The sequence below is a fragment of the Lathamus discolor genome, chromosome 4 (assembly GCF_037157495.1).
Source record: "Lathamus discolor isolate bLatDis1 chromosome 4, bLatDis1.hap1, whole genome shotgun sequence".
In the NCBI taxonomy this organism is placed as follows: domain Eukaryota; kingdom Metazoa; phylum Chordata; class Aves; order Psittaciformes; family Psittacidae; genus Lathamus; species Lathamus discolor.
The window spans coordinates 94,575,169-94,647,257 of NC_088887.1; the positions used below are offsets into that span (position 1 = coordinate 94,575,169).

Sequence of the window (72,089 nt, forward strand, 5' to 3'; positions counted from 1 at the left end):
TATTGTAAGGCTTCAGTGTTTGCATCCTGTGCTGGTAAAGGATTCTGCTTAAACTCTAGTTACTTGAATGTTATTGAAATGCTGGTTTTAGCCCAGAAACCACCATGGACTCTGGTTTTTAGCTAGATTCTAAATTCCTCTTTCATACAACTCACACCAAGTATAATTTCAGCAGTTGAAGATCCTTAAGCAATTCAGTTTATTTCTGTGCTTTTGATATTATCAAATTTATAGTCAGGTCACTAAGGACTTAAAGAACTACAAGGTCTTCTCCAGGGAAAGTCTGTCAGTAAGAAAGATATTCTTGGAAGAGTTTTAACCTTTCCTAACCACAAAAGCATTGTAAAAGTCTGTCTTAAGGCAGTATGTGACTGACAGTTTTTCCATTTTTTTGCAATAATCTTGCAATCCTGCTTTACTATACATCTTAATCTTCCACTTTCTTCTGCACTATTGGATTGAGATCACCAGCATCAATAAAGAAGCAGGAACAGCATCTACTTATATTTATCAGGAGGAACGAATTTCAGTTGACAGTAGCGAAGAAAGATTAAATTCTTGTTCACTTTCAGCCTACTTCCTGGGGATTTTCTGATGTATTTTAATCTGATGGATTTTCCAGGATCTATAAACAAGCTACACTAAAATTCAAAACAAAACCAAAAAAAAACCTGCTTAATAAGGTTTTTTTTCCTCAACTCACTGTATAAATCTTCCTCATATGCTTTTCCTTACTTTCTCATTCCCAAGTTAGAAATTAGTGCCTACATCCCAGAAACAAATGTTTTTAAACTGTTAAAAAAATTATATATGGAGGTGGCCTAGTCACTTATATGTATGTAGTGATAAGTGACCTAGTCTTTTATTGCTCTTTAGGTTGACAGAGAAAGCTATAATATATCCATGTAAAGGCAACCTTTTCGGTTTTGATTTAGCAGGGAAAGGAAGGAAAGAAGGAGGGAAGGGAGGGAGGGAGGGAGGGAGGGAGGAATTTGCAAACATGCCTATTTGTCTCAAAAGAGTTTAAATCTGTCTTATTCTTGCCATGCAAACAGGTCATAAATCTGAAGGACTAGACAATATTAGCTGCTGGTCTTTATGAACAAGTCATTTATTTGATGCAGCAAGCACAAGTTTAGGCGACAAATATTACAGGTTGGTGTGTCCTGACCCTCTCTTCCTCCTGCCAGCTCCACTGTGACTTTGTAGGGCAGGTCAAAATGTAGGCCAATTTTGATAACACCCAAGTTCAAAAGGTATCAAGAAGAATTCTTATAAGTATTTTGTGTGCTTGGTTTACTTTTCTTCTTCCCTTCTCCATTTGACCACCTTTTCATTTTCTGTGAAAAGTGTCTGCGTTTCCTTTCAAGTTGTTTCTCCTCTTGATGTACTGAGGTTGTCAGGCATCCTGTCAAACTCTGGATGTATTCCCAGGAGGATGCTATTTCCCTAGAACATTCAAACCCAAAAGGATGGACTGGCCTGAAAATTTTATGTGATGTTACAGAGCACATACCACTAAGGTAGAGAGGACAAAGTACAAGGGAAATGTGGTTTTGCTGTTTCAGTTTTGCAGAAGGGAAATTTAAGCTAGTATTAAAGGCCATCTTATAATACCAGACTATGGAAATCACCAGGAGATATGTGCAATACTTGGTTTCACAATCAAGCCCTAAAAGGCAACAATGCTTAGAATCATAGAATGGTTTGGGTTGGAAGGGACCTAAAAGATCACCTAGTTCCGCTTCTGTTGGTTTCACTGGTGCAATGAGCAATAAACCCAACGGAATTCAGGAGTTAACAAAATTACAGAAAACTCAACTTGGAGACTCAGTGAAAAAATGTGAGCTTGGCTCACCGCAACTTGCTACCTCATGTAATCACTTTCATTTCTGCTGGATACTGTGTAAAAATGAACATGCGACAGTGGAATATTCTGATCTGAAAACATTTTGTACCTACATTATATAAATGCCAGACAGAGGAGGTTGTGGTTCCTTCGTGGTCAAAGAGGTCTGGGGCCTGGGGATCTCCCCAAATGTTGTAACGAGCAGTTTGAATCACTAGAAGTGGATCTGTAAGCCTCAGGAGTTGGTGCAAAAGTTGTGTCATCCCAGTAAACAGATTTCTGAGTATTTATCTTTGTGATAGTTCTAGTCTGGTTCTATAGGCTGAATCCCTGTGGCATCTCAAGCACAGTAGGTGATCCCCTCAGCCACTGTTTCCAGTTTAGTTTCAACCCAAAAGGCTCTGGTTCATGAATGCTGAGACTGCTTCATGATGCAAATCAAAGAACAGCAAGTAGAGAAGAGTCTGCTTTTAAGGTTAAGGGAAATAGTTGGAAGTTCATAAGCAGTAGAAACACATCCAGCTTACTAATTCCGATAATGCACTTACAGTAGGCAATGCCTATCACACCAACGACTTCTTCAGTGATATTAATTGCAATTTATTATGTATGCATTCATTAGGCCCTTTCCTCCAGATCTGGCTGCGCTCTGCTTGATTCAGCATCCAAGTAAGGCTCAATTTTCCTTGCCCTTTCTGGTCTCTGTACTTATCATTTCGCTCCTGGCGTAATTAGATTCCTTGTTGGGAATTACAGCTTCAGTCACAGATTGCTCAAAACAGCAATGATACACCAGTGATCTTTCCTCTGGGAAAATTTATTCTAAGGTAAGCTTGGTTCTGCACCAGACAGATACTACTGCCAGCTTGAGTAACCTCATTGCAGCATGAGGAGGGCAGGATCCGTTCCATAGTACATTTCTGGGTTATCATACTAATGTGTCATTTACTGTTGTCCTCATTAATCATTATATATCAGCAGCAGTCATTAGGCTTGTTGTATTCATCATCCCAGATGAAATCTGGCAACATTCAAAGTAATAGCTTTCACTTTTTTCATACAATTTGTTAAATAGCACAACTCTATGTGAAACTCTTCCCTGAAATTTTCTTTTTTTTTTTTTTTTTATTTTAGATATTGCTCTATCTTATGCATACGATGATTTCTACAAGAACATAAAGATCCAGATCTAACAAAAAAAAAATGCTTAGGAAGTTAAGAGCATCTGAAATCAGAAAATGATAAAAGAGACCATTCTACAGATTTAATTAAGGCTTTTGCTAGCAGCAAAAGGATAATGCAACATGACGGTTATTTGAATGATTTTTCCTAAGATAACTATTGCTTTTCATTATTTAATTTGACATTAAGGTTGGTGCTGTGTGTCTGGGCTGCAAAACAAAAATAAAAGTTAATAAAACACATGCTAGAAATAGAATACAAGTTCAGAGGGAATGCTCTGGGGCTAGGCCTTTCTCACGCTTTGGGGAGAAATATACTACCATACCCTTGTCCTAATTTTTTCAGTGTAGTTTAGAAAAGGCCTTATGGCTAATATGTCACATCTAATATAATTTGCTATTTCTGCCTTGCATTTTATTGAACCTTACTTTTTCGTATTATAACTGATCTGATAGAAACTCTAAAGATAGAGTTTTGTCAGCATTTCATTATTAACACTGTTTTTTCAGCATTTTCCAAATCAAACCCTGGCTTTAGACTGTATTTAGACTATATTTTGAATTTAGGTGTGAATCATTTGGAATAATTTTGAAAGAAACAGTCTGGCCCACTTTTTATCTGAAAATCCATCTTTCCTCCTGAATAGGCAAACCTAGCAGGATTTCTACTGAGTGCTGAAGCTTAAACCACAGCCCAAGCAGTTTCTCCTGGTGGTCTAACCACCTTCTTGAAGAATGATTTCTTCTCAGTGCTCAAAAATATGCCCGAAGACTAAGCATGGTAAAGTCTGACCTTTGCAGGTGCTGAGTGCTCCTGCATTACACAGCCTGAGGACCTAGTGGACCATTCAAACACAAGAATGTGCCTTCCTTGAAGAGGAAGTTGGTTTTACAAAATCTATAGATCCACACAGCTGCCAGCACAGCTCAGTTAATTCAGACTTGAAACCAAAGATTGAATGCAATGATATCTTTGCAATAATGTTTTTAAATAAAACTACACTTATTCTTGAAGTCTTGACAAAAAAAAAATAATCAAAAAAGGCAAACTATTACACTTAGGGTAGGTTTTGACTGCATAGGAATACATGAGCAAATCTCCTGGGAGCTTTACTTACAGCAAAAATAAATAAATAAACACAGTAATTCTCCCTTGAATTATTGAACAATTGAATTGGTTAATATCCTCAGTGCCAGCTGCACAAATTAAATAAATAAGGAAGAATGCTTAATGAGAAAAATCTCCTGTCTCAACTTTGTGCCCTTCTCTGGAGCAATGTAGGTGCTGAACTGGAATGTAGATTGACAGGTAATTAGCGAAACACATCAAATTTATCTGATGATTGAAGATCGAAGTATCTCTTTCAAGTGGATTAAAAGAAATTCAAATATAAGTATTTCATTTATGAAGCTGTATTGCTTAAGTAATTCTGTATTAATTGCTTGCAAATGAGATATTTTTGTTTCATATGTCTTAAACCTCCACAAATACCCTTAATGAATTAACTGGTAATGAGTGTCTCTTTAAAGCAGATCAGATACTAATTTGAAGGAGCTTAATAGGTTCTTACTGATGATACCATCATTACCTATTGCAAGCATTAGCAAAATAAAATGTTTTCCTTTTTTTTTTTTTTTTTACTCTCTTCTTTCTACCAAAGCAATAATGTTAATCTTAAGGTAAAGAAAAGGATTTCCTTAGACCATGTCTTCAGTATGAAATTTCACAGGGTAATAGCAGAAGGCCTTTGTGCACTTATTAGTAATGAAAAGAAGTTACGACATTTATTGATGGACATACTAAAGAAAACTAACGTTTCTATGATTGAAGTTTGGAAAAGAGGCACAAAGCGATAGAGCAGCTGAGGTTGGAAGGCACCTCTGGAATCATCTCCTCTGATGCCTTTATAAAAGCAACGTCAGCTTAGCTTGGGTTGCTCAGTGCTTTATCTACCTGAACGCTTTCAAACACAAGAGCCCTCTAGTTTCCATGGAGTGTCACAAGAACATTGTCTTCTCCATCTTTCTCCATGTATTCTCTGTCTTCCTTTAGTGGTTTTCACCAGCCATCCTTCAGCTTCCGAAGCACCCCCAGAGCTCTACTGTTCACTGTCCAGACTCTTCAGATGTTCCTTTCACCAACACTTGCAGTTCACCTTTCTCTCAGCATGGTCCTTGGTATTCCACCTCTAAATTTCACTGTTTGTTTCTTGCTTTCTGTATCACTAATAATTAGATACCAATCACAATTTTCTTAACTAGAAATAATGGGTTTCTGACATTTTTCACACCATTTAAATCAAGGTTGGAATACCTGTACTTTAACTTATACCTTTAACTAATGCCTCATTCAGGTTTCTCATTAGAGTTCTCTACTAGTGTAAAAGTACTACATATTTATATTCATCTTCCTTAATCTCAAAATTATATTCTAATTTGCAGTTAGATCTTGACTTAAAATACCTGCAATGCTTTTAGGAAAAAAAAACCAAAACCAAACAAACCACAAAAAAAAACAAAAAACAAAAAAAAAAAAAAAAAAAAAACACTTCTGGCCTAAAATGTTAAACAAAAAAAGAAATATTATGCTGAAACACAACGATGCTAGCATACAGAAGTTAGAAATCAGATGTCTTATGCTGCAGTTCATGACCATACTCTACTCTCCATTAACTAAATGCCTACTTTAAGACAGTAATTTAGTCAACCTTGATAGTTCGTAGAAAGGTGTAATGGCCACAGAGAGTCAGCCATATTACCATAATACCTGTCTCAAGATAGGGTGAGCTACCTATTTCATATGCTTTTCTTTCCCTGTCTCCATACGTAGGAACCTCATCCTCTTTAAGACCCTACTGTCTACTGTCTACTTTGAGTTTTATGATCATTCACTTCCAAAGAACTTTAGAGGATATTTCTGACAGGAAATATCCTCTATTGTTATCGAGTTTCTGGGACTATGTTGTTGGCTGTTGTTCATAGGCACAGAAAATGCAATCTGCGAAACAGGCTTGGCAGTGCAAATACGTGTGAAGACTGAAAATTTAATATGCACACTCAGTGAAACATAGAGAAGACAGAAGTAAGGCCAAGACAGCAGGACAGGACAGTCTACCGATTAATTTCAGAGTCTCTCTTTGCCCTCCACATTCACCCCAGTGTGATCGATAAGGGCATTTCCCCACTACCACAGGGTTGACACTCTGAATGACTGACTGTATGCTGTGTCCTCATACAACTCACTGAAAGCTGGGCTGTATTGAAGAACAGGGTAGAAGGGAAAAAGAGTATTCGGTTCCCCCCTCATTTAATAAAATTAGTTTGTCACATGTGCTCTCTAAATAACACTCTGTTAAGTGTTTACTATCTATGACCTCCTGGAGAAGATTAATTTTCAGAAAACTGTCAAGCTAAGAATGTGATACTTTTAAAGGGGAGATTTTAACTGCATTTCTGATAAGAACCCCTTTAAGATTCACCTTCCTATGATTTCAATGATGCCTTGAATGTTTTATTTGAAATGTTAGCCATTCCTTAGACAGAACTATGAGGTTTGGCTTTTAGTAAGACAATCAAGGTTTTATGCTTTTAATCACCATCTGTTGTTCAATAGATGTTGATTTTTTCCTAATGTTATCTTTTAGCATACATGGTTTTAATTTGATTTTGTATTCTGTGTTCATTACCAGCAATTGAGGGCTTGTCAAGTAAGATTTTAATTTCTTATACTGTCTTGATTCCAGTCAGAAATAAATATACACATGCATTCATACACAGACACACACATAGAATATGTGTACGCTTTTCAAAGCTGTAGAGAAATACAGAAATCATAAGAAATTGTTCTTGCAGTGGTCATAGTGATTGTAGTCCCCTCAAAGATTATAAAAAGAACAAGGTAACAGACCTCAGGAAAACTACTGAAAAAACCCAGGGCTGTCAGACCGCATTTTTCAATCACAATGATCAAAAGACATTTTAACTGAAAATACGCTGTATGTTAGTGAGGTTCATGATTTAAGCAGGAGGACTCTGTCTGAGCCACTAAAAGAAAATAAATCAACTATTGACTCAGAAGGTGTTTTGGATGTCAAAGTGAAGAGTCAATACACCTTGAAACACCATGTGAATCCAGACTGGTTGGACTAAGAGATTAGATATGAGAAGGTTTTCTTCTGATCACAGCAGAGAAAGCAGATGTGAAAATGAGCTACTTTTGATGAGCTTCTGCAAATGTCAGCAGAGGAAGCAGAAATATTATCCTGCTCTCTGATCAGGGGTACCAGGTCACCTGCCATTGATTGGTTAAATAGCAAGAACACACTGGTTTCCTAAAGAGTTTTACAAATACTTCAGGACTACTTTTCTGAAGAATTTTCAATGCAGTCATCAAGGAGAGATGAAATACCTTTCAACTGTCAATGCACTCTTAACAGTCTGAGCTCTACAGGGCATCTGATTGCTTGTGTCAATTCTGAAATATTCTCCAAAACCTTGGGAAACCACATGTAAATCTAATTGGGACAGATTCAAGGTTAGAAATACAGAAAACCAAGGTAGGCCGCTGTAGAAAGTATCCTAACTAGCCAAGCTGCTACTGTTTATGTCCTCAAGAGGTATGAACTGATGAACAAACAAAGCAAGATGCCTCATGAACATAGGCAACAAGACCATAAGAAGCCACAAGCGAAATTCAGGAGTGAAGCTGGAGATCAGTATCAAATCTATTTCCGGAATTTAAAGTCATGGCTCTAAGTCATAAATAGGGAAAAATAATTGCTGAGGTACCAGACAGCAGATGTACTTACAAAAAAGACCTGAACAGGAGGCCTGGCATCACAATAGGCTGTTCAGACTAGCCCCAGTATCACACCATGAACAACCAAGTTTGTGTTACTCTTCATAGATATTTGTCTAGCCTTAAAAACCTTCAAGACACTTTAACATCCCCGGTCAGTCTCTTCCATGCCTGACTGTCCTTCCAGCTAGAAAACCTTTTCAAATCTTGATCATACTGTTAGCTTGCTGTAACTTGTCACTCCTTGCCCTATGTCCTGCAGACATGTAAAAGAGTTCATTCCTTTCCCAGCTGACACAGTGCTTTACCTATTTATTTGTCCCCTCAGTGCTTTCTTCTCAGCAGCATCTGTCACCAGAAAGGAGAAAACACTGATAGAACTGGAGTTTCACAGTTAAGACATGCTGAAGTCAGCCAGGTGGGCCATGGTAAGTAACATTTGTGCACGGTGAAGTGGAAAGAAGCACTAAGCATACAGCTAAAAAAATAACTGCAGTTTCTCAAAGATAGCCAAACAGCCCAGTTATTTGTTCCCTGCCAAACATACAACAGGTCATCAGATTTAAAGAAGAGACAGGTGATATGCCACAAAATATAGCCAGGTGGCAATCACCTATCACATGTGCACGTCAATAGCATCAATAAGGTGACAAGTGTATTGTACACACAGAGTACTGTAGAATCAAATAGCACTGCCCAGTAAGACTTCATTCTTTTCCCTGCCATTTTAGCTAAGCCACAGCCACAAACCAGAGCAGTCTCCATTTGTGTGACAAGTGACTGCCCCAAGGACCTTGTTATTGTATTCAGGATGTAGGAATAGCCATGTGTCTGAGCAGCCACAGGCTGTTGGTTGTTCCAGTTAAGGTCAGTTGGTGGCAGAAGCCAAATCCTACAACGTTCCAGTAATGCTGCTATTTGACCTGTACAGCTGCAGACTGGAATCATGGCTCAGGCTTTGCTGAAAATTTGGCCCAAAGCTTGACCTCAGCACTGAGTTTACACTAAGTGTTCAGATCTCTTCCTGAGGTGGCTAAATGCAGTGATAGTTTGTGAAATGAGTGGTGGTAAAGGCCTAATAGTTTGTGAAATGACTGGTGATAAAGGCCTAAATGAGAAATAACCTGGGGGGGGGGGCGGAGGGGGTGAGGTGGGGGAAGGAGTGAGAGGAAGGCGGAACGAGAGGAGGACTACTGTTATTGAGATTGTACAGGAAGAAACAGAAAGATTTCAAAATAATGGGTATATTGGAATTCAGAGGAAGGATTCAGGTAAGAAAAAAAAAGTTATACAATGCCTGGTGGCAGAGGAAAGGAAGAGGGCTTCAGGAGTTGTACTAAGAAAGAGCTTCATTTTGTTTGCATTAAGCTCATGCTGATGGTTTCAAAAGCATGGTTGCTTCTAAAATAGTAAAATTATGCATTATGAACACATTATCTCATGCATTTAGACCTCTTTTTCTGCTGACAAATAACTCACAAACCAATCCTGATTTCTGCAAATGTATCCACTTGAAGCTCAAAAATCGGTCTAAAATCAGATCTTTACAGCAGAGAGGAACACCTCAGCCAGTTCAACTACATTAGTAGGTCAGATAGATCTTCCATTAGACAGCTTTTCTCTCTCACACACGTATAAACATACAAGTCAGTGCATACTACCCAGTGTCTATATTATGGCAGCCTCCTGAACGTTTCTCAGCTTACAAGAGCAATTGCCATGGAAATGTTGTGACAATCCCCTTGAGGCAAATGAGTGGTCTACACAACAGCATTTCTGAGCTCAAGAGGTCCCTTTTCAAGGCTATATTGAATTGAGTAAGTCACACCATTGCTGAGGCAGTCTCAAGACTGGCAGTACAAAACTATACAGTGATTTGCCAGCCTTAATCGCTTTTCAGCTCTATGCAGCAGCCCTCTGGAAGTCCTGAGACATGCTTTTCCAACACTTGCGCAGTATAACTGAAGCATCCATTGTTAAGGAGCTGTTTTCAATTTTTCTTAACAGTCCCTTTTGTAGCAGGGTCAGCTCTTTAAGGAGGGCTAACACTCCTTCGGTGTCAAAAGGACCCTGGTTTGCAAGAAAAAGATCCTACAAATAAAAAGAATTAAATAGATTATTTAAATAAAGTAATATTGTATTATCACAGCTCAGCTTACTTCTGTCCTCATTCTTCAGCACAGCAAACTTCCTCTCACATTTCATATAGCTTTCATGTATAAGCCTTTTAGGGGTTTAGGATTCACTTTATCCTTTCAATTCTTCACCTCTTAACATCTTTTCTCTTCCCAGGGTTTCTCTCTCTTCTTTCATTTGTGTGATACACAGATACTAAAACTTAGTGCATATCATATACCATCATCCTCCCACTGCACTAGATCTGATATAACCTACCCAAGTGCAGAATATTATCCTATATGGATGCATTTAATATAGGAGAGGCTTGAGCTTTCAGTTATTGCTTCTAACACTCTAGTAGATCAAAGTTCAGGAGCATTTGAACTGAGAAAGAGGACCTTGCTGATTATATAGGCTCAGCCTCAAGCTCCAAGTTCATGTTCACTTACTCTCCTATGCACTTCCCAGAATGGAGTATAGTCTGCGTCTGGGGTCTGGTTCAATGCCATCTTTCTCTGCAAGTGGATTATCTTCTAATTAGAAGTGTGAGAATGAGAATCTGAGAATTTAGGATATTTGCTCAGGGACAGAAATGACGTAGCATAAGTAGGAACATGACAAGGACTTAGGTTCACGGTATGTATTAATGCTGAGTTTGGGTGAACATGCCCATAGGAATGATGCACATTTGATGCACTTTCATTCTGCTCCTGCATGTTTGTTGATGTGACCAGCAGTGCACAGCATTATGGTGACAATGCTGATGTGGAGATAACCATTCCTCTAAGAGCCAAGCTAAAAAAGATTCATTTTGCATAAGCTAACAAACGATCATTTCCACAGTCACAGCCTCCATGTACATGGAGGTCTTCATATTCAAAATGCACTGCTCATCCCTGTTAGGAAATTATATATACTGTCCGCATTTTAAAGACAGGAATAAGAATGAAAGCAAATGTGAATAACCTGATGACAAGGAATTGGTTTCCATAACTCACTCTCAGGACCTGCCTCCTGCGTTGTCACCACACCAGTCTTTCCTCACCAAGTGGCAATGACTTGCAAAATCACAGCCCAAGCAAGAGCTGCCTCCCCTTCCCACTCAGCAGATCTATCCTAACCCCTCAAGTGTCCACAAAGCCTGTACTTAACTCCTTGAAGCAGGAAGATCTGATGCAGTCAGGATAAGATCCATAGTCCACATGCCCTTCACCCACGCTCATAGAGGTGGCCTCAGCTCAGCACATCTACCCTGTGCTTAGCCAGCAGCAAACTCCAGACATACCCTGCTGTTCCCAGCTGTCATATACCTTGCCCCACTGTGGCAAGCTCATAAGGAAAGCATGGGTCCATGTTAAAGCCATAAGCCTGCTGACCTGTCCCTTCTCAGAGAAATGTGTAGCTACGCTTTATGATAATGAGCAACATGCATGAAGAGGACAATGGAAACCAGTTTGGACTTCTGTGACCAAGCTTGGGCCAGCATTTTTCTGGTGCTTCAAATTGCCTTTCCTGCCCAAATCTAATACTGTTTTTCTTGGGAGACTCATTGCTAATATTAGAATCTACACTGCCAAATAAATGTACACATCTCATTGATTACTAGAATGACTGAGATGAAATTGCTTCCTTACTTCTTTCTGTCATGTTTCTTAGCTCTGCACATGCAATTTTCCACTCTATTGTACTTGCTCTGAACTGTGCTTTAAAGAGCTTTTCCATTTACTGAAATACTAAACAGTCACAACAATTTTTTTGCACTTCTATTGTGCCTGCCTCCCCTCGGAGAATATCAACACAAATTACAAACACCACTGATTTTAGCCTCCATTCATTCCAGCAATATAATCTCCAGCCTACAGATGAGGAAACTGAAGCATGACTTGTCCGAAGTCATATAGGAAACTCACTCCAGAAATTAGTGGTGTCTTAAGGATGCTGGAGGCCATGCGTGCTGTGAACATGCGCAGCAGACACTCTCTGTACATGCAGTGAGACCAGCTCCCTGAGCAGGAGGTGTGGATTCCCTGCATCTGAGTCTCCAGATTTGCAGAGCTGCTGCCCAGAAAGTCTGACCTATTTGGCTGAAGGGCTGCTTTTGAAGGAAAAGCCCAGAACCTGAGCCTTATGTTGTCATAATTTAAGACAGCACTGCCAAAAATAAGAATCTAATTCCTGTACAGGTCATCTCCTGCCGAAGTTTTAAGCCACAGCTAAAAATCAGTGTGCACATCAACAGAAATGTTTTAGTTTCTTTTCCTCCTTTGGGTGTCTATAGTCTTTCTTCCCTTATCTCTCACAAGCTGGCTGGAAACAACATTTTTAGGCTATTAAGATATAATCCAGTTTGCTGACCTTAGCCGCTAATTTAAGCTTTAAATATTAGGCTTAGGATAAGGCAGTCCTAAATTGTATCGGTCCCTACACAGCAAATATGGAAGAGTGAAGGCTTCAGCAGGGAGATTATATGTCTGACTCAAGTGATGACCAAATATAGATGAACTACGCAACCTTTTAAAGTATTTTTGGAAACACTTGTCATTCCCAAATTTCATATAAAATCGTCTGTAATTTATATAGAAGAATCATTTAACAAGCAGCTTAAAATTTAAGCTGAAGTTAAATACATAAAGTAGAAGGATTAGACCTTATCTTTATTTTGTATGCCAAATTCAGTTTCTTCTTGTTTTCAATTCAAGCAAAAACACACAGTACAAAATTATTTCTTTAGAAGTCAAAATTAGCTTCCATTCATAGTCTATTCAGTAGAAATCATTATATAGCCAACTATTTCAACACAAACATTGTGGGAGCTGAATTTTCATTCTTTTACAATGTTGAGTCACAGAGAATGAACTGTCATCTTCTTCTTATAGCTGAATTCATGCTGTGCTAGTTTTATAAGCTGTCCCCCCCCACATATCAGACATAAAGCTATCCTGAAAACATAGGTGAATAATAGATTTGATAAAATATGTTGTTTTCAAATGATAGAAACTTTGTAAATTTGATTTGCATTTATTTGACATTTCATTTGAAAAAAACAGGACTGAAACTTTCAAAATGGCACAACATTTCATTTCAACATTTTCAAAAGGAATCTTTTATATTTTTTATTTTGAAATGGCTTTTTCAAATCAGATTGACCTCATTTAGACACAAGGGGATTCAACTGCATCTGGAGCATGTGTTTTTTGTTGACTATGCGTTTTATTTATTCCAGTATGGAGCAAACTATAGTATTTTTGGGTCATGCATCTCCTCCAAAAAAAATTGGTAGATGCTCCAGTTTGATGTGGGTTGAGATAGCATTTTTTCTCACTCTTTTTTGCCCCAGTCCTCAAATTGTAAACTCTATTACTTGCTATTTTCCCACTGGAAACTTGGGCCACGTTCATCTCATAGAATCATAGAACCATAGAATCATAGAGTCATAGATTGGTTAGGGTTGGAAAGGATCTTAAGACCATCGAGTTCCAATACCCCTGCCATGAGCAGGGACACCAACACCTCACCCAACTTTATCCTCCTCCCCCTCAAATGCAACAGTGTAATTCAAATATTTACATGTAGATGTCCAGGACACAGGTCTCTACATGTGAGGTAGGTTTCCTCCAGAAGGCAAAGTGAATACAGCCAACAGAGTGTAGAAAAGTACTGAGCACAACCTAGAGCAAACACATACATCTGATCAGATAAAGAACTCTGATTTCATTGGCCATGACAACTGAGGGACACACATTAAAGGATTCACTTGCAACACACTGTAAGCACCTAGGGCCATGTGAGATCCCTTAAAAGAGGTACCTGTAACACAAGGTCTACAGGAAATTTGTCTCACTAGACCAGATAGAGACCAGGCAGTATACCTTTAAGGCACTTTAAATGTCCCTAAAATACCAGGGTGGGCCACAGAATTAAACCCCATATGTTAATATAATGCATTTAACATGCAACAACACTCCAGAGTGTTATCTAGCCTACCTATTTTTATTATTTCATGTTTTTCCTTAATGAGCAGGTGAATCATAATTTGACAGTGCCTAACTCTATGGATTGTGCTTATACAACTAGTTTGGAGAAAAAACATCTTGTAGATTGATAAAGATTCATAAAATAAATTCCATTCAATCTGATTCATGTGGTTTGCAGTATAATAGCAAGTGCGACCTTTGAATATTCACAGCAAACTCATCACACTGAGAGGACCATGAATGAAACACAGCCAGTCATAAGTACTTCATGAGCTATTTGTTAACATCTTGCAGGAAGGAAAAGTGGGTTCAGTTCTATAATTAAAGCATCTATGTCAAATTATTTGCTCTGTTAAAATAAAACTACTCACTATAGTGTCATAGACAACACTCATCTTCACTTGTGGAAACCCAGGCAGTTTTAACTGAAGGATTCATATTACCAGCTTTAGGTATCCCAATGAAGCTCCTAAATAAGGAGGCCAGTTTCCCCGGGTTCCCTACATAACCCACAGAGAAGATACAAAAGGAAATAATCTTCTTAAAACCTATCTAAATCTCAAACAGTAATCCATTCTTCAGATTTTAGAGCCCTCCCAGCCCTACAGTTGCTTAAAATCATTAATAAATTAGGTTTTAGTTGCTCTCATGTGGGTATTTAGGACCATGTGGGAAACACTGGGGTATCACATAGGAAGCATAAACCCTTCTGCAATAGCTGTGCAGTCCAGGCACAGCACCTCAGACAGCTCTAGACCTAAACTACATTAAGGTTGAAGTGACTTCCTACTTCACTTTAAAATTCCCAGAAGTTTATCTTTAATTACCATGCACACTGAAAAGGACCTCTGTTTTGAGGCTAACCATTTATAGACTGCCTAAAAGCTCTATTGCAGTCCAGGATTAGGCAGACAGGTGACATTCAGGAGACTAAGTGTCTTGGAAAAGCTCAGTTTATTCTGGTCTGGCAGAAATTCCATGGGAAGCCAAACATCCCTCTTGCTGAAAAGGCTTCTTGGTGGCAGCCAAAACAAGTAATGTCACAAATTAACGGTAATATTTGAAATTCACTTCACTATGTTTGGACTTGTTCCCCCCACAATTGCCTCCCCCTTGTCTGGACTGAACAATCCCCCTGATGTGACTATGGAGGTCCTTGAGATGTGCACCATATTTAGGACAAAATAACGCTATTATCATACAAATCATGCTGAAGAGCTGCCTCTGTTGTGCAGGCTACACTAAAAAATGAATGAAAAAAAAAGATTAGATTCTGTGAGATCCTTCCTTGCAGGAACAATGTATTGTAAAGCAGATTTGCTTAATTTCCTTCAAAATCCCTCAGATAATGCAGGACAACGCTTTTCAATGGTTCCCACTATAAGCACTGCGTGTCTAAGTAAATGGGAACATGGTACACTTCAGAAATCATTGTAAAGAATTACTGTTTATCTGGATAAGGAAGAGTAGTCTTGAGACCTGATTATGCCTACTGATCCAAATGCATTGAAAACTGTTCTCATTTTCACATTCCTCAAGTAGCAAAACTTGACATCTGTGCAAAAACTGTCCCGCTGAACAAAAAATATGGCTGCTAGTGCAACTGAAAGGGCCAGAGTTTATTGCAAATGGAACTTCCACCACATTTTATCTCTCCTTCAGAGGAGCTTGCGGTTATTGTTTTTTTAAAGTTCCCACAGGAAATCTCAGTGGTTTTATCTGCACTGTGAGGGTCATGTAAAAGGTTGGGGCGTGTTTGAATGCTGAAGAAATAATTCAGAATGCAGATTTGTAAAGGAGAGTGATTATTTACTCAGAACAATTGAGCCCGGGCAGAAAAAAAGCCAGGAAACACACATACAGTGAGGGCTGGAAGCCAGCTCTATGTGATCGCTGCCTATCTGAGGTTCTGAGCAGCCGTATCTCTCAGCCTGTTACACTAATGAGGGATGAGGGTTTCCAGCATCTCACAGGCTCTGACTGCTGCAGGGCTGTTTGCATGGACCATACTGGGGTTTGTACGCTTGCCAAAGTTCATGGTAATACGGCAGTGGGGATATATCACCTTGCACTTGGACCTCTGTTCTAGCCTTAAATGCATAGCACTGGTTCTGAGTGCTGTTATTTGTTCATCTCTTTGACACTAGAACTGCCACAGTCGCAGTTATCCTGTATAACCTCACAGTATCCTGGCAACAATATTCTTTAAAGGACAACACCACTGAATTTTCCTAAACAAGCCTTTCTACCCTATAAAACCTCAATACATGTACACAACACAGCTGATATGTCCCTGAAAGATTTGTATCTGTTTCATGCAGAGAAATGCTGAAGTTAATCATTTGGTCATTTGTATAATGAAATCACCTGCCAACCATCGTATGGAGCAGGCTGCAAACAGTGCTGATTTCATTATGCACAAAGAGCAGGTATTGAAATGATGGAGCATTCAGCTCTGCTTCCTAAAGATTCCTCACCACACAAAGCAGAGTAATATAATTGTTAAGAATGGAGGGGTACATTTTCAGAGTGCTTTGCTCAGCAGTTTATTCTCCTGACTCTGATTAAAGTTAATGGGAGTCACGCAGCCGAAACCCCATGGATTGCATATGGTTTGATGACATAATACAGCTGCAAATGAAGGCAGGATTGTGAACAGTCAGGTACAAAATGGCAATTTTTGCTCCATTTAACCATCATCTCTTTTCCAGCTCTCAGCACATTAACCACTTTTCTGCTGATCATGTCTGCAATATCTAAAACTAAGTGGTGCTCTTTGGAACATCCGATTTCAGCAGTAAAACTGAGACCTTGTCAATCCATTCACTAGTATCTATCTTGTGTTTTGTTCCTAGTTGGAGGGTTTCTTACCATGTGGGATAATGAAGGATGGTTTTCACCCTGTTACAGACTACTAGCAATTCATGTATTCCAAGGTACATGAGGGATTAACTCCTGGGAATGTTCCACAGGTGCTACTTCTAAACCCTGTTCAGTGCATTGTTCAGTTTACAGCATTTTTCATCATGTCATTTATGGATACAAAAGAATTCTTAACCAAGAGTACATTGTAAACATATTTTAAAAGCTGTAAACACACACTAGTTAATTAAAACGAAAATGTTCTAAAAGCTTACTTAACAAGGTACTTAAGTGCCTGGAAATTTTGGTCAAGTATTATTTCTCTTGAAGACTATAAATACATAAACCCTGTGGTCTGTCCTGGTCATTTGTTCACCTCCAAATCCTTTCAAGGCCAAGCTGTTCAAACCCCTTCTTTCTGTTTCGGTAACATCCCTGCATTTATACCTTTCACTTTTATCCCATTAATATAATCTTCAAACTACCTTGGATACACCACATGGGCTGTCAGCAGAAAAACTTCCAGCTGATGCTTTCAAGATACATTTCATATGGAACTCAATTTCCCAAGCTGAAAAAAAAAGTATATCTGTGACCTGCCTGTGAGTCACAGAAATCCCCATGCTGGAAGTTGGGCTATGCACTAAGAGAAGACCTGTACTACTAAATAACAGAGGATGTGGAGCCATGCCGGACTGACGATCAACCACATGCTGTTACCTCACTCCCTGGCTCTGCTCTGAACCTTTCTAACTAGATTTCTTGAAGACTTAGCTATGAAAGAGCTGGGAGCACTCACCAGCATGGACTAGTGTCCATCTGTGCCACTTGGACTCAGCCCTATTTCTCTTGTAATATAGGCAGGGCCAGTTATTTTTCTGAGGGTTGCAAAAATGGATTTTTGTGATCTGCTTATGAATCCACAATTCCACCCCAGGAGGTGAATATGTGCACTTAAAAAGCCATTGATTTATGAATCTAACTACATTAAAAGGCTTTTGGGAAGCTGCTTTGCCACAGAATTATGTTCCTTGCTCATATTTCTCTGTATGGAAAAATGAAGACTTAACACCAGATAAAACTGAAAATCAACAGTATTTTCAGCTTGAGGTTCTTACGCTGTGACCATAACCCCAGATTGGTTACTGGGGCTGCTGGGACTGGGCTTCTTCTCTTACTGCCAAGACAAAGGGAAAAGCAGAAATTAACCTTGAGCTAAGGAAATGGGAAAATACTTCCCATCTCCCACAAAGAAGACACACAGTTAAAACCCCCAGGGCCTCTATGAGGAGACATCGAAGAATCACTTCCAAAACATAATCGAATTCCCAAAGATTTGCGCTAAGAAATCCCTGCAGGAAATTGTGATGCCAGGAGCAATACTGATCCCTATCTCAATACATGGCAAGACATAGTGTGAAGCTGCACAGACTGCATCCCAAAGTTTTAAAGGGTTGCTCAAAAGGTAAAGACTCCAGTAGTCAGCACAGAGACTTCATTTGATTTACAGAAACCTTTCCATTCCCCATTCTGCAAAGCTGCAAACTTCTTAGGGAAGGGAAGCGTTAAAGAAATTCTTTGCAGATAAAGAGAACTTCACAACTTCCAGCAGACTTTTTCTCCTTCTCCGTTTACAGGGACATAGAATTTAGGAGTATCATTATATCTCCCACTTCTTCACATAGAGGTTTCAATGCTAAATTACTGTTAGTGAAAGACTATGGCCCACAGATAAAAGGCACTATGCAAAGAGCTAACCATTATTATTCCCATTTAAAAAGCCAAACGAATCTCTTCCTCCTTTAAAACACACCAAAAAGGGAGATGCAGAAAATGTTAAATCAAGGTGCATTTGATCACTCAAAACTTTCCTGAGTTCCAAAGACCCAGCTTCTCCAGCATCCCTGTTTCTTGGGGGTATTTTTCATCACAATAAAACGATTCAACAGAGGATGTTTCCATTCAAAATGCTTTAAATTGCTTTCCTGTCAAATGTATAATATGTCCTGCATTATGCATAAGAAGGAATTGTACCTCAGCTTTGCTAACATAAACAGTATTTCCAGAGTAGGCAACTAATAGAACAGATTAATGCTCTGGGGTCTGTTCATAACACAGATGGTAATGATTTGTGCAGCTTATGTGCTTCCCACATCAACACCAAGAACCTGAGTTCTTTTATGTCAATCTTTCAGACACTGATCTTCCATCACACAGGCAACGGCAGTGATCACCCATCACCTCAGTCTTTTCAGAGTCTTCCTTGGCCACCCTAATTATAGCTCAGAGCTAATTAATTGAGTCACACAGATGCATGTAAAATCACCCTAGAATCCAGTAGGTTAATAAAGCCATGGCTCACTAGGTAAAGGCACAGAAGGCATTCTCACGTTCAGTTGCAGAGTGCACTGAGGAAATTGCCTATCACTGTACCCACACCACACTTGCACAGAGGGTTTTGTCAGGTATTTCTAAACCTGGGTTATTTCTGCGGCACAGTGCTTGCTCTCTAGAAGCAAGTCAGTCACATCAGCGTAGCCTGTTAGCCAAGTGCTCAAGTTAGCATTGTTCTAAAGCAACTATCCTGTTCTACAGCTTAAAGAAACTGTCTATATCAGCAAATGAAAGACATTTCTGTCCTTGGTCCAAGAGGCATTGGCAGGTTTACATCATCTCGGCTTAGTGACTCAAGTGTCACTGTAAGGAGCTGCACCACAGAGCACAGACATATCCTTGGTTCCCCTTGCAATATGGTGAGAGACCTGAGCTTATAAAAGGAGGATACAGAACAACCGACACAGTGAGCCAGACAGAAGGAAATGCCAAAGACTGAAATCTCCTAGTTAGTTGCCATTGCAACACTAGAAGTCAGAGCCAAACCCTGTACAAATGCATATATCCCTAATCTCTCATTACAGCACCATCAGGGAATAACGCAGGCACTGGGGTGAAGGGTTTGGGTGCAAATTTTCCATTCCTCCTCTGAAAACTGTATTACCAAGCCAGCAGGGATGCAATATCGTTGAAACCTGAGGGATAACTACAGCGCAGTGCCTCTCTGATTGAGAAGTCCCAGGGCTGGCTCCTATACATTAAACAGCTTTTGTACATCTCATGCACATCATTCATGAACATTAGATGCAGAAGGCCTGCTATGGAACTCTCCATATCCAGGAAATTTACTTGGGTTTCTTCTTGTCTCTTCTTTTTCTGGCTCTTTAGAGCTTTTCTTTCAAGCCACATGAGATCCTAACTCATCAGCAATAGAAAAGATGGTGCCAGTTCAAACTATTATATATCGATTTATATCTAACCAGTCCATTCTCCTCAGTGATGAGTTGTAGGTCATCCGAAAGGAGAGATAAACACAAATTTTATAATGTTTAGAAAACATTTTCTTTATCTAAAGAAAAGACATCATAGATATTTGAAAAGTATTTTCCACTATGTAAATGGTTCTTATACAGATGAGAGTTAACTGTGCTTTGAACCTGTTGTGGACAAACCAAGAAAACATTCCCAAACTTCAGGCTAAAGAAGTCTAGTGGCAGGATTATCACTGCATCCTTGTCCTGCACCTACACACTTCTCTGAAGCCTCTGCCATTGGCCACTCTTATGTAGAGGATGCTGGGACAGCTGAGACTTTGGTCTCAGCAGCTTAGTCATAATTATCGTCTTGATTATCTGCTTAATTTGCAGCAGAGAAGGCTTATGAAAAACTTCCTAGTTGTGAGGATAGTCAAGTGCCCAACAAGGCCACCTAGGGAGACTATGAAATATCCATCATCAAAGGTTTCAGAGAACAGATTACACAAACAGCTGTCAAGGGCAGCTCAGACATATGTGACCTTGCCTTCAAGGAGAAGGATGGACAAGGAGACCTCCTAGGATCTCTGTCTAGGATTCTGACCCTGTTTTCACAGCTTCAGCCGAAAGCAGTGCACTCAGATGCCTTCTTCCAGTAACACCTTCTGCTATCAGTGGATCCAGCTGTACAGCTGTACGTATTGTCCATCTCTTTCCTTCTCCAGTATAATACATTTAGCAAAGACAGAGAGATGCATGAGGGGTATGGCTGTGTCCCATTACACCCTAGGAACCACACAAAACAGACAGAGGATAAAGAAGTTTGGGAGCTGTTCAACTCAAGACTGGGCCACCACTTTCCAGCCTCATTGCAGAGGAAGAGCAATGGTTTAAATCCAGATTTGCCCTCACCCATGGCACAAGGCCAAGTACAGCCCAACTGGACTGGAGAATGTAGGCCAGTGGCAGAAGCCATTCTCTCAAGACTTGAAAGAACAGTTGCCCTTGCAATTCCCTTCACTTCATTTTCTTCCCTGTACATGGCTAACAGCTTGCAAACTGGCAGAAACCCAGCAAGCAGAGGGGAAGACAGGATTCCTGCTAGACAGACACATTCACCCTCACACATCCTCACTTTTACAAACCATAATGTTGTGATGCCTTAATTCTCATCTCTCCAAACCTAGCTAAGCTACAAAGCAAGCATTTTGTCCTATTAGAAGAACTCCTAGTCCTTCAAAATCACAGGTTGTTTTGCAGTATGAAAAAGATATGGCTGCAGGCTCTGTGCATGATGCATACCTATGTCATTGGTCTCTAGCTTTCAGGGAGCAATTGTGCAGTGACAAAAACGCAAAGAAAGAAAGGAAAAAAAATCAAATATTTACAGGAGGAAAAGTGATCCTACCCCACATGGTACAAATTTAGGGATGCATTGTAGCCACATTATGTGCACATAGCTACTGAAACAGTTTCCAACAAAATGTTTACACAGTTGTCTGGAAGCATATTGTTTGCCTACTTTTCAAAGCCAATTTATATGCAGCACACATATCAGCATGCATGAAAATTCAGACAAAAACACAGATGCATGCAACAATCCCTGGCCAGCTCTTGTTGGTCTTTATTGTTTGTTGCTCACAAGTACCTAGGAGAGAGGACAAAGGTAGCAGTCTGTTGTGCTAGGTGCTGTACTATCCCAAACTAGAAGACAGGTATTTCCCTTGAGGAGCATACAATCTCAATTTAAGACAAGATATAACAAGTGAATGTAACAGAAAGTGAGGGAGTGACATATGGGAATGAATAATAAGAGAGTTTATATGTGCCAGCTTTATACTCTCATGTGCCAGCTAATTGAATACATGATGCAAACGAATACTAGTCTCCTACTGAAGGCAACAAGTTAGCTGTAGTCAGCTGGCAATTTATCAGGAGCTTCACAAAGAAATTAGTGAGAAATTTGGAGGAGCCCAAGGGAAATGATAGGTATGTTTGGAGAGGGCATCCCAGGGAAAATTGTCAGCGTGGGATAATGGGAAGGGCGTGTGATACAGCAACAGGAGGATGAAGGAGGTTAGCATCATTTAGGCTGCAAAACAGGGAAGGTTAGGTAACATAGCTGCTGAGAAGGAAAGATGTCAAAGTCCTGGACCAAAAAATAAAGAGCTTGTTTCTAAGTTGTTAAAGAGATTGTGGGACCAGGAAGGACTGCAAAAGGCAAAAGGGATGAATTTGTCACTGCACTTTGAATAGATCCAGGGGAACAAGTTCAGTGGGTATCAGGACTATGTCTGGGTGAAAAGGGTCAGAGTGAAACTTATGTCACTAGAGGAGAAAGCCACATCAAGAAGTGGTGTGGAGCCACTAAACCAGCCATAGCCTGTGTTGGAAAGCATGTGGGTGAGGTCTTCTCCATGTCCAAGGAGGAAGGTGAGAGGAAACACCCCCTAAACAAAGCAGAGGTAGGATAGGGGACAACAGGATAGGGGACAACAGGAACAGCAAGTGAGGCCTGCCCGAGGTTATGTGCTGTGGACAGCTCAAGAGCACACCTTAATTTTAACAGCCAGCTCTACTGAACCACTTTCATCCAAGGCCCGAAAGGACAAGTCTAAGGAAAGAAGTGGAAAGATGTATTACTCCCTCTTCTTGAAGTGCCCCTTTGCAGAAGACCCCTCTCTCCCTGCATGCAGTCATTGCATGGATCAGAGCTGAGTTTCCTGACTTAGGTGCCTTGAGTTAGGCAGTGTGAAAACCACTCATCAACGAAATTGCATCCAAGTCCCTCTACTGCAGTTCCCTGTGTCACGGCTCAGACAGATGTCCTGTCTTCTGGGGTCTGTGGCAGGTACTATTTATGTTCAATATTGTTTATATACCCCAACACCTCCACGGGGAGATGCCAAATCAATAAGCCAAGAGCTGAAGTGTAGTCATTTTGTGCCTTTATTTTTCTGTTTTTAAAAGGCCAATGGTCTTTCTACAACTCTACAAAGTCTCTTATAAAGTTAACAGAAGCACTGCCAGCACTTACATGCCTCACTGCACACCATGCCCCCCACCCTAGGATTCCCCCCTACCCTACCCAGGACCCCACATTAGCCCCCCAGGGCCATTAGCCCCTGCCCCAGTGATGCTGCAGCAGGGCTAGTCTCCAGCTCCCCATATCCCTGCCCTGCCCGGTCACGGGTGCTGCCAAGCCAGGCCTATCTGTGAGCCCAGCCTCATCCCCATGGAGTTGCACCCAGCTCTGGTGTCCCCAGCTTGCCCACTCCTGGAAGGCACAGTGGGACAGGCCCTAGCTGCCAGGACCTGCTATGATATACCAGGGGACCCCCTGCACTCTGGCACCAGTTGCCTGAGAAATACTAGCACAGGACAAGAATCAGAGGACAAGCTCAGCCTTGCCACGACCAAAACATTCTGATCCAGCCCCTCCACACAAGATGTTTTAAGGTTTTATAAGGGATGTTTCTGCTTTCCTTCTGGTACTGAGCTACCAAGGTCTAACCTGATCGTGTTTTGTCTTCTCTACAGTGACATTGTCTGGTACCTTGAGAGGGCTGCTGCCACTATCTTCCACCTCTGGGCCACCTCAGCGAGGACCAGCTGGAGCCTGGTACTAGGTGCCCACACAGGGTCTGGGCTGCACTGTAACTGAGCATAGTGGGTAACCATGCCATCCCCACCTCCATCACCACTGTGGAAACCTCCAGTCCATGCCAACTGCTGTTTACAAAGGGGAGAAAATAGACCCCAGGGACCTGTCCCCAGTGTCCTGGGTTCAGCTGTAGCAGTTGTTTGTCTTTCTAGCAGCTTGTGCAGGGCAGTGTTTTGGTTTTAGTCTGAGAACAATACTGATAAAACACCAATTTTTTAGTTGTTGCTAAGTAGCACTTACCCTGATCAAGGACTTTTCAGTCTCTCATGCTCTGCCAGTGAAGAGGGGCACAAGAAGCTGGGAGGGAGCAGAGACAGAACACCTGACCCAAACTAGCCAAAAGGGTATACCATACCACAGTACGTCATGCCCAGTATATAAACTGAGGGGACTTAGCCAGGAGCCATTGATCACTGCTTAGAGAGGGGCTGAGTATCAGTCGGCAGGTGGTGAGCAACTGTAATTGTGCATCACTTGTGTTTTCTGAGCTTTCATTTCTTTTTCTCTTGTTTTTTATTATCATTATGGTTGATATTCTTTCTATTCTCACTACTTTTTATTTTGTTTTAGTTACTAAACTGTTCTTACTTCTACCCATGGGTTTTATGTTCTTTTTTCTCCTTCCCATCCTGCGCCAGGAAGGACTGGAGAATCACAGCAAATTCACCAGAATAAGCCACTTAGATGCTAACATCAGCTCACTCCCTGAACAATGGTGAGCTGAGGAGCCTCAAGGCCCATGCTGATGGCATTTCTTGATAATAAGTGGATAAGTGGAGAGCTGCTCACCTTCTGTGACACACATAGATGTAGAGGGGAAAAAAGTATTTTCTTCTTCTTTTCTCAGCCAAATCCTTTCTTGAGCTGTTATGGATTATTCACACAGCAGCCGTGCCTGTGCTGGCTGATCAGATTACTGCACCAATGGCTCCATGGCTTTCAAATTCATTTCACAGATTCCCAAGAAACAGATGCTGGTACACGATAAGTGGCAGCACCTGGCTTCAAAACATGTCATCAGTTCATCAGCCTTCAATATCTTGAGTAATATCTCAGCTCAGTGGAAAAATGTTACCCTAACCAGTGAACAAATTTCTGTGTGGGGAAGTAAAGCTCCTTTTATGTACTTTACATAAGTACATCAGTTGACATCAGTTGACGTCAACAGTTGACATACTGATTCACACCTTTGCGTTGTTCCCAGAGCTACTTAAGCACACAGAGCCCAAGTCAGTGCAGTGATTCTTTTTTAAACATTTGGTGCTCTGACTTCCCATTGCATCCCAGAAGTTACCTACTCATCACAAGCAGCTTTACATGGCTCTATAACACAGCTGAGATTCTTTGAATACTTTTTATTATTAAAACAAAACCAATCATTTGCACAGGCATTGATTTTGATTATCGGAGGACACAGATATGATTGCATAAGTAACAGAAGGAAATGAACCATGTGAACTGCTTGCTTTGTTGTTATGGAGTTCTGAATTCCAGGCTGCTTTCTGACATGATGAAGGTAAGGTATTATTACAGTGCACACACTCAGAAACTATTAGACAATACTCATTAAAAAAACCCTACATACATCATATATTCAACTAATTTGACCAGACTTCTGTTTTCCACAAGACCTCTTACCTTGCTGTAAGACAGAATTACCCAGGGTACAAACTGGACCTTCCACTAACAAGACTCTCAGGAATCTAATTACAGAATGGCAAAAATGTTGAATAGAGGCACATTGAATAACACGGCTGTCATTTTATGGCAATGCATGACATACAACTAAAAGCCACTTGTATCCACTAAAGTCAATGGGAAGATTTGCGTCGGTGTACAAGAGCAGAAAGGAAAGGGAAAGGGAAAGGGAAAGGGAAGGAAAGGAAAGGAAAGGAAAGGAAAGGAAAGGAAAGGAAAGGAAAGGAAAGGAAAGGAAAGGAAAGGAAAGGAAAGGAAAGGAAAGGAAAGGAAAGGAAAGGAAAGGAAAGGAAAGGAAAGGAAAGGAAAGGAAAGGAAAGGAAAGGAAAGGAAAGGAAAGGAAAGGAAAGGAAAGGAAAGGAAAGGAAAGGAAAGTGTTTCTTACACTATACTGCCAGGAAAATGAACATGTCTAGGTTGCAGTAAGACCATTTGTAAGGTGAAGTTTAGACACGCAGAATTGCTAAGAGCAGGAGAGTGAGACAGAGGGAATGTTGGTGAATGCCCGGTTGCCAGTTTTGTCCGCACAGTCACTCCAAGAAGCTGTTGCGAGTCATTTACAAGTGGGGCCCCAGGGGCTGCTGTCCCACTGCATCAGTGATGCTAAGGGCAGTGAGCTCTGTCCCTGGCCCAGTGCCTTCACTTCCCTCCCTGTGGTAAGAATTAAAACAGCACAGTATATTTCTACCTTCTCTCCTAAAGTCTTGAGGCAGATACTACTGCTCCCACCTAACAAATGGGTTGCTGTCTTCTGACCAAGTATATTTCCTACAGTATCATAATCCTTCTATTAATTTCTCTGAAGCCTCAGTTCACTCTGATGAAGAACGGTAGAAAATCATTCTCAGTTTCTGTGTGCCTTGCTTTGTATTACAGTGACAAATGATCATCAGTGGGTAATTAGCTTCTTGGCCAGTAGATAGGCTGGGCCCATCAATTTCTGCGATCTAAATGCACTAAATCTATGCAGTAAATCTACCCGTAGAAGCAGGATGATTGTAAAGCATCAAGCACCCATAAACACCAATCAAAACCTAAAGAACCCAGTACTGCTAAACTGCTGTCAGCAATGCTACTGACTGAAGTGGGCAGTTCTTTTCAGGGTAAGTAGTATACATAATAGCCACAGATACAGCATATCAGATCATACGAATTCTAAACTGGCATTGTCTAAAGTTGTATCGGATCTCTCATTTTGGTTGCTGTTAGTTTTATTGCATGCTTATGTCACTGAGATACTAGGGCTGAAAGGTCACATCATATCTTAGGAGATAACCATCATTGTAAACATACAGTCTCTGATCTGTGGGGTTATAATCAATGCTTTGGATTGTGTCTAATTTTTTATCCATAATGACACTAATACTACCTTCTTGGCCAGTACTTGTGTCATACATGTAGAAGATTTCCTCTTTCCTAGTGTTCACTGGCCTTGTGGCATACAGAATGCCACATAACATGAAAGCATTGGAAACAGATGGTTTGTACTGTCTTGTCTGCCAAGTATTTAGCACATCAAGAGTAGTGTCATTGAGTTTGCTAATCACAATGTTGCCCATGGTATTTTCTGTTGAATATATTACCCACAACCCATTTTCATCCACAGCAAAATCTATGTCTTGCCATGACACACCTGCATAAGAGAAACGGTTACCATAAGCAGCATTCAGAAGCTTCTTCCTTAAAACCACAGTGTTTTTTCTTATATCATGCTTCACGATATCTCTTGAATTATAAGCATGATAGTACAAATAGTTATTATAAAGGGCAGCACCACTTCCTTCCCCGTATGTTATTTTATGTTCATACGTGGGTTTAAACAGCAACAAATTATCAAAGGAACTATAAATTCTATAGTATTCCAAGTATCTCCCATTTGTGTTCAATGGTGCTACCCAATAGACTTCATTCTCTGGGTTAGAGGGAGAGTAGTCTCTACCCCAGGAACCATATTTGTAGGAAAATCCTTTCCAGTTCAGCTTTGCAATATAGGGCTGGCTAACATTCAGCAGTCCACGGTGAATGCAGCTACCTGAAATTAGAAAGAAAAACACAGGATTTCAGAATGTCATCATTAGGAGAGAGGTTTTACAGATTAGCTTCATGGCAAAGGACAGGCATAAATGCATAGCTTCATGACTAGAAGGCTCGTTTTGGGGCCAAGGTCAGCAACTGGATGGCACCGTGTTCCAAGTTGACTCAGAAAGTTAGTAAAAAAATAATAAAAAAGCAGTATACATATTATTACAACTATGTGGGGCAAGCAGGGGTGGAAAAAATATGGGGACATCCATCCTCAGTCAGGATTAATTTTCAGAAAATAAGTAATAAGTGCTCATTGTGCTGCTCCAGACAAGGAACAGATTTTTGTTTCTGCCCATTTGATGCACGCCAGCCAGATGCACCAGGAAATCCCTTGGAAAATAAAATTGATGAAGCATTTTAGGTGATTTTTTACCTCAGTGGAGCTGAGAGCATAAAAGATTGGGAAAAAAAAAAAAGGGGAGCATCTGATTTCTGTGTATTTCAATGTGGAGGGGAAGGAAGGAGCAGCAGTAGCAGTAATTCCAGAATCACATATCAGATTAGCATTTTGCTGTCAGAATCACAGCTTCCCAACAGGGCATCACAGCTGCATGGGCCTTCCACCTCAGGCCCTCAAAGAAATTGGCAGAGAGTAACAATCACAGCTTAGGAAATGTATACAGATTTTACATTGAGTTTTCATGTGAAGCCACTCTGAAGAGAACATAACTTCAAGCTGAACCAGAACAGCTCTGTTTTGCATATATCAACTACAAAGCCATTTCAAGCTCATGGAAAAATTAATCAAAATACAAGAAATACTTTCCTTTTCTCATGGTGAATGGCAGTGATATTCCCATTTCCTGATAAATTCTCAATATTGTAAGGCATTGGAGGAAAAAAATCCCCCACTCACAAATGTCCATGGGCTTGACAAGTCCAAAGCTGCCACTAGCAAAAACCAGAATGTTTTTTTCCAAGTATTAACATTAGCTTTTTGTATTACTGCCACAAAAGTGACCCAGATTTTTCATTGTGAGGATATGTTCGTCTGAGGTAACGGAGACAGAGATGTCAAGTAACTAGCACCATCTTACATGACTAGTGGTAATCTAATACTTCCCAATTCAGTGAGGTGCTCTAGCCACTAGACCCAAGGCTCACATGCCAACTAACGGGTAAACTAATGGCCACAACTGCTTGATGTTCCCTCAGCAAAGGAACTCCGTACACCACCAGCTATGGCACCAATGATGAAAGTCAAACTTATCTCTTGAGACTTTAATATTTCGCATGTGAGAAACATTGCTTACAGCCTATATGAAAAGAGTGACTGTTCATAAGTTCAGTCATATGAAGGGACATCTAGCATATAAATTACCTACGTCTTAACACAAATCAGAAAGAAAAGTAACAAAGAGAGTATTTATCTTTAGCTCTTAAGGGGGAATCCCTTTGAGAGATTTCCCTCAAACTGGCCATCCCCAAGCAAAGCCAGACAATACTTACAGAGCTGAACTGAAAACTCAGGAAAAGCCTAGGAGGCATCTTGTTTTCAAAAGTATCCTAATCTATCCCAAAGATAGAGGGAAATGCGGACACAGACCAATCTGAAATATTCTTCTTGGAAAAAGACAGGGTAACAAGGTCAAAAGTGGACTGCTGCAAAAGTAGAATACTGTTTTTCTGACCTGCTTTTCCCAGGGGGGAAGGTGCTCTGCCTCCAGGTCAAGGAAACCTCTGGTCTGAATATTAGAAAGGTCCAACCAAGAGAGTAACATTTGTGCCAATGCGTAAAGTCCATTTGCACAGTGATGATCTCCATGTCTCTTCTCAAAACCTAGTGTTTTTCTCCTATTACAGAACACCTTCACCACTCACAGTTTTGTGCTGTCTTGCACTAGTGACTTGGGGGACATATGATCCACCTGCAGCCTCCTCTCAACATCTGGGTGGCAACTTTATATTAAATATAAATCACTATGCTTAGCTAAAGCCCTGTGTCCCCAGGCCACATTGTCAACTACTTTGGGTTCAGTAGTGTGCATGGGAGCAGCTCTGCATCGATGACACGAGTTGTGAGCAAACCTGTCCCTCTTCTCAGCCCCTTTTGTGTCCTGGGATTCTTGTGGAATGAGAAATGTAGGATGACCTTGCTTGAACGCTGCTTCCCTCCATACCAACAAGAATCAAATGAGAATCAGCATTCCTGGCTTGAAGCAGATAAGCATTTAAGCATGCACTTAAGTGTTTTACAAAGGTCGAGGCCCTGGAGCAGAAACCTCATTTCCAAATATAGCACACAAGATAGGCACTGCTGTATGGCTAGCCCAGCTGTATCTCTGGAAATGGCATGTAACATGGCTAGTAACATGGCCCCAGCACTTGGCACAGATACCAGTGTTTGGAGGTGCTTGTACCTCAGCTCATGCAAAGGAAGAAAGCTAAGGCAGACAGTGCAAAATGGCTTGCAGTCTGCCAGCTCCATTAATCAATTTGAACTGGTTTTTTCTTATATCTCTATTATATATTGTTACCTCCGGCATGAGAGCTTCTTTCAAGCTGGTGACATATTGAATATCTTACTGTGTTTAAATCACAATAAACTTATTCCAGAATTAAATGGTTATTAAATGCTCTGAAACTCTTGATTTGTTCAGAAAAATATAGCACCAAAGCTTGCAGGTAGTGAAGCACTGCTAAGCTCATCTATATGCGACCTCAAATAATTTTTCATGTCATTAAGCAGAACACAATTCCAGATTTATTTTAATAATTCATACATTGTTTCATAAATAAAAAACAAACGTGTGTTCAGCAGAGAGACCTTTTTTACAAAAGAAATAATAAATTATTATTTCTTCCCTTAAAGAGATCTCTCTGCTGAACACTTGTTTGGTTTTTATTTATGAAACAATGAATTATTAAAATAAAGTTAGAAGCATGTTCAGTTTTAATGACATAAAAAATCGTCTGTGGTTTCTATAGAGTATGTGCTTGATTTTGATTTCCTTGAAAACTCTTCCCAGAATTCTTTTTTTTTTTTTTTAACAAAAAAACTCTGTGGTAGTCAGGGGGTGATCTGTCTTCAGCACAGGTTCAGAAGAATTCATTGTTGTTTATTTAATCTAAACTTGCCTCCCTGTCTGGATCTTGTGGGGAAAAAAAAATGCACAAAGGGAACTAAGTGTCATGTAATTTTGTAAATATTAGAAGGCACTTGAAATAAATCCATATGCATTATTCAAACTTTTAAGTTTTTTAACTCTTTTATCCATTGTTCTGGGTGTCCTGGGTTCAGCAGCAGCAGTCATTTTTCTCCCTCTTAGTAGCTGGTGCAGTGCTGTGTTTTTGACTTTCAGCGTAGAAACAGCGCTGATGACACCGATGTTTTTAGTTGCTGCTCAGTAATGTTTACTCTGACCAAGGACTTTCTGAGCCTCATGCTCTGCCAGGGAGGAGGGGGAGCCGGGAGGAAGCAGAGGCAGGACACCTGACCCAAACTGACCAAAGAAGTGTTCCATACCACAGCACGTCATGCCCACTATATAAACTGGGGGCAGTTAGATCTCTGCTCGGGTCAGGCTGGGTATCAGTCAGCAGGTGGTAAGCAGCTGTATTCTCTTCCCTTGTTATTTTCCTTATCATTATTATTATTGGTGGTAGAAGCAGTGGTTTCTGTTGCACCTTAGTTACTGGACTGTTCTTATCTCGACCCGCGGGAGTTATATTCTTTCAATTCTCCTCCCCATACCTCCGGGAGCTGGGGGGGAGGAAGAAGGGGGAGAGTGAGCGAGCGGCTGCATGATTCTGGGTTACTGGCTGTGCTTAAATCACCACACTGCGCCACTGGTAAATGAAGTCCTGGTATTTTTGCCTGCCTTTATTTGATGCTTATGTAGCAAAAAAGTGAGAGGAGGACTAACACAGGAACAAACACACATAATTCTCCTTACATAAAAAAACAGTATCTCAGCTCAGTTGTTTCCTAATCCTTCTTATTCATCAGAAAAAAGCTGGCATTTACTTATCAGGACTGGAGGGAGCCTGACTTGCTTGGCTAATGGGCTGCAGAATTGAGCATCCCATCAGGTCTTGCTTCACCCACTTCACTTGGAAGCACTCACAAAGCACATCAGCTTCTCACTCTGACAATGAAAGTGCTAAACAAACTCCAGCAGCTTCCTGAAAGCAAGCAGCTTCATCTTATCACAGAAGAGAAGGGACCACAGTTCATTTATGCAGCTGAAGAGCACAAGACAAGGTGGGACCCACCCCCATGAAGACCACAGAGACCAGGAGCAGGCTGGTGCTACACTCTCAGACATGCTCCCAAGCATCATATGCGTACCCTCCTCTCTCATCGGACAAACCACTGCATCCAGATGTGTGAGCTGTTACCAGCCTTACTACTGCTTGAGACATAGGAAACAGCTGGTTTGGCAAAGACTCATGTGGCTCCTACTGTCTCACTGACACAGGAAGACCCATGCAGGCACCTCTGTCTTCACCAGTATCACAGGACACAGACACAGGCTGACAGCTGGTGAGAGAAGACTTATGCTGTCAGCATCTAACAGGGGATGAGGTAGAGGGCTGGAGTCCACCTGAATTACCTTCAGCCAAAAAAATGTTCAGGTGCCTCAGCTAAGCTCCTTCCATTGCCAATGGAGAAATACATGTGTCTCCAGGGGCAGTCCAGACAGTCAACAGTCCTGGAGAGGAGGCACTGGTAAGCTCTTCTCGGGTTCCTTCAGGCATGCCTCTCTCTTTAAGTATGGACATATTTCAAAACAGAACCCAAAACACTCAAAAATCATAGACATGTTGGGTACATAGGAGGTAAAATATAAGGTAAAAGTAAAATCACTATACAACTCCAACAGGACTGCTTGAGTTTCAGCATAAGGTTACACCAGGTTTTCCTCCTGCTGAGACCTATTCACCAGTAACTTGAAATCCTTAATTCCTAAATGTATAAAAGCCGGAGGGGGGAAGGAGAAAACAGGTTTGCTCTTTTTTTTCTTTTCTTTCTTTTTTTTGCCTTTGAGAGTTTCATCTGACTCACTTCTCCCTGCTGCCTCTCTCAGATCATTTCAGTGAGATATGACAAAGAATCTGCTGCAGAGTCCTCAAAGAACCATCCTGGGGTCTTTCCTCTCTATACTTGCCCTGATGAGAGCAGCACAAAAGAAAAACAAATGGATAAATATTTCTTCCCCCTGGAGTGGTGAGAAGAAAGATGCCAGAAACTGCTGCAACAGGAAAGCCAGCGATGATGAGGAGGATAATTAACTATACATTTACTGAGCCCTATCTCAGACACTCAAACCCCCACCTCTCCAGTCAGAGAGTAAGGCAAAGGGACACTAGTGATCTCTTTCTGCTATGTTGTTTAAGAACAGGCCTGCTCACTCTGAGAAATACAGCAGCAAAGGCCTTGAGGGACAGAGTCAGAGGGCTGCACACTACAGCACTGAGAAGCAAGAAGCTTTAGTTAAACTTGCCTTTAGACTCATGGTCTTAGACAGCTTGGGGATTAGCCAAGCTCTCTCTAGTTCATGTTACCTCCCCAAAATATGTAGGAGAGAGGATGAAGGAGAAAAAATAAAACACATCCAGAAAACAGGACAAAGAGTCAGTTTAATACAAACATTATAAATATAATATGAACTAAAAGCAGGGCAAGGCCAAATGGTTTGGCAGGAATTCAAGTCATTCAAGCTTGCAGACAAAATGTATGGAAATTGTGTTCATACACATAAATGAGTGCTAGAGAGCTTTGGAGGCCTAGGTGTGAGCATCCATGCAAAGCCTCCAAAATGGCCATCTAGAAAATGCAGCTCTCTCACTTACTCCATGTCCCCAAGCAATAACATCATACTATGTCTTCTTGTTTTCAGATACAGTTTGCAGGACACATAACTGCTCTATAAAGTTCTTTGCCCAGAGAATGCTTTTTCCCCACCAGGCACATAAAGTCAGGATACACCAGTCTTGTGTGGATTAACAGGGATCTGAGCCTACATAACACCTGAGCTAGTACCTCTCAAGAGGCAAGAAACTTGCCAGCCCAGGGCAATTGCTCTAACAGTCCTTTGTGCTGAGCCCAGCATCCACTCTCACACTAAAGGTGGCCATGACAATATGCCCACATACAACCTCCAACCCCTATGGGATTCCTATTGCTGTGGGCAGAAGATAAACTCACAGACAACACCAGAGGATGCTCCCAGCTGATGTCCGTGGTTGTAATCCTTTGGAAGTCAATGGAGCTATTGTTCATACCACCCGGGGTTTTAGTCTTCTAGGTTATTTTCTGCTGTGTATTTTTCAAATAATGCAGTAACATGCAAAGGTGCCTGAGCACACAGGTCAGGAATATAGTCCCAGATAAACTCTATCCACCTCCCCACCATGGCCTGAGAAAGAATGCTAAATAATCCTAGTACAGCCACAATCCGATGCAGTTACGTTTACCCATCCTGCTCTAGATGTGACTCGCCTACCCTTGCATGAATCTGCACTGTGAAGCCCAGGACTCCCTTTCCCATTCCATGAAAGTCCCTGTGTCTTACAGATGCTCATGCCAACCTCCCAGGTTTAGAAGCATCCTCTTTCTCCACCACTCATGGAAGGACACAGTACTCTTGCTCCAGACTTCACTATTTTCCCACAGAAATAAGGGCTTGCTGTAGGCTTGAAGAGAAAGACATTGTTTCTTTCCACACACTGTCACCCTCAGTAAATCAATGAGATGCTATCCCAAATCCTTTTAAAATACTGGGGTTTGTTGTTTGGTTTTTTTTGGTTTTGTTTTTTTGTTTTTTTTGTTTTTTTTTTTTTTATTGGAACATTTTAAGCCCTTCCATAAGGAGCAGAGGAGCACCTTGAGATTTTGCGAAGCAGGTTTTTGTTTCAGCTTCTTCTCCTGCCTGATGCCCAGACAAGGTGTTATTCATGCATCCTGCAGAGTAGTGCAACAGCTGCCTACATTGCCATGAAACCCTCAGATCGCAGTAGTAAAGGTTGCTGACCCTAAGAGAAGCTTGTGTTTCTCCCTCTCACCTTTCCAACTAGGTGGTAGAACTAGCTGGTCCCTGGGTCATAAGAGGTAAATGCCAGTAGGTGCAAATCTGCACTTCTTGCAAGCACTACTCCTTTTTTTCTATTGGCAACTCTAGCTGATGGCTAACCAGCTTATGTGAAAAGGCAGGATCCTTCCCCTGGGTATTGTACACAACAGAGCACTTTCTCTCTTGCAATACTATTTCAAAAGGAACTCCCTGTGTATACAACACTCATGGGATCAACACAGTTTGATAAATCCTCCTGTCAGCAAGTAGGATGCTTGACCTGGCATACCTACACCAGTGTTTTGTGGTCTGCTCCAGTGTATCACATCTGACTCTGAAAACTTCTCAGACTACAACTCACTCACAATGTGATTTTTCAAACTGAATACCATGTCAAGACAAAAATTATTCCATTTGTAAACTAATGGCCACATGACCTGTGACTGTTGATACTTTAATATGAACTGCACTCTGGAATCACTGATCTTAGCCCCCAACATAACCTTTATTAGTTAAGAAAATTATAAAATCCTAGTTCAGCAGAAAACAGTAAGAAAGCTCCCACTTAATCTGCTGAGACCAGAATTTTTCCCCAAGCCTCTTGACCTTCTGATTTAGAAAAATCTTTTCTAAAGATTGTGAAGCAAAAGTAATCTTCATGCAAAGCTACCTTCTGGAGCTTGAGTATCAGCAGCTTTAGTAATCAACTGTTGCTCAGACATTCCCAAAGCAACATTAGAACAAAATTGCCATGACACAGTCACACTCACAGGAGCGATTAAAAATCAAAGCTGGTCAGAAAAAAACATAGTTTCCCCCAAAACCAAAACAAAACAAAATGTAATTGTTTTGAGAAAGAGAAGAGGGATTAGAGATTTGATTTTCACACTGCAGGTGAGAAGAAGATGACAACTTTTTCCAGTTGAAAATAGGTACTCTGTCTGGAAGAGTTTGTTTCCTGCCTTTATTTTCCTTTTGAACCCATTGATGAAACATTAGGAGCTGTCTGCTCAATTTTTCAAGAGCTAAGTAGTATCATTACAACTGTATTTAATATTAACAAAGGGAAATCTCTGCATTTACTATTCTACCCATGTATGATGTTGTTTCTTATCTGATACACAACAGAAATGCTTACCTGGTGGGAAATAAGGGGGTACTGCAGTTTTGTTTGCTCCCTCTTCACACTCTTTCAGTCGTTTCTGCAGATCCCCAATTTGTCGATGAATTGCAAGGATATTGGTTTTGTCCAGTGATTCTAGTTCATTTACCAGTATAGTCAGATTTGTGATCTAGAGACAGAAAAGCAGAGAATAAATTTAAATTTCTGTTGACTTTATTTTACAGATATTTTCAAGCAGTGTTGACCATAACGCAGAAGATGTTATAGAACAGTTTTTAAGAAATATCCTCAAGAACAGGCTTTATCCTGCTAGCCTGAACTTAATATTTCCAGCAGATGTATGTAACCATGAAGAAATGTTTTGACTCTCAGCTGTATAACATAATGCAAAAATACAGTGTTATTTTTATTGTACGTATAAAAATATCTAGTAAGTCTTAGGAAGTACTACCTATTATATGTAAAATGTACTTATTCCAGCCTAAAAAATGTACTGGAATGCTATTTGCAAAGATAAGTAACATCCTCTATCATCTACTTGATGATCTAAAGGACAATGGACTAAATGATATTTCACTTTCCATCTAAAGTAATTATGCTCTCTAGGTGAGTGATTAACTGCCGTTTTGAAAATGTGATTTATAGTCTGCTGGGAAGGTGATAGTCTTTCCCATTTCTTGATTTCATATTGATTGGGTCACTGCCCTAGTAACCAGAAGCTAATTTTTTAATTATCTATGTTAAAGCACAGAGGCTTTCAAGCATGGGGGTCTGTAAATTAATATTTATTATAATAATATAATCAGCTTGTGTGCTTAACACTATGCGAAACTGTTAACTTCCAGGCGGATGTTTGTTAAAAATAAAGGGATTTCCATTTGCTTTGGGTTTTCTTTGCTTTTTTATGCTCTGTATCAAGGCAAAAGCTGTTAATACATCTAAGGTCAAGCTTTCTTATAATTTATGCCAATGAAATAATGAATGCTGAAATAATGAATAATGCCAGCTGAAATAATTCCACTGGCTGCAGTAGAGACAGGCTACATTTCCTCAACCTAAACATTAAAGAGAGAATAGACTATCTGTGTATTTGAACTCTCTGTAGCTAATTAAGACTTTGGGAGTACCTCCAAATATATTTGCTCAACGATGACATTGCTTCCAACAAGGCTGAATTTCAGCTGGGTGACCAGTCTCTCCAGGTCATTGATTTCTATTTTCAGCAACTGGAAGTCCAGCTCTGTGTAGGATACACTGCTCTTCTCCATATGCTGCACTCTGATGGTTAGGTTAAGGATTTGCTGCTGATACAGTTCAATCTTTTTTGCGTACTCTCTAACCTTGAAAAAGAAAAAAAAAAGGTACATATTCAAGTCCAGGTTAGCAAATAAGACAATCTTGTTTGAAATTGTTATTATATTTCTGAGTACCCCATGCATGACTTCCACATACTTGACATATATATTCTTCACATAAACTACATAAATGAAATTCTCATCACATATATAAAATATGTGAAATTTAATCCTCGTTTATTGTTGGCAATTGCACAAAGTCCCCTCAGGAACGCCTGGGGATAGCTGAAGGTAGTATTTTACTCGGTCTTCCATTTTTTTCAATTCTTTGCCAATATTGCCTCTCTCAGCTAATTTTATCCTCAGTATGCCAAGAACTTATATTGGCAGAAATTTCATTAGGAAATCTGCAGTGTATTATCTCACAAATGCAACCCAAGGAGGCTGAAAAATGCAATAAAGGATTCCCAAGTTTTTCAGCTTCATTTCCTATTAGCTCTGAATCCAAATAGGATTTTACCCTGTGTACATTTGAATTGTGTCAAAAGCTGACAGAACCGATCTGGGGTTTGTCTTTGGACAGGGGGAAAATGTTTAAACACAGCATTAAAAAACAAATCTGGTTTAAATGGAAGTGAAAATATATTGCAGGCTTTAGCTAAAGTAATTTCTGTAACAGCTTTTTAAGCCTTTGAACCATTAAACAGTTGTCCGGATAAATATATTTTCACACATGTATCTGCTGAGGTAAAGATCACAGCACAAGCATTGTGATGCAGAGTGATTAAATTATATGGAATTGGGACATTCCTCAGAAAATGTTAGTTCCTTGAAATTTAACACTTTGGGAAAGACATGTAATATCTTTCCCATATGCTTCATAAATGTTATGTCTCTTTTCCCTTAAATCTGGCACTAAAACAGGCTGCCCAGGGAGGTTGTGGAGTCTTCCTCTCTGGAGACATTCAAAACCCACCTGGACATATTCCCGTGTAACCAGCTCTAGGTGGCCCTGCCTTAGCAGGAGGGTTGGACCTGATGATTTCCAGAAGTCCCTTCCAACCCTAGTGATTCTGTGAATACAATTATGTTCTTGAAAAAGTCAGATGCAGCTGGACCTCACCTTTCACTGATCAGCAAAATCAGTCTGGAGCTGCAAGATACCTCTCCAAAATAAAAAATAAAAAAATCCTGAAAAAAAATCTCCTGAAAATAAACTCCAAAGGTCAATGTTCAAACCATGTCTAGAGTTTGCACAAAAAAAAAGGAAAAACAGAAAAAAATACATGATTACAGCCTGAAAAACATAAAGCGAGCCCTGTGTGAAGTTACGTGTAGCAGAGAGGCATGTGGAAATAACCTTTCTTACAGTAATACTAATAGTAATAATAATAATGGTAACAATAATAATGAAATACAGACCAAATTCACAAAATACTGAAATAAACAGACAACTGGAATTAGTGGTGGCTACCCATTAGTGAGAAACCTGTGAATCTGAAGTTTTCTCCAGGGTTCTGAGAGCCTAGACAAAATGCTGAGGGCTGGAACAAGGCATACATAGTTATTTCAGCCCTGATTGCAAAATGCTGCAGGACACAGACCTGAAGTTCTCTTCCAACATCAGAGGGTTTTCACTCAGTCAATCATCTAGGTCATTTAAAGACATGTCAACACCATCCAGTGGAGTATAGCTGAGAGATATTCAAGTTGAACTTGAATTAGCGCCAGCACTCTGCACTGCTCTGTACAGCCACACCAGCATCGCAATGAACTTCAACTAATAGCTCCTCTGGTGAATTATTGGCCAAATATAATTTTCCCAGCAGTGCTCTAACAGGTTTATACTGCTTTTGCAGACAAATTCAGCACATATGTCAAGCACTGAAATGCCCTATGTGGACATTCTTTCCTGCTCAGATATGGCTTAGGAGTTTCACAAGCTTAGACGTATCAGTTGAAAAAGGAACATGATGTCGTTCTGCTGTTTGACAGATAAATTTAAGCAGTTTATAATCCCTGTTCTTTTATTTCATCTACCTGCTAGGGACTGACTGCTGTCTCTTGACAGGCTGGCACAGAAATTCTGTGCATATCCCATATTTAGAGATACAGACCAATGACTAGTACTGATTGCTGCCACATTTGCCATAAAAGCCTAAAGCAGGGTAAGATGAGTGCATAAGACCTGCATTAGCCCTTTGTAGTAAGAGAGTGGAGCCATGTGAGCCATATGCAGGAAAAAAAATCCTCAGTTTCAGTTTTTCCTTCTTTCTAAGCATTGTCACCCTCATGGAATGAAAAGGGCAGGAAAAATTTGTGATGCTTATTTACTGTGTCGTTTACCTGCAATTGGTATTTATCAAACCACGTTTTGCAGCATGTAGACACTTCTCTAGAATGCACTTGGAGAATACAGAAGGGGAAAAAAAGGTGCAAAATGAAGATGTAAAAGAAAAAGTGGGAAAACTGAGGGACAAAAAGAGAGAAGTGACAAACCCAGCAACTCTCTAAAGTCACTCAGCCCAGGACATTGGCTTCGGGCAGGCCTGACCTCTACAGACCTGTAAGGAGCTAGGTTGGCAGGCAGTCCGCAAGCTGACACTAAGAATAATTCCACTGCAGGTTAACCTGTTTCGAAAACAGCTGTTCCTGGCAGAGGGCAGGCGTGATTTTTTCCTCCGGTTTTTGTTATGTGAGGATGTTGTGGCCGCTATGAGCCAAGTTCTGAAAGGCACTTTCTCTCCTTGGGATCACATACTGATCCAACCCTGCTACAGAGATGTCCTCTCCCTCTTCCTATTGAGAGGAGCAGCCAATTCCTGCTTTGCCTTGAAAGGTTAATTTTCTTCTGTAATCATAATTATGCTGGCAAAGGTTGATGTGACAGAGGAAAAATTAGACTGGTATTTTCAGCTTACAGTTTGTACTCATTTGGCACATGAGAGCATCTCTTTATCTGTGAGCTTCCTTGCCTGCTGATTCTATAAAAGGACCCCCTTGCTTTTGAATTAGCCAACAATCAGGCAAAAGGTTAACGATTCAATCAGGTTGTTTATCTGGGGCTTGTAGCACATGGAAAGCATCCTTAAGAGGGTCCAATCCTGCAGCTGTTACTCAGGAAAAGCTCCTATGAGCTTCAAAGCGTGTTATAGAAGAGCAACTGAAGCACGGAATCTCAGTCAAAAAAAGAAACACTCAGTAGAAATTCTCACCCCTGTGATGAGACTAGGTTACATGTGAGCGCGATTTCCTAGGAGTTTGCTCAGGATCATTTCTTACAATGACCAACAATGAGAGCTTGGCTTTCCTCTGTTTCATTATTTCCTTCTTTCTGTGAGCATTATCATGACTGAAGTAATATATTGAATTGTATTAGCAGGAAAAGTGAAGAATTTTTAAGCATGGAGACGCAAGCATCACAAGATCTCAGATTACTTAAGTTCGGATATCAATAAAGCAAGGTTCAAAAACTTTCTTCTTTCTACAGAAAAACAACATCACAACTGAGAAATCTTACACACATAAAATCACACCAAAATGCAATCTGTTCATTTTCATTTCTGACCCAGTGTCTCTTTGCCAATATCGCACCAAAGTATATGTCACACTTTATCTAACTAGATGCATTGTAACACTGCTTGGTTGATTGGTCTCGACAGGATGAAATTCAGTGAAGCCTGGGTCAGCGAAAGAATTTTTGCTGTCTGCAGCGAGAATTGAAAGGTCAGTGTCTACACTGTGGCACACTGCTGGGCACCTAAGGAGGACAACACACGTACACTAGGCATGACACCACTTGGCAGCCTAGACACTGAAGTCCACAGTGGGGATTTATCTTGCCCTGAATTTAGAAGTGAGTTTCAGGTACAAATCTGGACACCTAATTTTAGGTATCTATATTAACTTGTGTCTTTATATGAGCAAGATGTCTGAACTCAATAGAGACCTGAGGTTGTCCACACAAAGACATCAAGCAGCACTTGATGTGCTCTCTAGATCTGCATGGCACTGGCAGGTAAGTTAACCATCCTAAAGGAAACATGCACCATACTGAGGAAGTACTGGTAAGAGACAGGTTACACAAGGGCACGTACCTGGGAGAGGTAGCACACAAACACCTTGAAGAGCCACACCAACTTTCTGGCTGGGAAGCATGCCCCTGATCCTGTTCCAGTGCAATTAGCTTAAAATGCCAGCACTGACCACAATAGGAACAGTATGGGGACCTGAAACATCAGAGATCTTCACGGATCATTAACTCTGAGCTACACATCCGTTCTACAAGGGATCAGGTACCTCCTGTACTTGGAGGCAGTGGGACTTCTGTCAGTTTGCCCTTCATATCCCTGCTGACAGCTGAACGTGTCTCATTGTTAGCTCCAATTCTTTCAAAACAAATTATTTGAACAGAAAGATCTTACCACAGGATCCTCTGCCTGTTGTTGTGGTTTTTATGCACAACTTCTTATCTGTTCTTGATTATACCAGAGGAGGGTTATGAATATTTATAGTTAGACTTTATAATTTAATGCCATTCCTTTTCTGCTGATTAATTCAAGGACACTTAATTTCTTAAGATGTTTGGTTCCTGAAGGAAACACTTTCTGCTGGACACCTAATCTGAATCCTGAATATTTATCCAGTATCAAAAGTCAAAGACAGATTTCTGTCTTCACAGGCAGCTTCACCCCATGAACTGCAGCATGTATAGGTTTGCCATTGTTCATCAAAACAAATGAATCTGAAGACATGCAAAAAGCAACCAAACAGTGTAAGGTGTGTTTGTCTTCAACAGCAATGCATAATTCAGCAGTCCCACTGCCACAACTTCAGATGCTGACAAGGAAGATATTTGATTTTTTAATACTATTTTTTAATCCATGAGAGCAGAAGAAGTGAAGGGACAAATATTCACCCACTTCTTCACTCCGGTCTGTGGTGACTTTTCTCTTCTTTCTATTCATTTCACTTTCACAAGCTGGCTGGCTTGATACAAATAATAACACATGAAAGAGCAGGAGGCTTGGCTTCCTGCAGCTCTGTGTAGCAATCACAAACCAATAAAACTGAGCCAGAAGAGGAGAAACATAACCATTCTTCCAAAAATACCATATGCCTTTAGCTGTAAAGGCCTCAAAAAGAGACCTAAGGATATTCAAATGTATGACATGCTGCAGTGTCAAAGATTTAAGATTGAATCACCTTTCTCCTTGCTCTCACAGAGCCCTCTTTCCCACTGTTTGAAAGACACATCACAGAAAAGCACTGAGTGCTGTACTTTTCCACAGGCAACCATTTTCCAGCAAAGATACAATTGTTGTATTTATGAGAAAAGAACACCTTACTTGAAAAAGCTCTATCTCAAATTTCTTCGTGAGTGTTGCAGCTATTATCTCCAGTTGCTCAGCCTTCTGCACTGGGAAGGTGGTATCTGGCAGGTACACAGAGCACTGACAAGTTCCCTCGTCATCCACAGAGCCGGACACATTGGCGAAGAGCTGCAATAACAAATCAGCAAGGAAAAAAAGTGTTAGCATTCTTCTCTGGAATCAGCAAATATTGTCTGACAATAACATGAGCTATGGCAATTATAAGATCTACAACTTCATTAATAGAATAATAGAATCATAGAATCGTAGAATAGTTAGGGTTGGAAAGGACCTTAAGACCATCTAGTTCCAACCCCCCTGCCATGGGCAGGGACACCTCACACTAAACCATCTCACCCAAGGCTCTATCCAGCCCGGCCTTGAACACTGCCAGGGATGGTCATTCACAACTTCCTTGGGCAACCAATTCCAGTGCCTCAGCACCCTTACAGGAAAAAACTTCTTTTTATAGACATCTCTCACCTTTTTCTTCTAAGGAGCTCAAAATAGCTAGCAATTTTTATGACTCAGCCTTACAATCTTCCTGAAAATAGTTAAATATTGCTGTAAAGATTGTACCATTGGAAAAACAGAGGCATATAATAGTCCTTACTTTCCCAATCTTGTGGACAATATTCCTAAGATAATGAAATAACTTTTACAGCAGACAGAAAAGCACATAACAGCAGGAAAATAACTTAGTAGGTTAGGGTTTATAGTTACTGTTCTGTTATCTGAATTGATCAGATTATCTAGTCATTTCCATCGACAGAGATGAAAGCAGTGAAACAGAGCCAATAACAGGGAGTTTTGAAGGAAAAAATGCTAAATTTGTAGTTTCTCAGACAGCCCAGAGCGAACAAACATGCACATTTAATTATATACCATAGAAAGGTGATGAATTAAATATGCAGGCTCATCCTAGAGTAGAGATGCTTATTTTGATACAAAACATTGCACGTAATACCCACAAATCACAGCCCTCCCATCCACATTTGTGGGTAGTCTGCAAAGCCATTGCCTGTGCCATTAGCATGAATCGTGACTGTCTGCATGCTCAAAGAATCACCACTGGAGCAATGTGTAATGTGTATGGAAAGGTCAGGACTGGCAATTCATAATCTTGCCATAATTTACAGCCAAAGCACATAATTTCCTATAAACACTGGGCTGAATACTGAGTATGTTTGGAGTTGTTCTTTTTTGTTTGTACACAAAATGTTTCCTGGTTCATAAACCTATCACGAATGTATTAATAAAGATATTTCGTGTTACTTTAAAATATTCTGGCACACACTTCAATGCAGCTGCATATGTTAAAGCTACAGGCTTGCTCCTTAAATACACTTCTTTCTATAATCTCTCCTCCTGCCTTACAGAAATCCCGGTATTATTCATTTGTTTTCTCTTTCCCTCTTAAAAATAAACAAACAAACAACAAAACTATTCACTGAAAGCTGACATTTCAACACTTCTCCCTTTGCTTTTTCACAGTGACTTCAACTAACCACCAAGCCAGTGCAGAGCACGCAGTGATGGCCATCAGCAAAGCTGTCTTGATCTCTGAGCCCAAGAAGAGAACAGCAGCAAGTAGGAATGATCCCAGATCACACTTCCGAAAACCTCTTTACCTCAGCCATAACAAAGAGCCTGCATCTCATTTTGAAAGAAAGTATGAAAATAAGTTTTATCTGTGTTATCCAAGCACCACAGGCCTTAAAATTACACTCATAGACAGACTTCTGAGGACATTTAATGTGAAAGGAAGAAGAGAAATATCTCATGGTATTGCAGAATGTCCCAGCACGTAACTTCCATTGATTTCCCTGTCAGGTAGGTTACCAAAGCACTTCTGAAAATCCCACTGGGAACCTACTGCAAACTATTTATAAGTTTCCAAGTACTTTTGAAGATACGGCTAGCAATACCTAAATAACTATGAAAAATAGGTTCATAAGTCACTTAGATGCTTCTATACCTCTGAGTCCTCTCTGTAAGGCCATGACTGGGATGACAAGTTGTTCAGCAATAGTAGAAGAAACAGAGGGGGTGTGGGATGACAAAAGAAGAAATAAATGTGGCTTAGTGAGAATATGTGACTGTAAGACTGTTGTGCACTGGCATGCTAATTTTCATGAGGAAGGTACTGTATTCTATCCCCTCTCTGAATAGCACAAGTATAGCATAAACTCTGCTATAAAGTCTTGACTATATATAGCCATCAGTTCATCTAGAGGTACCATGCTTATTTCATGTGCTAAACAAACCATTCACAAATGTGTTCAGATGACCTCCAAAAAAACCTCCAATTTGTGCATTTAAACACCCTATGAAAAGTAATCATTATATTTTAACATCTGTGTTAGGAGAGAATCCTGAGTTGAAGGAAGAGCTTCACTGAAGGAAGTGCAGCTTATGTCTAAGCCAAGAGACAGTTTCCCCAAAGGAGCAGACAGCCTGGGCTGATGGAACTGTTTCCATTCTTCCATTGACATTACAAACATTGGGATCATGATGTCGATGAAACCAAGAAGCATTATTTAGTTAAAAGCCCCTTGGGTCAGTAAATGCTTCTATCAAAATATAATACCAGTCAAATGACAACCATATATCAAGAAAGTCTTCCCTGATCCTGTAAAAAATTCCACAAGGAGGCTGTTACTTTTGATCGAGTTGCATGTTTTTTAAAGTTTAATAATTTATATTGGATGCTTAAAAAAGAGCAAACTGTCCTAGCCTACAGCAAGGACTTAACTGCAACATTTCACTCTGTAAAATTAAGCTGCTACATATGCATATTTGAAGCTATGAGAGATGTTCCTTTCCCACATCCCTTCAATTTAAGAAAAGTAGTAGGAGCCAACAGTTACTCTATTTTCTGAAAACCAGAAAATTTAATCAGCTGCCTAAATGTGGACATAGGGTTTCTTCCTCACAACAGCCAGGCCATTTCAGTGCTCAATTTCCAGCTACACTGTAGCCCAGTGGCATTCACAGCTCTGGATCAGCTACTTGCTCATCCTAAAACATCCTAAGGAATCACATAGCAGGGACCAGAGGCCATCCCAGCTGACCTAAGATGTGGATGAGTTTTGTGTCCTGTTACTGAGAGTTGGAGAGAGGCTCCTGACTCCATTTAACTGTCTACATCCTTTACAGGAGCTGGAAAAGGTCCCTCCACATACCCCAGGCATCACATTGGGTTACCCTGGACAACAAAGACCAAAGATCAAGCTGTCTACCAGCTCCAAACTGATGTGGAGCTGTGCTTTGGACAAACTCTGTTCTTGGTACTAGCTTGCAAGACCATGCAGAACAAGTGTGTCACTTTGAATCAGCTCCAAAGCAAACATGTTATTAAGCAGCCACTGACAGAGAGAGAGACAGGGAAACCAAACCCTGAAATCCACAGACCATGGATTTGAGCACTGTACTAGAAGGCATAGAAATCAGATACGAGTCCCTCTATCAACCAATAGTTGCATAAGTTTTGATCTAAGTAGAACAGGGAGAATCAAGACTTTCTCACCCTCAGCAACCACAAGCGGGCACTTCTCAAAAGGCATTTTCACGGCCCTGTTCTGGTTTACATCGGAAGGCAGAGTTGAAAAGAAGTCTCCCTCTTCCTCCACGGAAGCTGTAACCACCAAACTGTTTGATACATTGCCATCAAACCCCCACTGCCCTAGTTGTTTCCTACCCGGGGTCCAGTTCAATAGTCACAAGGACGGTGCTGGAGCATTGGATGTGACTTAAGGCATTGAATGACATGGCAGCAGCACTAAGGATTTGGGGAATTCACTACTGCCTAAAATCCCAGATAAACAACACCTAAAGACTTTTCCTGGGCAGCCTAACTGACATGCCTTGTATCAGGGTTAAATCTCTGAGTGACTGTGTATCATTCAAACAATGGGAAACAAGTTCCTAATTTTGCTCTTTTTTGGACTTTATTGAAGAGCAGTAATGGTTATACCTTTGGGGGAGTCTGCAGGTTGCCGGTCACCTTTCTAGGTTGAGTCACATATGGGAGAGTTGTATTGGGATGAGGGCTCTGAAAAACAAAGGAAAGCCGTTTCCAGAGTTAATGCCTGCAGATAGCACAGTCCCTTCCCCACTAGCTAGCTGCCTCGCTGCAGCTCCAGACCAGTTTGATTTTACTATGGGAGCAATCCCCAGCAACTGTAAAATTGATTGACTTTTCTAATCTGCTGCTGAGGGGACTAAAGTTTTCCTGGGCATGATGTCACTTCAAAGACATCTCTTCTTGAAGAAAGGCTTGGTGTGACCAACGAAAGGCAGGGGATGCTCAGCCTGCCTGGGAGGTGTGAGCTGGGGCTCTGGCAGGCAGCCCTAGCAGATTACATGTCAGTCTGAAATGACAGGACAGTGCTTTCCTGCACTAAATTTGGAGAGTACTGTCTTCCCAACAAGGATGTCTGCTCCTCACTGCCCAGCTCATGCTCCAGCTTCTCAGCACAGCACTTGTTGCTGCTTTCACACCAAGATGTCAGGCTGCAAGCTGTGATGGCTGGGGCATGTGTTCCACTCTGCTGCTAGCACCATGGAGGGGAGAGCATCCCACCACAGAGTAGGTAGCCACCACACTGCTAAGGATACAGCTAGGTCCACCTTGGGAGCCTTTTATGGAGTAAGACCATAGACATGCCCTTTAACTCTCATCTGTATTTGGCACCTGTCTTCCTGCCACACCAAGGAGAGCAGCTGTCACTCTGGCACTGCTCTGTGTGTCCCTAAAGGTCTGCTGCATCCCCACACAGTGTGCAGAGCACGGTGCATTACCAGGGATGCAGCACACTGCCACCCACAGCAGGGTCTCACCAAAATCTGTGGCAAACTGGGAACTGCAGCAAGACACTCTTGATGTCAAATGGTGTGACAGATGGAACATCAAATGGGCTTCCCCTGCAACAAGGCACGCACCCCTGTGCCTTTCTGCATCTCCCAAATCTCAGCCAGAGCCCCATTCCTGAGTTAGGGAATGCTGAGGAAATACAAATGGCCGGCAAAAGGCAGGTCTATTAAAGGGCACGTTGTAAACAGGCTTTTGTGGGACAGCTTGTCAAATAAATCCATTTGAAGAAGGATTTGTGTGCTCATATGATTACACTGAACATGGTGGGGGAGAGGGGGACATTACTAGGGCAGAGAGCATCACAAATTGTGTAAGTTACACAAACTGGGGGCTACTTTAAAGCAAAGCAACCTGAGGAGAAACATCTCCCATACCAAGCTTATCAATACATATTATCACCTCCGTCTTGACTTTTGCAGCTTTCTGGGTTTTGAGCAGATATTAAAGCACCTTCCCAGGAGGTGCTGACTTCACTGCCTGCATCCACAGTGCTCCCAGACTTCAAACAATGCAACTAGTGGCATGCCAGATTTTTCTGGTTGGTGACTAAACCACAAAACCAGAAAGAGTCATTGGGAGCCAAAATGGGTTTTGTTTGTTTGGGGTTTTTTCCCAGATTTTATTTAACGAATACCAAAAGGCAGTCACTTTGGGTCAAACAAAACCAAAATGGTTTGTTTCATTTGGAGGAGTTTTTAAGCTATTTGTGAAATTTTTCTTCTGATAATTTAAGCTCAGTTTTAAATTGGAAAAAAAAGAAAAAAAAAAAAGATGCCGTGCAAAATCAAAGGAAATCTTCCACCAGTGTATTTTAATTTTTAATTCTCTAATTTTTTTTCTATTTTTGCTTTTCTCCCTTCCTCCCTGGATTTATTGTTTGGTGGCTGTTTGAGATTTTTTTTCTCTGACAGCTGTCTTTGATTTGTATATCTCTCTTGCCCAACCAGATAGAGTTTTATGGAGAAGATGGAGAGCACCCCACAAAAAACACCCAGCATGATTTTCATGTGCCTGGTCATTAAGTATGAGAGCAATCATGCAACTGAAAAAGCCCCTACCTCCCAACTCCTTCCACATCAAAGATGTGGATCCTTTCCTGCTATAAGCCCTTGCTAATTAATTAAAAGCTACACAGAGCATTTAAAATCCACTCAGAGCCTCACTGGGAGTTGCACTCATCTGACCAAAGGCAGAATTTGACTCTGATTTTAAACCTGTGCCTCACTTTTACATTTATTACCCAGTCCCTATACATTAGTTGGAAGGAGGATGGAGGAATACTTCAAACTTTCTCCATGCAGAGATCTCAGCATTTGCCCAACAATAACCTTGAAGAATAAAGAATTTTCAGCAATCTAAATTACATGAGAAGAAAAGAAGACGCCAAAGCTCAGGTTATGAAACCCTCATCTTACCCCTTCTGTTGCTGCCTTTGTTACAGCCAGAGTGATCATGCTTTGCATGAGGAGCGGCACAGCCACCTGTGTGTGCTTCATCTTCTCGCCCAGCAGATGTGACAGCGCAGGGACAATGGAGGTCTTTTATAGCACAGCCTGGGGATTTCCCCAACTAAACCTTAAGGAACTAACTTGCATATTTTTTTAAGTTTTTGGATAAGTGATGCCATGATGTTGTATAATAACAGGTGCCAAATTGCTAATGTGCAATGAAAATTTGAGTTGCCATCACAAATTTACTACATCCAGTTTCCTAACTGGAAAGCTTTCCCATATGGTGCAGTATCTAATCTTAATCTTGATTAAGCAGAACACAGGGTGCTTATTTGCTAGGACAGGTAGATAGAAACTTCCTCTTACTGTAACTCAATCACAAAAATTCTTATAGATCCTCCTAAGTTGTGCAGACAATACAGGTCTGTGTGGTATTTATTACCTATAAGGACAGAGAAAAGCAGGTCTGGTTAGACTGTTCACACACCAGAATCATCAGCCCCTTTCCAAACAGGCAAACAGACCTTTGACAATAATGCAGAGGGGTCTTTAGAGCTTTTCAGTTCCTTCAGTTCTCACACAGCACAGGTGGGACACAAACAGACTATCTCTGCCCATTTTCTTTTCTGAAAAGGCTTATGCTTTGTACATTAACATTATGTACCCATTAATGCTTACTCGTGCTTTAACACCATGTACCCATCAGTGCTTACCCACTTGGTCTCTTTCCATAGAGCTGCATGACACCTGACCACAATGATTCACTGTCCTGCCTCTAGAGCACTGATGTAGAAAGATTAAAAAAGGCTGCAGGCAATGCTTAGTGTGGCTCCACACTCCCCAGATCTACCACACTACTGTACAACAGGCACTGCATGCAGATCCCAAGGCACCTAGCCCACCATGGGAACCCCCCTCTTCCAACAAGCTACCACTTTGGTGGAGCCAGCTGCAAGCCTCTACCTGGTGCAAGAGAAATCAAGATTCCTCTCCAGAGTTCTATGGATCACTGGAAAATGAGCTTCCTGTTTGGGAGGAAGGTTCCAGTTGGGACTAAGAGGATGGTCATATCTGTGCACTTGTAAAAGAAGTCAACAAGTCTGTAGACTAAAGCTTGTCCCTTCCTGTGCCTGTATTGTCCATGCAGTGTTTATTCTTTCCTTCTTAACTTTGTCAGACTCAGTTCTTCTGCTGGGTCAGTTGTGTGTAAGTGGAGAAAGTGGTTAGGAAACCCTTATTCCCTTCCAGTGTTGGAGGGCAGAAGTAATGGCAGGAGCAGTGGTATTTCCAAGCAGCAGCACTGCCACAGATGAAACCCACCTCCCAGATGAGGAACTCAGAAGACTTTTTTGTGCTACCATAGCACTGTCAGCTACAGGTGGCAAATTGGAAAATTGAAGCTCAGGGCAGATCCATACTGGAAAACTCTTCAGAGCAGTCAAGTCCATTGGGGTAACATTTTTTTACCACATCTTCTCATAAGTATAACCCTCCTGACAGACTCACAAGGCTGGCAGCAGCTATCTTTTTTGAGAAGTAGCTCATTTTGTAGGGAATGTATATAATATGTTCTTGCAAAAACACTTTTTCACAGCAGAAGCTGCGTCTTTGCTGGAGGTTTTCATAGCTGATAATTCAATGTAAGATAGACAAGACCTGGAAGGCATGTGAAATGTCTATGCAAGGAAAACCAGAACTTTGGTGGTAAAGCAAGAAAATGAATCTATGCCTCTTCCTCCCAGGTTACAGTGGTCTGATTTCTTGGGGTAAATCTCAGTACTATCAAAGGAATACAAAGACTGAAGCTGTAATCACAGTGTCTTTGTAAGGGCTCAAGCCCTGAGCTCCAGTTCAAAAGGAGTAGACTGGCCCAAACCAGAGCAGCTATAGGGTATGAGCTACACTCTGCACCATAAAAAAAACCACATTTTGCTCACTCCAAAGCAGAGTTCAAGTGCAAACCAGCACATACATATTGCAGGTAACTAGTAAGCCTACACTGCCCACCTAGTTAACTCCCAGTTCACTCTCAGGTTGTGATAGCCTGATACTGTCACTTCCTTCCCAGCATCTTTTTTTGAGTGAACCAATTGGTCTTCTTTACACAAAAATGAGGGAAGTCCTGGGAATAGATTGCTCTCAAAAGGTGGTATTGATGAGAGTTTAATCCTTATCATAGAATCATAGAATCATAGAATAGTTAGGGTTGGAAAGGACCTCAAGATCATCTAGTTCCAACCCCCCTGCCATGGGCAGGGACACCTCACACTAAACCATCCCACCCAAGGCTCTGTCCAACCTGGCCTTGAACACTTCCAGGGATGGAGCACTCACAACCTCCCTGGGCAACCCATTCCAGTGCCTCACCACCCTATCAGGAAAGAATTTCCTCCTTATATCCAATTTAAACTTCCCCTGTTTAAGTTTTAACCCGTTACCCCTTGTCCTGTCACTACAGTCCCTGACAAAGAGTCCCTCCCCAGCATCCCTATAGGCCCCCTTCAGATACTGGAAGGCTGCTATTAGGTCTCCACGCAGCCTTCTCTTCTCCAGGCTCGACAGCCCCAACTTTCCCAGCCTGTCTTCATACAGGAGGTGCTCCAGTCCCCTGATCATCCTCGTGGCCCTCCTCTGGACTTGTTCCAGCAGTTCCATGTCCTTTTTATGTTGAGGACACCAGAACTGCACACAATACTCCAGGTGAGGTCTCCCAAGAGCAGAGTAGAGGGGCAGGATCACCTCCTTCGACCTGCTGGTCACGCTCCTTTTGATGCAGCCCAGGATACGGTTGGCTTTCTGGGCTGCGAGCGCACACTGCCGGCTCATGCTCATTTTCTCATCGACTAATACCCCCAAGTCCTTCTCCGCAGGGCTGCTCTGAATCTCTTCTTTGCCCAGTCTGTAGCTGTGCCTGGGATTGCTCCGACCCAGGTGTAGGACCTTGCACTTGCCATGGTTAAACTTCATAAGGTTGGCTTCAGCCCACCTCACAAGCATGTCAAGGTCCCTCTGGATGGCATCCCTTCCCTCCAGCATATCAACCGAACCACACAGATTGGTGTCATCGGCAAACTTGCTGAGGGCACACTCAATCCCACTGTCCATGTCAGCGACGAAGATGTTAAACAAGACCGGTCCCAACACCGATCCCTGAGGGACACCACTCGTTACCGGCCTCCAGCCGGACATCGAGCCATTGGGTCCTCCAACTCCTGCTGTAAGCCCTCTTGGCACATCCCTTGTTATGGAAATGCCACTCTGGTGGGCTGTAACACATGCCTCAGGTCATTTGTGATGTGCCAAAAAAAAAAAAGAAAATAGATAGATAGATAGATAGATAGACAGATAGATCAAATCACAGAAAAGCAATGATCACAAGAGCAAAAGGTCCCAGAAGAGACTGAAAAGGAGAACTGCTCTGTTTCATCATGTGAATACAAGGGAAACCACCAGGCTGCTGTAAAGGAATCAGCTCTGAGCAGGCTGCAAACCGGCCACTTTTCCTGTGGACCAGGCATCTTTCCCAGGGGTGGATGCATTTAGCAGGATAGATGCAGCCTTAAGGAACAGCCCAACACGGAGAAATACGGAAACCAACCTGACATTTCAGATGGATCCATCTTTGTGCAAACCCCAGATGAGCAGCATGATCCATGCCCCATCCATGCAGCAACACCTTTGGCAGCCTGCAAACTGCCTGAAGGCAGCTGGCTATGGGACATACAAGCCTACTGGCCTTGCTAGGACACCTGTAGTCCTGACAGCTACAGAGAGGACCACTTTGCAGCACACATGCCTGCACTCACAGGCGCCAGTGCAGAGCATGTACAGTTCCAAAACAGCTTTGTGGAGTCAGTACAGACAGCCTGTGAGCTGGGGGCTAGATCTCTAATCATGAGAAAAACCTGGGTTTTGAGCATAACACTAAGTCTCTGTTCCTTCCAGAGGCTGCTACTGCAAATCATTCACAAAGCACAATAGTTTCTCACCAGTTTTGTTTTAAGCTTAAAAGCCAGTTCTGAGATAGGAAGCAAATATTAGCTAAGTAATGAGAGTTATTCAGCTGCTTTGGCAATTTCTCCTACATTTCTGTTTGCACATGACCTCACAGAGGCAATGAGGATATAGATTTTTATTCCTGGTCAAGGCATAATTATTGCTAAATAAAAATATCTTCTTTGGATTTATGTAGAGCACTTCATCTGAAAAAATAAGTCAGAGCCATTATCTGCATTTCAGAGGAAAAAAGCTATCCTTAGATGTCATACGGGAAGGTTGCACTTATATATGAATTTCTGCTTAGGAAACAGCAAAATACAAGGGTTTTCTCTTTGTAGAGCTCCACCCACCAGTACTTCCTTGTTGTGCAACAGACCCAGTGGGCAATCCAGGGCAAAGTCCCTGGAACACAGACTTTCTCTTTGATTTCAGTGGGAGTTATAGATCAAAATGTATTTGCAAAGAAAACTCTTTGTCTCTCAGAGCCCTGTTCAACAGAGCTCTTCTCAAAGCAGCCTAACTTTAGCCATTGTGTCTATTACAGCAGAGATTGTTGTGATTTTTATTCAACAGAGAGATAGGTGATTCAGATCATCTGCTCTCTAAAGTTGCTGCTCAGTCCAAAGTCATTGGAGTCAAATAATACTTGATCGTGCTTGGTGGTGTGAACATAACCTCTACATCTCAGTTTCTCATCTACATTTGGAAAAGATAGTATTTCCCTGCCTCAGACTCATGTTTTCAGATTAGATGCATTAATAAGAATAAGAGATATTCAACTATTACAAGAACAGGGACCACATTAAACATGCAAAAATAAGGGCAAAAGAGAGGATGCATGTCTCAGCTTGCAGGCCAATGACAGGATGAAGAATTGAATGTAGGTTATGTATCTTGGTTCTATCTATCAAATAATCATCAACTAATATATTTGTTCTAGCTGAAGTGATGATTTCAAGTTGTCTCTAAACTGTTCAGGACATTCCCAGGACAGGTGTATGACTTTCCCAAAACAAAGACAAAAAAATAAAAAGGAGAAGATTTAAAATTAGGTGTAGTATCTGATCATGCCAACTTGACAGAACAGTTCAGACAAAGTACTGCAATGCACTGCACTGCACTGCACATTTTGCAAGTCTAATATAAAAGCATTTCTACTCTGCCTGCAGACACAATAAGACGCAAGACTCATGGAATCAGCATTCCAGTGCATGCTGTCCAGTACCCTCAACACTGTGGATTTAGCAAAGCTTGCCTAAAGCTTGTTAAATCCCCCCTCCCACCAACCTATGTATTTCTGAAATATAACCAAAAAAGATGGGGGAATTATTAATTCACCTTCATCCCGTGATACAAGACATAACAGCTAATATTCTTCTTTCTTTTTTTTCCCAAAGGTGGCTGCAAAGTGATTTTTCCTGAAGCTAACCAGTCTGGGCTGCTTTGGTTATAGAATCACTCTGTAGTGACACAAGGATGTTAGGGTGAGCAGCTCTCATCAGTAAGATGCTGTGTAGCAACTGACATCACAAAATCCTGCCATTTCCCAATAGTGATGTCCTGCATAAGCCTGTTCTACTTTACTAATCTCTTTATAAATTGTTTGCACTTTTCTCCTCTCCAAGTGCTTCACATTCTTATGCAATATATTTTAGTGCCATCTATCATAAAGCCCATCTTTTTAGAAGACATTATGCAAATACTTTCATTTAATCCCTTTATCAGTAGAATGTCAGGTTAATGTTTTAAAAAAAACATCCCTCTGGGCCATGTCCAAAATAAGAAAGCATATGAGAAATATTGACACGTAGTTTAAAAGATGTTAGTAAGGGTGAGTCTCAGTTATGTGAGACTGTAGAAAAGGGGCATCTTCCTGCTGTAGAATGAGAAACCGAGCACTATTTGCAGAGAGAGAGAAATTTCCTTTACGCTTTTAAAAATGACACTGACACAAACTGAGCTGATTGAGCTGCCAAAACCAAAAGAAAAAAAAAAATCCTTAATGTCAAGAAAAAAAGATCTTCACTAAGAAAGACATAAGAGGAAGAAGACAGCAGGTGAGGTACATGCCAGACAGAATGGTGAGAAATTGTTAGCCATAGATTCTGTGGGTTGGCAGAAGAGCTTGATACCCTGAAAGAAAGCAACCCTGTGACTCTTGGATAAATTAATTGTGCCTAGCCATAATCTTCCTGTGAGCTTAAAGCCAAAAGAAAAAAAAGGAAGTACAGTCCTGGTCCATAAGAAGGGGAAGACAACAGGCAGAAGGGAAAAAGGATGGCAAAATAGAGAAACCATAGATGAAAATTGGCACATTTCTTTAGCGAATGTCAAAATGCACTAAATGCAAAATCTAGAACAGGTTTAAGTGTGCACATATGAAACATGGACAGCACTATCAAAGCATGCTGCAGTGGTGAGTAAGCATGAAATCCCATTGTAAGGACACTTAAGGAAAAGCAATAACTACCTCAGTAAAACAAACAAGTACAAAACCAGAGAGTGAGGTATACTCATACAGTGGGGCAAAGAAAGGTAGAAGAAAACATCTGGGAGAAGGAAGGTCAGAGGACAGTCAAGCTAGGATAGAGGTGTACTGGTGCATTGGGATTATGATAGATTTGCATGGACAGCTAGCCACATGTACAAAGGCAAGAGAAAACTTCATGCAAATGCTTTCAAAGAAGAACGAATAATTGCTCAACAATAACCTGGGGCAATGACAAGGCAGCAGGCATGTTATTGCTGACAACGGATAACTGCTCCTTCAAAAGGCATCTCAGAAACAGACCCAGCATGACTTTGAAAGGAATTATTTACTTTGGTATTATGTTACAGATAAATCAATTTTCAAACGTAAAAGCTGACACACAATTAGTAAAGATTCCAACTTAATAAGGGTTATCTTCTCCTCTGTTCAGCTATTTGTTCTAGCACTTCAGCACACTGGAGTTGAAATTCTGTCTTGCATTTAGTTCCTGTCCATTTCCCTAAAAGCTCATTCAGTGATGAGAATACCTACCCCTTCAGAAAGACTTGTTCTTCATACATATGCCTCAAATCCCAAGGAACAGAGGAACATGGTCTGGACATGGTTGGGCTGCATCCAAAAGAGCATGGCCAGTAGATGAAGAGAGGTGATTCTGCCCCTCAACGCTGGTGTAACCTCACCTGGAGTACTGTGTTCAGCTCTGGAGTCATCAGTACAGGAAAGACATGGACCTGTTGGAGAGAGCCCACAGGAGGGCCATAAAAGTGGTCAAAGGGATGAAACACCTCTCTATGTTTCTGTGAGGAAAGGCTGAAACAGTTGGTCTTGTTCAGACTGAAGAAGTTGCTGGGGAGACCTTATTGTGGCCTTTCAGTTCTTAAGAGGGGTCTATAAGAAAGATGGAGAGAAACTTTTTAGAAGAGCCTGTTATGATAATTCTATCATGGTTTTAAACTAAAAAAGAGGAGATTCAGGCTGGATGTGACTTAAAAATTCTTTACAATGACAGTGGTGAAGCACCGGCACAAGTTGCCCAGAGAGGTGGTGGATGCGCCATCCCTGGAGACGCCCAAGGCCAGGCTAGATGTGGTTCTGGGCAACCTGATCTAGTTGAAGATATTCCTGCATGTGGCAGGATGGTTGAACCAGATGACCTTTGAAGGTCCCTTCCAACCCAAGCTGTTCTATGATTCTATGAGTCTATGATTCTATGATTAATATCAATCCAAACACAGGCATCTATATAACAAAGATTTAATAAAGAAAGGTCCTTTGAAACATCTGCTCCACATTCCACCATATCACAGGTCCCAACAGTAAGATCTTTATTAAAAAATCAAAAGCCATTCCTCTAAAGCCAGCACATGCCTCTGGTTAGTGAATATAAATACAGCCATTTGGCCTGAAGGAAAGGCTCCCAGCTGCTTTTATGGCTCTGCATATTCCAGTCAAACTGCAGAGCATGTTCCAGGCAACTCACAGAGCAGCACCAGCCTCATGCACTAATGGCCCCAGCTGCTCCGTGAACAAGAAATATGGCTAGCCCAGCCAGGAGACAGCAAATATTTAGTAGCCATTTGACTAAACTTGCACACACTGTGTTGTGCAGAGTTAAGGGACAGGAAAGAAAATATCTCCCTCACAATAAACCCACATCTGAATGATGTAGTCTTCAGCTTCTCATTCTTCCTACCTGATTTGAATCTTAGCCAAGGGCTGCCTTGATCAGCTTAAGGATATGATGAGAGAAATGGGTTTTCACAGCAGTTCTACTAATACATTCTTTCACACAGATACAAAGAGAATTTCCCCACCCTATATGGGCCGAGCAGTGTAAAGTGCAGTATATTATACCACACCAAAAACATTAATGTTCTTCAAAAGACAAAATCTTCTGAGCTTGGCATGGTAGCAAAAAGTTCCTCCTTCAGTTCTTCATCTTCAGCCAAATATCACAATGAAGAGGATATAAAAAATACTTGAGCTGGAATAAGAGATGAAGAAACCTATAGACTATCCAGTAATATCAGCTGGATACAGATGCAACTTTATTTAGTGATTAGCATTGTGAATATTTTCATATTAGATATCTCTTAGGAGGCCCATAACATGCATTTCAAAAGTCTCACTGGTCTCAGGCAAGAGGAATATTCTCATGCCTTTCCTGTGGCGTGAACAGAGTTAAAATGACCCTATACCGACCTACACAGCCTCCTTGGAACATTGCATCATCGGAGTATTAAAATATCCAGGACTGTGACGGTGCATCCCTCCCAGTCTCTGGGTTACTCTACAATCTCAGCAACTCCTGCTATGGCTTGTCCTTTGTGTATTGAGTTGCACAGTGAGGTGTCCCTTGACAGTACCAAGAGCTCTTGCATGGCTAAGGAGGAAGGCACTGATCGTACCAGGGACTCCTCTTCCCTGGCTAAGGTGGGAAGCAAAAGCAAGGGTAATCAGTCATCCCCTGACAGCCTCACAACATTCCTTCCCTTGATCATAGCCCAAGTGGAACAGTACCATTGTCACTAGAGTTTTGAAAAATTTCTAGTAGTTACTGACTTGGGTTGTGGCCAGGATGGAAATTTACTAATGGCTAAAGCTGATTATTCTGCGACCCTGTAAATAGTGGTCCTAAGTGAGAACCTTTGAGCTCTCCTGGACCGCAGTGGATTGCAACCAGCATTTACGTCTGAGCAAAATGCCTCTCAGAGCTCACAAACTCACAAGTTTGCAGCATGAGCGGACCATCACCAAAAGCTGATGATGGGACCTGGGCTGAAGTCCCCCACCTCCTCAAGGCTCCACTCTCACCCACTGAGGAATGCTGAGACCTTTGACTTGAGTATTTCACTGACCTTGAGGGGAATTTTTAACAGGTATGCCTTTATATGTCTTCGTGTCTATTCATGCATGTGTGTGTGTGTAAACTGATATAGGAAGTGCAGTAAATCCTATTGAGTCACTTTGTGTTAAGAAAGGCCCACCTTAAAACCACAGATTGCTGCTAGATAAAAGCCATGTAAAAACCTCATCTGTGGTGAACTGGTACACTTGTAACCCTTTAGATATCACCTGTTAAGTCAGAGACTAAGACTAGACCTAGGAGCCATGGGGCTCCTCCAGTTTAGAAAACAAGGGGACCTACTCTGAACCTCATGACTCAACAAAGAGGTCTCCCTTGGCCTTTTCTGTCTTTGGTCTCTGTGTAGATAATTCTAAATTGATTTTACCTTGGTTTTCCTTAGTATATTTCATCTGTGCAAGAAGTAATAGAGTGAAACTTGCCATCAAACTTCATTAAGTCAAGCTTTTATAAATTTATATTAAAACTACTCTTGTTAACACCCTTGACTGTGATTCTTTGAGGGACCCTAAATGACTCATTTCATGACAAGGATCAAGGTGTGACCACTGTTATCTTCAGCCTGACGTTTTGCGGCATAGACGTTTATCATTTTATCAAATTATCATAGACGTTTGCGGCATGTGCTTCATTCTTTTATGAGATAGGCTACATAGGGCCTTGACTATGATCAAACAAGTTAAATGAGCAGCTATTCACTTGAGCAGACCCTTCAGCTACATTCAGCACTCAGGGTGAAAAAAAGGCTCATACCCAGATAACACTTGACCCTAGAAAAGAAAGTTGTCATTTGGTTTTATGAACTATTCAAACGTTCTATTTTGCTGTACCTGTAGACATGGACATGTGTGCTTTGGGCTTTGCAATGGACACAATAATCCATTCTGATCAGATACATACTTTGCATAATGGTAACTGGAAGCAATGCCAAAGCAGCCTTGCTTGCCTAGAAATAAATAAATGGACCACAGGAGAATGTGCATACTGGGCAGAATGAAAAGGTGTCCTGCTCAGAGATGTCCTCTGCAGCTGATCGACCTGAACTGTAACTGTAGTGGCAAGCCAGATTTCTGCAAAGCTCAGATAGATAGGGTCTGTGTCACCTGCAGTTACTATTACACAACTCAGCCTGCTTCTCAGAAGAAATTAACATACCCACGTTCAACTTCTGAGTCAACTGAAGCAAGAGAATATGAAGAAAATGGAGTGGCCCAAGCTGCCCACCCTTTCCCTGCCCTGGGGACCCCCGAGCAAGGCAAGCTTTCCTACAATAATGCTCACACTGTAATATGCACACTAATTTCTTTCCCCAGTGTTGACTACTGCCAGCATGCTATAGGCTCTGCAGTCTATTAGTCCAATCCATCCTCAGCTGCTGTGGGCTTAATCCAGTCACAGAGAAAGCCCAGGTAATTACCCCTCTATTAAGGCATTTAGCAGGGCAAATGTCTCATTTTCAGTTCTTTGTAATACAACCAAATTTCAAGTGTCTGAGCTCAGTGCTTGCCTTAATGTTTTTTTGAGACTCAGGAGGACCAGAACAATTTTTTGTTGCTGTTGCTTTGAGAGCAAGGTTAAAGGAGAACAGACAGTTCTTCTGAATGCTATTTTTTTTTTTGGCAGAATTCTGAACAGCCTCGCTGGCTTTCAGAGGAACATGACTTTCAAATGAACCTAATGCAGGGGATGCACAAGCTCTCTTGTTTCTCTCAAGAAAAATCTGATCCAACTTGGCAAAAATATAAATTCACTTTTTATCGATAAATAGCAGACACTACGCAAGGTCACTCATAGAATGATGGAGAAAAGAACATGAGTTCTGCCCAAACCCCAGGGTGAGCTACTGAGCCACACCACCTCTCAGGCACCTTCTGACAAATATCTGTGCCTGGTTAGCCCACCTGCAGCAGCAGAAGATGGTGCTTCATTCAATCTCCCCCCACCCCCAAGCAAAACCCCCAAAACAGTGACAGGAACAGAACATGCATTCTCAACCACATTCCAGCTCACAGTACAGGCTAGGTCATGAGTGAAATTGGGTTTCTGTTAACATGGTACCCTTTGAACTGTAGCAGTAAGACTTGAACAAGCAGGTGTTCCAGTCTGCTATCTACACCATGGCCGGAACTTCTGACAGAAGGCTATGATAAATAGCAGAGAAGGTGGGGAAGTGATAACATCTTGAATTGCTGTAGGTTGAATTGCACATGAACATGAGTTGGAGTATTCACAAAAGCTTGCAAATGTATTTCAGAACACATGGCAAGCTCCCAAGGGCTTGTTTACACCAAAAAAAGTGTATTTAGACTGAGATAGTGTCAACTTCAAAGCAAAATAAGTCTTTCCTCAATCAGTTTTTGGATAGGTTTTCCAATTACAAAATAGGAGTGACTTAGTCTGTAGTCCAGCCTGGCTTGAGCTAATTCAAAAAGAAACCCACTCTATCGATGGAATTAGAGCAACTGCCTAGAGAATACATGGCTATTAATTGTCTATGTAGACAAGTCTGGAGCAATTTCTCAAAACACGTACCAAAAACAGGTAAGACTGTAGTACCACAGGAAACTGGTAAAATGGAAAGAGAAGCAGAGAGAAAATCCGGGTTGTAAAAAGTCCCAGAATTACAATGTTCACTTATCTACCCATTAATTGCTGGAAATACAATTGAAGGAGGTGATCCTGCCCCTCTACTCTGCTCTTGTGAGACCTCACCTGGAGCATTGTGTGCAGTTCTGGTGTCCTCAACATAAAAAGGACATGGAACTGCTGGAACAAGTCCAGAGGAGGGCCACGAGGATGATCAGGGGACTGGAGCACCTCCCATATGAAGACAGGCTGAGGAAGTTGGTGCTGTTGAGCCTGGAGAAGAGAAGGCTGCGTGGGGACCTCATAGCAGCCTTCCAGTACCTGAAGGGGGCCTATAGGGATGCTGGGGAGGGACTCTTCGTCAGGGACTGTAGTGACAGGACGAGGGGGAACGGGTTAAAACTTAAACAGGGGAAGTTTAGATTGGATATAAGGAGGAAATTCTTTCCTGTTAGGGTGGTGAGGCACTGGAATGGGTTGCCCAGGGAGGTTGTGAGTGCTCCATCCCTGGCGGTGTTCAAGGCCAGGTTGGATGAAGCCTTGTGTGGGATGGTTTAGTGTGAGGTGTCCCTGCCCATGGCAGGGGGGTTGGAACTAGATGATCTTGAGGTCCTTTCCAACCCTAACTATTCTATGATTCTATGATACTTCACGTGCCTTTCTGAACAGTCAAGAGTAATATCTGCAAAAAAAAAAGGGGGGGGGATTTTTTCAAATATCCTGCCTGCGGAACCTGTTTTTTCTTTATAGTTTGGATTTCAGCTTCTCCCTGAAGGTAAATGAGTGTCACGCTATAAATTTGACAAGGACCCATCTGCACATCTACATATTAAATACTCAGTCCTGTTCCCATAAGACATACTCCCAATCACTGCTTTAGCAGAACAGCAGCTAATTTCCAATAGCCTGTGGAAGTTTGCCATTAGGTTTGGAATTTCCTGCCAGGCTGGTTTCTGCCAGTTTGTGACAGTATTTGTGCTGCTTTATCATTATGTTCTCACTAGGAGTCTAAAGCAATGGTGAAATGTATTTACACCAAAATAGATCTGTTTCCTCACAATACACTACATGACATCAGAGTAATTCAATTTGCCCACCAAAAACTTGAAGTCCACCATCACGAATAGTTCTTTTAATTTCTCTATAATTATCATAAATTAATCTTCTAGATTTTCTGGTTTAGTAGCAATTTTTAAAGAACAGCATTAATATCCTTGTCAAGCAGGATCTCAGTTCTGATCTCTTCAGTTGTTTAATTAAAAAGTAGATCTTCACCTTTCTTACGTATTAAGTTATAAATTCAAAATGAAAGTAAAAAATCTGCCCCTCCTTTAAAATGCAGTGAAAGTTTTTCAGCTCATTAATTTTCTGTTTTAATGGAAGTAATATTGCTTCCTAGGTTGCTTAAAAATACGGGTGAAACATCCGTCTTCTTACACCCCTTGCTCAGTATCTGCCCATCTGGTCTCTGTTCTCATTATCAAAACTATAGCAGAGGGATGTCAATAGAGCTTCACCAGCGCAAATCTGAGGAGAAAGAAGAGTGATCCTCTCCATCTGCACATAGCAAGACAACTTGAAATCTCTGATATGCAAGTTCTGGCATTTCTTGGCATGACCATTTTAGAGGTTTCTGTCTCCAACTGTCCATCCACCGCACCAGTCTGCTAGTAGTGCCATGCAGTAAAACAGCAGGATGTGTCACAGTCCCCAGGTGTTCTCTGCTCACATCTCAGTGTCTCAGCTTACATAGCTGAAGGAGGCAATGTCTGCATGAAGGATGTGCTACCCTTTGCTTGCTGCTTCTTCGGCTGGGGTGAGGGAGCAAAGCAGAACATGAGGAAAGACCAGCAGTGGAGAAGTGGCAATGACTGCAAAGCCTCCCATGTGAGTGACAGCAATGGACCCAAGGCTGCATGAAACAGTGTGCAACAGGGGGAATGGGAAAACCTGAAGCAGCACAGCTCTTAGAAGAACAAGATGTAGCGTGAAATGTGTCTCCAAAGGGGTTTCACTTCCCCAGATGGTTCAGCTGAACATAACTGTGCTACCTGAGCCTGTGTGAGCCCAGTAACTGTTGCTGCCTGACGTCAGGGCACATGGCAGGAGTCAGACCATGAGGGGGAAAACAGCACTGAGACACTTCCCATTTCCCTGCTACACTCACACTAAAAGCTGTACAGATTCATACAGCTTCCCTTCTGTTAGATTTGCTTGCACCTGTTATAATCTAATTAGGAGGAAATTGGACTTCTTTTGCTCACATCATAATCAGAGGCAACATAAACATATAAATCTTTCTCTTAAATTCCTTTTTCTTCTTTCTGAAATGCCAGAAGACTGCCCTGTGAACCCAATGTGCAATTCTCTTTTGCATAGCATGATGAATAATGGATCAAGCTTATATCTACCACAGATGAAAATCATGCCTTTCTGAAATCCATTCACTGCTTCACGGACACCAAATCCTCTAGGTGGTATACATTTCAGCTGTCATAAATCCATGTAATGTTCCTGTGCATGACACTATTCATTTAGACCACCAATTTAGTTAAAATGACAGATGTGAAGAAACCGCATGTAACCAAACAGCTCCCCAGTGATCACACAGCTGTTGATGCTGAAGGGACTGTGTGCTTTATTCAGTGATAGTCAAGCACTTCCATCCACATTTACCACCTGCTGTCAATATAATGTCAGGTGGAGCTGTGCAGTTCTCACCCAGCTTGCTTTGATTCAAGCCGTTCTCCTTAAGGTTTTTACAAGCAAACTAAGTGCAGCAGGTGGGATTCTGTACCCACGGATCCTGTGGCTCATAGAAATCTCCCCACTGTTGGATTAGGGATCAGAGACTAACTTGAAGGTGAAGACACCTAGCAGATGGTCTTCATTTCCTCTCTTTCTTTGAGAAAAGCCCTTGTGTGTATCAAGAATTCAGTGTAAAAACAGAGAGTAGGACAACACACTAAACAAAAGGTATTTATTACCCTTATCTTTAAAGTCTAGATCTCCCCATTCATGTTGCAGTTCCACAGTCCTTATGCCCTAAGTAGCCCTTGGCATCCTCAAAGTAGTTTAGGGACCTTCTCAAACTCAGCTAGACAAGTTACGGCAAATCAGGCTATTATGCCAATATTCAGCAATGCCCTTAAGCAAATGCTTATGACCCACTAATGTAAGTAGCCAAGCACTATGAGTAATCGGGTCTTCAAACAACAAGGAAGCCATATTTCAAAGTGGTGCCTTATATCTCTAAAATGAACATATGGCTCTTAATGTTTTCCAAAAAGCTTTTATTTTACAATATGCATCGATTTATTGTGTAGTATCCAGTTTTTCTCAATTTTTAACATAATGAAAGTCATCAGGAAAAACTAACTTTGCTTTTCTGATAGAATGAGCAAATGTTTCCAGATTATATTTCCCTTTGGCATAAGACAAGGAACTAGAGGATGAGCTTTCTTCAAAGAGAATTCGCCATTGTCTTGATGTGAAATGGGAGAAAAATGTTCTTTTCTGCTCAAATCACTATAAATCAGCTTTCATCATGGACTTTGTGCATAAAATTAGCCTGCCTAGCAATGCAAACAAATAAATGAATCAATGCAACATTATTTTTATATGGCATATTGTCACCATTCATTAGCGATTTAATTCTGCGTGTGTTCTGCAGTTTGATAGACAAGTTGTGCACAGGAATAAAATAACATTCTTAAGAGTTTGGCACCTACAGCTAAGCTATTAAATTCATATCAATGTGTCAAAATAAGTAATCAGCAACTCTGAAAATCAGGTCATTTATTTTTGTGCCTAAATATAGATCTAGATGACTAACTTTAGGCATTCACAGTTGAAAAATGTTCATCCAAATGTGTCATCAGGGAGTGTTGAATAGATTTCTAGAAGAAACACTTGAGAGAAAAATTCTAAACGATAACAATTTAGATGATAAAGAGTATTCTAATTTATTATTCATATAGTTCTATTGGTGCGCCTGGCATTTTTAAAGGCAGGAGAAGGGATACAGCTAAATATGCTATTCTAAATATACTTTAAAGACTAGAACTGAGGCCATAAAGATTTAGAACACAATTAGTGGTATTCAGCTGATTGTAGTATTTTTCTCGGGGAAAGGGTTTATACAGAGATTTTTCTCCTCTGCTTTGTGAAAATAAAAGGTAAGATGATAAAATAAAAGGAAAAAGCAGACAAAACATCATCAAACAAAATCTTCCAGCTTAAACCTACATCCATAAAGATATTTAGATGTTTAATTTCTGTGTCAACATCTGACTTCCCACTGACATCAAGGGGAAAACAATGGGAAGAGGTAATTCTATAGACCTCTGATCTAATTACATGACACTAAGGTAAGTGTCTTAGGAAGATTTGTGATATCACTCTCAATTAGAGGAGAAGAAGAAAGACGACTAGTTTCAACTGGATGTCTGACTTTCAGAGGTGAAATAAATCCTTTTCTTGGTGCCTACATCAAAGTTGTGTTTCCGTATTTCTTTTCGATTGAAGCACTCAATAATTCCATCATTAGTACATGCTGAAATCTAGGAATATGCAGCACCCAAAAATCCCATGGCTTTGTATAAAAATGCATAACCCCTCATGACCAAGAATAAGGTATTTCAACAGACACTTTAAAAGGGCCAATAAACATTTGCAAAGGGAGCAGTCACACTTTTGACAAAGTAAAAAGCAAGTGTTCATTTGAACGGAAGGGAACAGGTATGAGCGCTGAGAAAAGATGTGCCCCTTTTTTAAGATGTGTTAAAACAACTCATATATTCTTGGTGAATCCCACTGCTGGCAGGCTGTGTAATGAGCAGATAGTGACCATCTGAGTTTTATTCTGTGCCAGCTTCTGTATCTGGCATCCCAGCCAGTTAGTACAATGGATTGCTCTTCCTAAGGATCTAACAGCACTAATGAAGAGCTACCGATCAAGTTTAAATGCAAAAGAAAACGCATTGTAGCGAGACGTTCATGGAAATAACTTCATAATAACTGCCTATTTTTACAAAGAGGAAGATGGATGTTACTTAACAGGGTATTTTTCCAGTAAAACACTCATTTTTGTCCCTCTAGCAAAATGTGTCATCATATGTTACAAAGAACACGTTCCTTTTGTATCTAGGGAGAAAACAGTTGCTGTGTAAAAATTTCCCATGAAGACAGCAACAAGGCCAAACTCTGGAAAGGGCTTTAAATGTGCCCACCTGGATTACATCTAAGAAAAAATGTTTACTGATTAAATTCCATTTTTGCTATTATTCCCTGACATGAAAATGGCAACAAACAACCTCTGAGTCCATTGTCAGCCGTGGCGCTTGAATCTGTGTGAAGTGTTTAAACGTTGGGCAGTACATCTTTTTAGTCTGGTCAACACAGGTGGCAAAGCTGAGACTCAGGCTCTGGTAACTAGAAATGATGCAGCCACCTAATCCTTTCATAAAGAAAAACATGAGGTGGTTCAGAGGGTCGAGTCTGTCTGTATAAAGCAGGCTAGATGGATCATCTCTCTCTCTCTCCTCCCACTGGCAATAGACTCTAGAGGCAAGTTGTCTAATTAGTTTAGGCTAGACACTTACATTTTAGACACTTACATTTAGGGAAGGCCGATGCAGGGAATAAACTTCAGCAGGTAATAGCCCCAGAGCACCATGGTATAAAAGCTATGTTAAAAGGATAAATTAAGTAGGTTATGTGGAGGTAATTTATATCCTTGCTGACTTACCTGTGGACTTCCCCTCTTGGTCCTGGTGCGGTAAGCCCTCCAGCCTTAGTCCACAAGAACAGAGCAGGTTCCCCAAATAGTAGTCAACCAGGAACACAAGTGATTGTCACCTGGATCTGAGGGCCAGACAGAGAAAAAGTAGCATCTTTAAGAGAGGTGTGTTTTGCTGAAACAGAAGTTATTCTTACAATCTGCTTCCTGATATAAGAAGAATAATATAAAGCATGTGCAAACTTCAGCAATAGCAAGGCAAACCAATATATGACAAACTTACATTTAGCTTCACCACCATAAAACAGCGTATAAAGTCCTGCTTCCCCCACAGCGCAGCTAAACAAGCCATGCATGATCTGGTTACCAAATCTGAAAAGCACAGGTTGTCAGTGTTTTCCTGACATCTCTAAACTTCTGAAGGACTCCTACCATGCCAGCAGTGCCTCTGTCTTTGTGCAGTGCATTTCCCACCAGCAGGTCATACAGCAGTACAGTTGCGGGGGGCAATGGATACAATGCCAGCTCCTGATCACCCCTGTCACCAACAAAATTGACTACCTTTCCATTGCTCCCAAGCAGTCCCTGATGAGGAACTCCAACTGGGAGTTGTCATTTTGATAGAAGGCATCAATGACCTGCTTTCTTCCCCTGACACCTTTGGCAGAGGTCCCACTCTTCCTTCTATTGTCTCTGCACACCCTTAACAAGAAATATTAAACTCTCACATTCTCAGAGTCCTCCCCACTCAGGCCCTGCTTGTAGTAGGGTGGAATAGCTATCATGAGACTGAATAAATCTCAGTGATTATCATTTTCCTTGCAACTGCTCAAGAGCAAGCTCAAAAGTAGGTTTGCATACTGCAGCCTCCAACATCCTCATGATTTGGGTCCATCTAATCTAGGCACAAAACAAATACCATGTGTCAAATTTGGCAAACCACCCCCTCCCAATGATAAAATCAATCAGATAGATAAACAACTGATCTCACAAACAGAAAATGATGTTTGAAAACGGTGATGATATGTTTACAGTAAGTCTATTAGGAAGACTGTAGAGAAGTTATATTTAATTATATTATGGGTTTACACCACTTTTACTAACTTTTCTCATTTTATGGACTGGAAAATTTTTATAAAGGCAAATATTTTTTCTTAACCTACTCAGTGCTGATGAAGAAACAGAATAAAGAGGATATTTGCAGTTTATGGGTACATCTGGTGATGCTGCAGCTCATAAGCCAAATTGATATTATTTAATTTAGTGCCATCTACCATCAGTTAAACACAATTCCCACAGTTCCCATGTCAGAGCCTGAAACTGGGCATATTTGAATCTGGGTTTTAAATTTAGCCCTTCTTGTCTTTACAGCCATTTGAAAAGAAAATTGTAATTTATAATCATAGTGGGTAATTCCGCTACCAAGACAATAGATGAAAAGGAAGAAGTCTTCATATTCATAGGGCCTTCACATAGTTAGAGCACATAACCTCAGTGACCTGCAACATCAAATGAGAAAAGACAACACTCAGTCTTTCAGCTTTTAGCTTGAAGCACCCTGAATATGCAATTAACTCAATTATGAGCATCTGGTCTTTTTAACCCCTTACAAGCAAAGGTCATTTGATCTTTCAGCAGTCAAGATTTGTCGATATGACAAATATCATTTCATACTCATTAAAAAAGGAGAGCAGCTTGTGACATGGGATATCAGCTATAGTGGGGTTACACGTTTTTCCAATCCTTCCTGTTATTTACAGTTTCATTGAAATGCTAAAAATTAAAAAAATACATTAATTCCGACCATTCGTACGACACGCAGCAAACACGCAGTATGGTGTATGATAAATTTACACATGCTGATAAGATCTACTGATTTACAAGTAGCTCAAGCTACTTTCCTTCAAGCATTTATCATGGTGCTAATTTGGTGTGAGTGGTTTGGTTTGAGCCATTGTTGCTTTTCCAACTTGGTAAGGTGCTGGTGCTGATGAAAGTACGTCTCTGCTGCCACTGAAGTCAATAGCAGAAACCAGAGATCTTCAGCCTGTACAAATAAATGGCTGAGAAACAGTTGCGACTCTATATTTTTACTCTAATATTCTGTGCAGAGATGAATACACCTCTCAGAATCTCAATGCGAAACTGAAATCCGAACTTCAACCCGTTTCACCAGTATCAGGTTTAGTGCATCTGCTTGGATCTCTGCTCAAGAAGAGTGACAAAATCCAGGCTTCTGTCCCAGATTTTTCCAATATGAAGCTTTCTGAAACAACATCTGGGGGGGTCTTACTGTCTGAGGTTCATTTTAGACATATCTTTAATTCTCCATTATTATGAAATTATTTTTGTAACTCTGTTTTAAACACTAAATGAGTCAACTTGAACATCAATCCAGCTTGCTCAGAAATGAGTTCTTCAGTTTACACTGTAGAGCTATAGAAGATCCATCACTCTTAGAAGCATTTGTCTTTATTTATCTAACTTACCGAAGTCATTTGGACTTTTAGGAGCACAATTCGAAACACTTGAATTCAGTGCCTTATTTAGAAAGCTGGGAAAGAGATGAGAAAGAAAGAACCAGTTTCACCTAATTTGAGACAACGAACTAAGGTAATAAATAGGGCATTCAGTAATCTTAAATTATTTTATACAATGAACAAAGCAAAGAAGATATCTCCAGAGCAATTAATCTTAAACCACTCTTAACTGGCATTTTCACACACCAACAGCCCAGTACTTCAGTGCAGGATTCATAAATAATAGCAGAATCAAGTAATCTTTTTCAGCTGCTTCTTGATTATCATTCACACCAGAATCATCATATCAAGGTAGGAAGAAATACATTAATATTTATAATCTCTATTCCTACATGGAAGCTTAAATGAAGAATGTGAGGGACAAACCTACAAATATTATTTATAAGCTTAAGCAAAACCTTTGAGCTAAAGTTCTGCTGATTCTCTCTGCAGTTTGAAGGAATGAGAAAGCCGTGCCTATGAGCATGTTATTTCTGTGAGATATCACTGAAATAATGGCAACAATCACCCTAATTAGTTGTATGGACAATGAGTGCAATCCACAGAGCGTTTGGAAAGAGGCAGCTAGGAACAAGGGGAAGAGCGCAGCTGAATCTGGCTGAACAATGGCAGCGCACATGAGCCAGCTAGGCAAGCATTGCTTGGGCAACATTTTGGCACTTGGGGACATGTGAACTGCCAGAACTTCCTTCTTTTCACCCTGAAAACTTTCAGTGGCAAAGCTTCCAGCCACTGCCCAGCAGCTCCTCCCATTGCCAAGTCACTGGCCCAAAGGACTACAGGGAAAGCTTTGCTAGTGGGTATCCTACTATTCGTGGGCATCAGACTTTCCACAGAGAGGCTTAGGGTGGAAACCAGTTTGTCTTCCTTATTCCTGCTGCTAGGTCTCAGACAGCCATACATTGCCATGCACACTGTGTCAGCATTACATGGCCCTTCTCAGCCATTCCTTTTCCTTAGATAAGACTGGGAAATAGAGTGCACCACTTCTTGAATAGAGAGAGGAATGCCTGTAACCCAGGAGGTTTTCAAAGGTGTTCAACTTTCTCAGGTGTCTCCAATGATTAGAGAAGGTGTTTCCTTCTGGAGGACAGGATTAGCCCTCCTTCCCAGTCACAGGTAACAAACTTAGACATATTTGCACTCAGGTTAGGTAAACACCTTAATCATACCTGATCCCACCTCTAAATATTTCACAGAGGTACAGAAACATTTTATTACATCATTTATGTTTGTCTCATCATGGAAAATCCCCAGCTGATTCCTGCATTTTGCCTTGTAACATGTGAATGGACTAAAACTAATGGTATAACATCACATTAGAGCAGCTGGTCCATCTCAGACCTTCGAGCAGCACCTGTTTTGGTTCCAATAGTTGTGTGTACAGGGAGTATGAGAAAAGGGAGTTTTCCAGGAAGGAGAAAGAAGGGGAGGTGAGGGAACATAGGAAAAACAGAACAAGGAGAGGGAGATAAGAGCATCACTGAAAGCAACTTTTACTGCAGCTGAAGATTAATGATTGCTCATCCACAAGCACTCTACAACCTGAGGTAAGTGGAAAAAACTGAAGATGCTACTCAATAGCCAGTGTAGCCCTTTACAGACATAAAAAGCAGTACATTGATGTTCCCACTCAGACATATAAAACCAATGTGATATATGTAGCTTTTAAGTGTTGCTGTGGTATGAAAGTTTCATTGCTGCTTTAGCATCAAGAAAGCTACAAGCCTCAGTTTAGGAACTGCGAGCCCCTGTAAAAATGGTTATGAAAGGCATTTTTCCTAATCACGTTAGCAAACCCTTCTCTCCATTTTCCCTCTCATTAAAAAGCTTAAATATTTTACAGCTATAGTGTGCAGGCTTATGTCCAGATTACCCTTCATTAAATGACTTTTACAGTAGCTGGATACAAGCCTTTTCTATTATTACACTCCAGCTAATTACATCTCCTTTGTTTTCATTTCATCGTTTTAAACAAAGCTTTTAGGGACCCAGCCACTCTGTGAGAGGTGCTGCCAAGCTGAACACATTTCCAGCAAATCCCAGCTGGGCTGCATTCATTTCATCTGATGGTCTCTGCAACATGAAGTAGCTTTCTGCAAAAAAAGACAAAAAAGAAGGGAGCGGAGGGAGGAAGGAGAAAAATAATAATGTGCAACCTACAGCGCTCTTACAGAAGTTTAGTGCAAAGACAACTTCTCACTGGGGAAAAATCCAGCAGGATGTCAGTGAAAAGTGAAATATGATGTACAGTGATTCTAAACATCACAGCTAAGCTATGTGAACAACCAGTTCTATCAGGCATTTTCTGCTTTCTGACAGCATTGCTGTTTTCAGATTACCCCAGTAATGTTTCCAAAGTGTATTATTATATTCATGGCAAGAAGGAGGAGAGGAGGCCTGAAAATTACTTCCCCCCGGGCAATGAATTGTCATTTAGGTCCCAAGTTGAGCCAACTCTTTGCATTGCCTGGGAAGCCAAGGGAGCCAACAGAAAGATACAATTTCCCCAGAGCTGGAAAGCCAAGGGAAATGATCAGGCATCTGAAGTGTCCCCAGGGTGCAAAGAGCAATAGCAAAAGGCTTTGCTGAAGAGAGATGTTTTTCAGTATCTGTGCAAATAAAATCTACATTTAAATATTATTTTAATTACTTATTCTTATCCATGATACACTGAATAATCAAAATAATCGTATCAGGAATGATAACGAGATCCATTATGTGTATTTGCATGTACAAGGCAGTATGTCATTCCTTGTGAACAGTATGTAAGATGACTTGCCTACAAGCCCATGTGTGACATGATGCAGAAGCCAAATAAGAAAGGAAGTTGTCCAGCACTCCTTAAGTGCCTCCATTCTCCTTTTCACATGGGCATTTTGTAACTCACCTTCAATTCTTTTAAACCTTCCTTGACCATGTACCCTTCTAGCCTTCCTTGAGCAGATGATATTCAACCAGCCCACTGAGGAAAGTTCTGCATGTTCCTGCTGTCCACATTCTTTGGGCTTGTGAGCTCTACCTTTTCCTTTCTATATATTGCCATTTTGGCCATGTATGAAGCCTTGTAGCATGTAGTGGACATAAAATCCCAAAAGAAAGTAAGTTTTGACATCTTCCATTGCTGTCAGTCTAAAAGTTTATAGGATTCTAAAGGGACTGTGTTTTTCTAAAAACTTTCTAAAAGTTCTTAGAAA

At 41.0% G+C, this 72,089-nt stretch overlaps 1 protein-coding gene across 2 annotated transcripts; it reads right to left on the reverse strand.

Annotated features, from left to right (window-relative positions):
* Positions 1-25,094: 25,094 nt before the first annotated feature.
* Positions 25,095-48,717, reverse strand: OLFM4 (olfactomedin 4). Of its 2 annotated transcripts, XM_065675817.1 has the most exons (6): positions 48,635-48,717; positions 46,320-46,397; positions 42,320-42,472; positions 36,804-37,016; positions 35,692-35,845; positions 25,095-27,484 (listed from the first exon to the last, which is right to left on the reverse strand). In XM_065675817.1, the coding sequence occupies exons 1-6, from the start codon at positions 48,713-48,715 to the stop codon at positions 26,691-26,693; spliced, it is 1,473 nt and encodes a 490-aa protein (XP_065531889.1). In that variant the 5' UTR covers positions 48,716-48,717; the 3' UTR covers positions 25,095-26,690. The 2 variants fall into 2 exon arrangements, with proteins under 2 accessions (XP_065531889.1, XP_065531890.1); XM_065675818.1 differs by lacking the exon at positions 46,320-46,397 and having other exon boundaries at positions 48,635-48,716.
* Positions 48,718-72,089: the final 23,372 nt, after the last annotated feature.

Bases quoted from the DNA above. Each gene is read 5' to 3' on its own strand.
- OLFM4 (XM_065675817.1), bottom strand. From the start codon at position 48,715: ATGAAGCACACACAGGTGGCTGTGCCGCTCCTCATGCAAAGCATGATC. The intron at 35,846-36,803 runs GTACTCCCAAAG...TTCTGTCTCTAG, and splicing joins TTGAGCAAATATATTTGGAG to ATCACAAATCTGACTATACT. The intron at 27,485-35,691 runs GTAAGCATTTCT...TTCTAATTTCAG, and splicing joins ACCCCCTTATTTCCCACCAG to GTAGCTGCATTCACCGTGGA.